The 60,948-nt window shown below is 39.0% G+C and overlaps 1 protein-coding gene across 2 annotated transcripts; it reads left to right on the forward strand.

Moving 5' to 3' along the window:
* Positions 1 to 12,335: 12,335 nt before the first annotated feature.
* Positions 12,336 to 55,744, forward strand: LOC126202928 (uncharacterized HIT-like protein Synpcc7942_1390). Of its 2 annotated transcripts, none has more exons than XM_049937022.1 (4): positions 12,336 to 12,657; positions 38,514 to 38,744; positions 38,829 to 38,898; positions 55,545 to 55,744. In XM_049937022.1, the coding sequence occupies exons 1-4, from the start codon at positions 12,640 to 12,642 to the stop codon at positions 55,634 to 55,636; spliced, it is 411 nt and encodes a 136-aa protein (XP_049792979.1). In that variant the 5' UTR covers positions 12,336 to 12,639; the 3' UTR covers positions 55,637 to 55,744. The 2 variants fall into 2 exon arrangements, with proteins under 2 accessions (XP_049792979.1, XP_049792978.1); XM_049937021.1 differs by having other exon boundaries at positions 12,340 to 12,581.
* The last annotated feature ends 5,204 nt before the right edge of the window (positions 55,745 to 60,948 follow it).

The following is a 60,948-nucleotide window of genomic DNA, read 5'->3' on the forward strand; positions in this document are numbered from 1 at the left end:
GCATGCCTGTGTGACAATACTTCAGTCCGCTTTGGACAAAGGAAGACCAAAAGTCAGCATTGTTTACGAGAGAAACCCTTCCATGTCTGATTCGGTATTTCAAACAGCCAGGCGCAAAATCTCGCCAAATTTCTAAAGTAGTGGAAAAGTTTCTTGTGACATTGTACGGTGGACACACGAACAGAGATGCACTAGGCAATGCTCCCTAATGATAACACACTGCCTGACAACTGCTAAGGAACAAAGATATTGTTGGACAGAAATAATCACAGGCAATGATGGACGACATGAAACACAGTACATGTGTAATATAAGTGGAGCAGTATATTTATGACGAAAAATGTACAGATTTCACCACATGGGAAAGCAAGATAACAGACACAAATATCGTTTATATTTGACACAGATCAGACACGCAACGAAAAGGTCAATATCGGACTATCAGTATGGAACATGCCCTCCTCGGGCACTAATGTGCATTTTTCACCTGTTATTCGTGCCTGTCTACCAACTGTTGAGAAGTCCTTGGGGGATATTGTTCCACTCCTCTCTCAAGGCGCTTTTAGGTTCTCGCTCGGCTCGGGGAGTGGGTGCTCGTTGAGAAATACATTTGACAAGAGCATCCTAGGCGCGTTCTATAGGGTTTAGGTCCAGGGAGTCCGCAGATCGTTCCATACAACAAACAGTCGGAACCTACCGCACCCCTAAAAAGCTAGACGCGATCCACAATAATTTCCCTACAATATCACTGTCCTGTAATTGTACCTGACACAAAGATATGCAATGGTGTTCTGTCATTGCGCATAATGTCTGTCCACACTCATAACGTCCGCCCGCATCTCGTGGTCGTGCGGTAGCGTTCTCGCTTCCCACGCCCGGGTTCCCGGGTTCGATTCCCGGCGGGGTCAGGGATTTTCTCTGCCTCGTGATGGCTGGGTGTTGTGTGCTGTCCTTAGGTTAGTTAGGTTTAAGTAGTTCTAAGTTCTAGGGGACTTATGACCACAGCAGTTGAGTCCCATAGTGCTCAGAGCCATTTGAGCCACTCATAACGTCCAGGCAATTTTTTGCTATAGAGCCGAGGCCGGGAACTTGCAGTCTCTGGTGATGGACACTCACCTGAAGATGGCTGAACGACTGCCAGCTGAAATATCGTGGCAAGAAGTCAACATGGTCCGCCTGCAATTCCCAAATCTCATAGAACATTCAGTAAACCGGCAAAACTTCAAGAATAACAACAATACTGATGACGTCCTTGAACATTCAGTCATATGTAACATAAGCTCCACATTAACTAGAGGCCAGACTCACTTGCCACAGTGAAGCGGGATTGTCGGAGTTCACTCTGGATCACTGTTGCTGACCCTAACCAACTAGCTCCCTACACGGGTCTACCGAAGAACGGGATACAACCCGTCAGCGTTGACCAATGACGTCAGAATTTGCCAGAGATCATTTATTACACAGATGTAACAGCTGAGAGGAGTTTTCAGAAACAGAAGAGAAAAAATATGGTAGACATATATCAAGGCGAGTGATATTTCCACCTTAATGCTAAGGATATTGCTTGTTTGTGCCCTAGTACTTCTTTGGAAAATAAAGGGGTTCAAAAATGGTTCAAATGGCTCTGAGCACTATGCGACTTAACTTCTGAGGTCATTAGTCACCTAGAACTTAGAACTAATTAAACCTAACTAACCTAAGTACATCACACACATCCATGCCCGAGGCAGGATTCGAACCTGCGACCGTAGCGGTCGCTCGGCTCCAGACTAGCGCCCAGAACCGCACGGCCACTCCGGCCGGCTGGAAAATAAAGTGGAAAAAAGGGATAGAAGTAGCAGTGGCATTATCTATGGCTGGAAAGTAAAGACATTAATATCTATGAGCAACCCAGTACGTCATTGTTCAAAGCCGACGGGTTGTATCCCGTGCGTCAGTAGACCCCCCTACACCAATGAACTCTTTCTCGACGATGGTGCGGCTGAAGTGGGATGCATTCAACAGACTTCCGAGCACACATACCAGCCTGATTTAATCGCCGGGAAATGAGTCTGACAGGTGTACTAGTAACCGTTACAAAATCTGCAGCGATCTGCCTGGGAGGATATCTTCGAGCCGTCCAACGGTTTGCCCTCGATCGTATGCTCTCAAATCTCTTGCAGGCGTGTTGCCGTACCACACGGAATGTCGCACTAAACGGTTCCACAACAATCTCCATCAAACACTATATTGCTTAAACTATCGAATACACACAGAGCGTTCGTCACCCGCTTCACTGCAGTTAACACGTCTATTTCCTTTATTACTGTCTCATTGGTCGGGTGTTGCGTAGCAATTGTTGATTGTTCCACAGGAACTGGCAGTTGTTCCCTAACAATTGTTTAGCAGTGTAACTCTAACTAGGCGGCAAAATGCAAAATCCAACTTGCGAGATTTCCACCTACTCAAGACGCCGCCCAGCACAATTTTTCATATCTACCTACATAGTAGGTATATACGAATAGCATGGCTGAGTAACGAAAAGATCCCGTCAGTTTGGGGATAGAAACGTAAAAGAGGAGGGGTGAGTCCCATAACAGCAACGAAAAATGCAGTTCCAGATTCCTTACTGAAAAAGATATCTTGCAGATGCCATTTGTAAACACTGTTGTCGCATGCATGTGAAAATTCAGCCTCCTCAGCGAGGAGGATGCTGACATTAAATGGCACATAATGAGATTTGACTCAATGTCAATAAACAAACATTATTTTTAAGATTGACCTAGTATTCTTTGTTTAAAAAACCGTCCATCACCCGTGTGTCACCCTGTATAATTTGAAAACTTTGCTTTCAAGCTTTATATCTTCGTAATAGGCGGTATAAAAAAACGTTTAAGGAGTGAGAAGTGCGGGAAACTTAACACACTACAAGAAGGTCCAAGTGTTTTTCGTCATAGGACCCAAGGATCCAGAGAAAACGATTATAGACAAAAAAACTGAAAAATACTAACATTTTGAGGCTATTCGGCCCCTCCCAGGAGGTCGAAAACTTGGATTCTACACTACAGAATACCTACGCACAACATACTAAATGTTCATAAAATTCGGACCTGTTGTAAGTTACTTGCACAGATTACCATTCCACTTACCATGTGCGGAGACGCGGTTATAGCGTACACCCTCGTGCATCAACGCCCCATCTAGCCGCAACATTTGGTTGCCAGACATAGCACATCTTCAAATGGAGCAACCCTTCCTGTGACTTTCCGTCATTCATTTTATAGCCTGTTTGGCAAAGAACTGAGTTAACTGTGCTTTATACCGACTTATGTGGCACGCCATCCACCAATAAATAGACAATAGTTTCTTTCTGATCTCAGTTGCATTTCAGGAAGTGCACGATTTGACAGGTCTCTACATTAAAAATTAGTGTCTAGTTCTTATTGATAGCCACATCATCTATGAGGAGTCTGGGGTTGCAAATATTATTATCCGCCAATACTTAATACGCACCATCAACTGAACTGACCTTACGACAGTTCCCTGGGGCACATCCCAAATTAATTCTCTTTTGTGAACAGCCCGTCTGTCCAGACTAACGTACTGAGACATGTCTGTCGAGAAATCTTCAACTTATTTCACACACGGCTTGATCTTCTGTACAAATATATAAGGGGCAGACAAATGAAATCAAACACCTGTTACAACAGGACCATGGAATGTTTCCATTTAAAAGTAATTTCCAAACATGTTAAGACATTTAGCCAACTGAGAGACGAGATGATCAAATCCTGTTTCGTAGAAACCAGTCAGCCGCTGTCAGATCCACAACCGCAACCACTCTTGCACATCCTTACCTGACTGGAACCGTCAAAGTGAAAATCATATGGTGAACGATCCGGGATTTACAGAGGATGTTGCAGTGTTTCCCAACAAAATCACTGAATCGTAGCCTTCGTCTGATTGGCATCGTGGAGCGGGCGTTATCGTACAACTGGTTGATTCCATTCCACGGTATTCCTGAGTTTTTTGACTTTATGGTGCATCACAGTTTCTGCAAAGTGCTTGTGGTTTAATGCTCGAGGAACTTGACGAGCAGAATGGCCCTGCAGTCAAAGAAGGTCATCATCATCTTACCAGAACTTGTGTGAACAGCTTTAGATTTCTTCGACAGAGGAGGTGTGGGATGTTTCATCTAAATCTACAAACATACTCTGCAAGCTAGTGCGTGATGGAGGGCATTCTGTACCACTACTAGTCATTTCCTTTCATGTTCCACTCGCAAAGAGATCAAGGGAAAAACGGCTATCTGTATGCACCCATATGAGTCCTAATTTATCGAATCTCATCTTCATGGTCCTTACGTGCAATGCATGTTCGTGGCAGTAGAATCGTTGAGCAATCAGCTTCAAATACCGGTTCTCTACATTTTCTCAATAGTGTTTCTCGAAAAGAATGTCACCTTCCCTCCACAGATTGCCATTTGAGTTCCCAAAGCACATCCGTAACACTTATGTGTATTCGAACCTACTGGCAACAAACCTAACAGCCCAATTTGATGTCTTCCTTCAGTCTGACCTGGTACGGATCCATACACATGAGCAGTACTCAAGAACAGGTCGCACCAGCGTCCTATAAGCAGTATACTTCACAGGTAACCAACCACTCCTTCCTAAATTCTACCAACAAACCCAAGTCCACCATTCGTCTTTCCTGCCACAGTTCTCACATGCTCTTTCCATTTCATATCACTTTGCAGCGTTATTTTCACATATTTAAACAACTTGACTGTGTGAAGCAGGACACTAGTAAAACTGTGCGTACTATAAGACCTTCAGTACACACACCATCAGATTATTTGTCTTGTCGCTCTAGCGAAGTAGGCGAGTGTCAGCAATATGTCTCGTGGTCTTATCGTGGCGTGTTTATCTTCTGCCGTTAGGTCAGACGATAGAAATGCCACGATAAGACCACGAGACATATTGCTGACACTCGCCTACTTCGCTAGAGGGCGTGTTTATCTTCTGCCGTTAGGTCAGACGATAGAAATGCCACTTGCATGCTTAGAGTAGCAGATTGACGGTGACCAACTTTAAACAGAACTTGATTAATTTTCACACACACTTATTAAAATAATAAAAACCATAGACATTACGTAACTTGATTCTGGGTGCTGTTTACAATTGACAATCTGAAGTTCCTTTGGTCTAGGTACGTTAATCTTATTCTCACATCTCTCTGATACTTGACAAAGTGTCTATTCATTTATCTTCCTGGCTATGGACAGGAATATGATAATCTTATTAGGCGCAGACTGAAACTTGACTACAGACTAATGCAGACTGACTAATCGGAGGTCTGTACACTCGTTACAATACCTCGCGCGTTCAGGTATCACTGCGCGAGTGTGATCCGCGAGGAGAAAGGGTTCTACGTTAGCAGCAATCTCATTGTCTGCGTTACATATTAATACGCGGATCGGCGGAAGCAGTATTTGGTCCGTCTTTATGGCAGCGCCATCTCGTAGTGCGGAGACGGACGAGCGCTGCGCCTGCGCTGTTGTCCTTAGCGGGGCGCGCTCTCGTGGGAAAGTTGTGTACGCGCTGACTACGCGGGACTATGTACACAACAGAACATTACAGGTTTTTTCTTCCTATTCATCCCCATTAACTTACATTTTTCCACATTTAGAGCTAGCTGCCATTCATCACACCAACTGCAAATGTTGTCTAAGTCGTCCTGTATCTTCCTACAGTCACTAATCTTCGACACCTTACCGCACACCACAGCACCATCAGCAAACAACAGCAGATTGCACCCATCCTGCCCGCCAAATCTTTAATGTACATAGAGAACAACAGCGGTTCTATCACACTTCCCTGTGGCACTCCTGACGGTACCCTTGTCTCTGATGAACATTCGCCATCGAGGACAACACACTGGGTTCTATTACTTAGGATGTCTCCGAGCCACTCGCATACCTGTGAATTTATTTCATATGCTCGTATCTTTGCAAACAGCCTGCAGTGGGGCACCGTGTTAAATACTTTGTGGAAATCTGGAAATAGGAAATCTGCCTATCGCCCTTCATCCATAGTTCCTCAGTTGGCTTTGCCATTTGCCCTACGGCTCAAAATGGTAGCAACACGTAAGATCATGATTACCTTCTTTTTCGACTGCAGGGTTCCTCTACTCGTCGAGTTCCTCGATAAGATTTCAAAGTAATGCACTGACTGGCAGTTTGCTTTAAATGTTCAGAACTGTAAGATTTTACAAAATGAAAATGTGGTATCCTATAACTACAGTTTTAACAAGTCACAACTGGAATTGGCAACTCATAACTGTGTGTAACATTTTGTAAGGGTATGGAATGGAACGATCACCTAGGTTAAGTTGTAAGCAAAGTGGGTGATAGGCTTCGATTCCTGGGTATAATACTAGAGAAACACATGCAGTCAACAAAGGAGCTTGCTTACAAAACCCTCATGCGACGCATCCTAGAAGATTGCTCAGGTGTGAGAACCCGTTTAACAGCGAATATTGGACATATACAGAGAATGACAGCACTAATGGTCACAGGTTTGTTTGACCCGTATGAGAGTGCCACGGAGAGGCTGAAAAAACTGAACTGGCAGACACTTGAAGACTGACGCAAACTATGATAAAGCGGAATTAGAAACATTGGCTAAGCCATGTCTCCGCAATATCCTTTCTTTCAGGAGTGCTAGTTCTGCAAGGTTCGCAGGAGAGCTTCTGTAAAGTTTGGAAGGTAGGAGACGAGGTACTGGCAGAAGTAAAGCTGTGAGGACGGGGCGTGAGTCGTGCTTGGGTAGCTCAGTTGGTAGAGCACTTGCCCGCGAAAGGCAAAGGTCCCGAGTTCGAGTTTCGGTCCGGCACACAGTTTCAATCTGCCAGGAAGTTTCAAAGCGGAACTAGTTTTAAGAACTAGCCTTAAGTGACGAATCTACGAATGTACCGAAACCCCTTACGACCTCTCCCATAAGGGGTCGCGAGGACAAGATAGTGTTAATTGCAGCACGCGCAAAGGCATTAAAATTCTTCCCATGCTCCATACTGAATGGAATGGGAAAAATCCCTAATAACTAGCTCAATTGGGAATACGACAACCTAAGTCGCCCGTCGATGTACCTTCTGCTATGCACTTCTCAGTGGTTTGCAGGGTATCGATGTAGAGAACAAGCTTATCAATTCTGTCTCCGGATCATGTCACTCCCGTTCAAATAAATGAAAACAATGATTTCATGTTCTGCCTAACCGACTCGCAAAGTTACAATTGATACAACTCTGGCGGCACTTATCGAGTTTAGGGGGACAAAATTTTCGGAAATATTTTTTCTCAAAAAAAATGGTTCTGAGCACTATGCGACTTAACTTCTGAGGTCATCAGTCGCCTAGAACTTAGAACTAATTAAACCTAACTAACCTAAGGGCATCACACACATCCATGCGCCGGCCGAAGTGGCCGTGCGGTTCTAGGCGCTGCAGTCTGGAACCGCGAGACCGCTACGGTCGCAGGTTCGAATCCTGCCTCGGGCATGGATGTGTGTGATGTCCTTAGGTTAGTTAGGTTTAACTAGTTCTAAGTTCTAGGGGACTAATGACCTCAGAAGTTGAGTCCCATAGTGCTCAGAGCCATTTGAACACATCCATGCCCGAGGCAGGATTCGAACCTGCGACCGTAGCAGTCGTGCGGTTCCGGACTGAGCGCCTAGAACCGCTAGACCACCGCGGCCGGCTGTTTTTTTCTAACGTTTTGATCAGTTAGACTATGTTGATCTCGAAGATGTTATTCATTTTCATCCCCGATAAAAACTTTTTAATATGTTGTTGTTGTTGTGGTCTTCAGTCCTGAGACTGGTTTGATGCAGCTCTCCATGCTACTCTATCCTGTGCAAGCTTCTTCATCTCCCAGTACTTACTGCAACCTACATCCTTCTGAATCTGCTTAGTGTATTGATCTCTTGGTCTCCCTCTACGATTTTTACCCTCCACGCTGCCCTCCAATGCTAAATGTGTGATTCCTTGATGCCTCAAAACATGTCCTACCAACCGATCCCTTCTTCTACTCAAGTTGTGCCACGAACTTCTCCTCTCCCCAATCCTATTCAATACCTCCTCATTAGTTACGTGATCTACCCATCTTATCTTCAGCATTCTTCTGTAGCACCACATTTCGAAAGCTTCTATTCTCTTCTTGTCCAAACTAGTTATCGTCCATGTTTCACTTCCATACATGGCTACACTCCATACAAATACTTTCAGAAACGACTTCCTGACACTTAAATCTATACTCTATGTTAACAAATTTCTCTTCTTCAGAAACGCTTTCCTTGCCAATGCCAGTCTACATTTTATATCCTCTCTACTTCGACCATCATCAGTTATTTTGCTCCCTAAATAGCAAAACTCCTTTACTACTTTAAGTGTCTCATTTCCTAATCTAATTCCCTCAGCATCACCCGATTTAATTTGACTACATTCCATTATCCTTGTTTTGCTTTTGTTGATGTTCATCTTATATCCTCCTTTCAAGACACTGTCCATTCCGTTCAACAGCTCTTCCAAGTCCTTTGCTGTCTCTGACAGAATTACAATGTCATCGGCGAACCTCAAAGTTTTTACTTCTTCTCCATGAATTTTAATACCTACTCCGAATTTTTCCTTTGTTTCCTTTACTGCTTTCTCAATATACAGATTGAATAACATCGGGGAGAGGCTACAACCCTGTCTCACTCCTTTCCCAACCACTGCTTCCCTTTCATGCCCCTCGACTCTTATAACTGCCATCTGGTTTCTGTACAAATTGTAAATAGCCTTTCGCTCCTTGTATTTTACCCCTGCCACCTTCAGAATTTGAAAGAGAGTATTCCAGTCAACATTGTCAAAAGTTTTCTCTAAGTCTACAAATGCTAGAAACGTAGGTTTGCCTTTTCTTAATCTTTGTTCTAAGATAAGTCGTAAGGTTAGTATTGCCTCACGTGTTCCAACATTTCTACGGAATCCAAACTGATCTTCCCCGAGGTCCGCTTCTACCAGTTATTCCATTCGCCTGTAAAGAATTCGCGTTAGTATTTTGCAGCTGTGACTTATTAAACTGATAGTTCGGTAATTTTCACATCTGTCAACACCTGCTTTCTTTGGGATTGGAATTATTATATTCTTCTTGAATTCTGAGGGTATTTCGCCTGTCTTATACATCTTGCTCACCAGATGGTAGAGTTTTGTCATGACTGGCTCTCCCAAGGCCATCAGTAGTTCTAATGGAATGTTGTCTACACCCGGGGCCTTGTTTCGAGTCAGGTCTTTCAGTGCTCTGTCAAACTCTTCACGCAGTATCTTATCTCCCATTTCGTCTTCATCTACATCCTCTTCCATTTCCATAATATTGTCCTCAAGTACATTGCCCTTGTATAAACCCTCTACATACTCCTTCCACCTTTCTGCCTTCCCTTCTTTGCTTAGAACTGGGTTGCCATCTGAGCTCTTGATATTCATACAAGTGGTTCCCTTCTCTCCAAAGGTCTCTTTAATTTTCCTGTAGGCAGTATCTATCTTACCCCTAGTGAGACAAGCCTCTACATCCTTACATTTGTCCTCTAGCCATCCCTGCTTAGCCATTTTGCACTTCCTGTCGATCTCATTTTTGAGACGTTTGTATTCCTTTTTGCCTGCTTCATTTTTATATTTTCTCCTTTCATCAATTAAATTCAATATTTCTTCTGTTATCCAAGGATTTCTATTAGCCCTCGTCTTTTTACCTACTTGATCGTCTGCTGCCTTCACTACTTCATCCCTCAGAGCTACCCATTCTTCTTCTACTGTATTTCTTTCCCCCATTCCTGTCAATTGTTCCCTTATGCTCTCCCTGAAACTCTCTACAACCTCTGGTTCTTTCAGTTTATACAGGTCCCATCTCCTTAAATTCCCACCTTTTTGCAGTTTCTTCAGTTTCAATCTGCAGTTCATAACCAATAGATTGTGGTCACAATCCACATCTGCCCCTGGAAATGTCTTACAATTTAAAACCTGGTTCCTAAATCTCTGTCTTACCATTATATAATCTATCTGATACCTTTTAGTATCTCCAGGATTCTTCCAGGTATACAACCTTCTTTTATGATTCTTGAACCAAGTGTTAGTTATGATTAAGTTATGCTCTGTGCAAAATTCTACAAGGCGGCTTCCTCTTTCATTTCTTCCCCCCAATCCATATTCGCCTACTATGTTTCCTTCTCTCCCTTTTCCTACTGATGAATTCCAGTCACCCATGACTATTCAATTTTCGTCTCCCTTCACTACCTGAATAATTTCTTTTATCTCGTCATACATTTCATCTATTTCTTCATCATCTGCAGTGCTAGTTGGCATATAAACTTGTACTACTGTAGTAGGCATGGGCTTTGTGTCTATCTTGGCCACAATAATGCGTTCACTATGCTGTTTGTAGTAGCTAACCCGCACTCCTATTTTTTTATTCATTATTAAACCTACTCCTGCATTACCCCTATTTGATTTTGTATTTATAACCCTGTAATCACCAGACCAAAAGTCTTGATCCTCCTGCCACCGAACTTCACTAATTCCCACTATATCTAACTTTAACCTATCCATTTCCCTTTTTAAATTTTCTAACCTACCTGCCCGATTAAGGGATCTGACATTCCACGCTCCGATCCGTAGAACGCCAGTTTTCTTTCTCTTGATAACGACGTCCTCGTGAGTAGTCCCCGCCCGGAGATCCGAATGGGGGACTATTTTACCTCCGGAATATTTTACCCAAGAGGACGCCATCATCATTTAATCATACAGTAAAGCTGCATGTCCTCGCGAAAAAATACGGCTGTAGTTTCCCCTTGCTTTCAGCCGTTCGCAGTACCAGCACAGCAAGGCCGTTTTGGTTAATGTTACAAGGCCAGATCAGTCAATCATCCAGACTGTTGCCCCTGCAACTACCGAAAAGGCTGCTGCCCCTCCTCAGGAACCACATGTTTGTCTGGCCTCTCTCAACAGATACCCCTCCGTTGTGGTTGCACCTACGGTACGGCCATCTGTACCGCTGAGGCACGCAAGCCTCCCCACCAACGGCAAGGTCCATGGTTCATGGGGGGCTTTTTAATATATCGAGACAAAAAAAATTTTTTTCTCATTTTTTACCGGACCACGAATATGTTATTTGCAAACATCATTGAAGCTAAATCGTAGCACATCAAAGCACTCGGATAAAATTGCCTCATTCAGTTTACACTAAAGTCAAATAACAGTGTAATTAAGTGTTAGTTCGGTTTGTTCTGTGCGTTTGTTCTACTAACTCGTAATGACTAGAATTTTCCCTGATTCGACCGAATTTCGTATGGTAAATTTGTTCGACGTTTGCCGTGATAGTGATTCAGCTATTGAATGGGCTTTCGGTCATGGTTTGCTGTAACGTGAGATGTTCAGTGAAGATGGACGATTCGTTGGCGGTGCGAATAAAATGTTCTTCTCTTAGAACGCAAGCAATCTGCCGACGGTCGTATTTGGCGCTGCTCGGGTGTCCCCCTAAACTCGATAAGTGCCACTCTGGCATTTATGTGAGATGATAATCACTACGTTTGCATGCGACACGTCTTCCGAAAGACAAAAACCGAATTTCGGAAGCCGTTTTTCGCTGTCATGTTTACATATGATGGTCAGAAGCGGATTTGCTAGCCCAGTTCAATATGGCATCTGAAAAACAGCTGTTACACCGTTTCTAATTTAGTCACCACAATCGCTATTTCTCTTCACTTAAATACTAGTGGTAGGCAGTTTCATGTTTCTGTCTCATATTTCTGCTTCAGTGCATAATAAGTCACCCCGTTCATACTGGTCCAATATCTTAAAAACAAGACGTAACCTTGCAATCCAAGCACTTTCCAAAAACAGTTGTGCGTTTACGTGAGAGCGAAAATCGATTGTGGAAGTTGGAAACCGGCAGCACAATCTAGACTGTGAATAGATTCTGGAGTGTTTATATGATCAACCAAAAATATATTGTGAAATCTGTTTACGGGAACCCCATGTGAACATAGTGATGTGCCTCACTTATTTAAAAGTTACCTCATTGAAAAAGGAGAGATAGACAGTAGAATGTCACATCGAGATGTAGACACAGTCTGCTAAACCTTCTGTCTATCGATTATTATCGCTCAACTGTCAACATTGATCATTAGATTTGAGAGTGAAATATTCAAAATTCAAATGTTGCTGTAACACAGGGAATCAGTATAACGAATAAAAGTGACTTTAATTATTCAGATATCTAATGTATTTGTATACATAGTTTTCTTTAAAGTACTCACTATTATTTCTTTGTAAAAGAGTTGTCAAGGTCGAAACCCTTATCTGCCGCTGCAACTGGAATCTGATTCTCGTACAGTTGTAAATAAAACACGATTGAAAAGGCGTGCATGTTTTGCAGATACACCTCCACGGGAGGAAATATGATCAGAAGTTGTTTTATAGGACGTTTTCTTATTCAACAATGGAAGCAGCGTAGACTGTTTGACACAGCAGTCGTTTTAAACAGAAACAATTGCAGTAGCATCAACTATTGTTTCTTGGTACGAGATTATATGTTGTATTGACAGGAGCGAATTTCGAGATTAATATTGCTAAACCATGTCTGATGTTATAACGGTATGATTTATTTACAGTATAAATTTGTGAATTTGAAGGCGAAAATTACAAAGTGCTGTTTTTGTGATCGACTGCTTTATTTTCTAGCTACTTAGTAAGCTATTGCTGTTACACATTGAGTGTAGCGAAGGAAGAAATCGTTTCCGCACTAACGATTGTACATTTTCAGTTGTTTCCGTAGGAAATGAAGTATTTGTTTTCTTTCATGAAGTACAATAGGCTTTCTTTTTATGGGGGTAGCTATTAATAATTAGTGTTTTAATTGCCATAGATGCGGGAAGCTGAACATCGTGAGTAAAAGTGTGCCCCTAAAAGGCTTGACTGATTTCCAATTACATTCTTCCCCAGGCCATGGATATACTGTTCAGCGTCTTCGACGTTGACGGGAATCCGTCCATTCTGCATTTAGCAACTGTAGTACAATAGCTGTAATGCGAAATAAGTTTTGAGAGCAGTTTGAATCGTGTGAGCCTATTTTAGCGCAATTATCGACGTTGTATTCGCGTGATAAATGATTGGGCAATAGTTTGAACTGTATTAGCAATAAAAACATTTTAGAAATAGGCCTCTCATTTTCTGTGCCAAATTTATTACTGTCAAACAAAGTTGACCTTGGATTATTCTTGTGTAATACAGCTATTTATTTTAAAGTATTATTTGAAGAAAACAACTAATATAAAGTCAGACACTGGCAGATATCAGTCGTCCATAAATCTAGGTAACAGTGTATGTTTCTAAATAATGCAATGGAATTTGATGATACCGCAATAAATTAGTTACAGATGGAACTTGTCTCTATATACAAAATTCTGTGGTTAAAAATGTACAGTTTGTACAATTGTGTTAGTGATAAGTCTTGTGCAGTATGAGTGTAATTACTTTAGACTGTAGTTCAGTGGGAATATATTGATAAGCTGCAATTTAATGCTTTAGGGCTTTCATATCGTATGTGCAGACATGAAAATGAAGATAGCCCAAATGCTCATATATTATTTCACTCTCAGAAATATGTCATATGTTTCATTGGCAAACACTGTTGTTACTAGTTTTGTTGCTGGAATATACTCACAAAATTGTTACAGAACATCATTCAGAAATCACTCTGAATTGACTACAGTGCTGAATAGTCATTCAAGCTGTAGGGCCTGTTCTTCCCATGACCTTTCTCTAAGTGGCACTAGAAAAATGCTTGTCATTTGATGACTAATGCAACAAACAGAAATAAATTTACTTGAGAGATTGTGTAATTTGTCGTGTAATGTATCATTTACTTAAGAAGATAGATTCCTAGCTAAGGATATCACTTACTGTGCCAGTTTTCTTTCATTGCTCACACTGATCCCTGTAGAAACTGCAAAACTACCACATGTGGGCAGGAAGTTTTGTTGGAAAGAGCTGAGCCTTTATTCAGTAGCCAATGAGTACAATGACAAATGGTAATGAGTGTGTTGACTAAAACTCTGTAAACTGAGGAGAGTGCAGTGTTAGATTCTTTCAGTTCCTGTTATTCTGGGAAAATGATTGGTCACATATATCAGTAGATATATTCCACTTATCAAAAACCTAGGAAAACCTCTGAAATTGAGCAGGCACACGCTGAAGGTTTTAAGTTTTATAGTGTTGTGGAACTAATGAGAGTGCTGAGGGTGTGGCAGTATAGGTGCATAATAAGTAAAGTTACAAGCTGTAGATGATAATGAGTACTGCTTCAAACAGTTGTTTTCAAAAATGTTCCCCATTAATGATCTAAAAAATAAGTTATTGGTAGTCCTGTAAGTGGAAAGTGCTTCACTGTGCCTCATTGATCAGCACATAGGCTACCATGCAGGGACCCAGGTTCAATTCCAAGTACTATCCACTGAGTGAGATGGCACAGTGGTTAACATACTGGATTCTTATTTGGGAAGACGACAGTTAAAATCCCAGTCTAGCCATCCAGATTTAGGTTTCCTGTGATTTGCCTAAATTGCACCACGCAAATATCAGGATGGTTCTTCTGAAGAGCGCACGACCATTTTGCTTCCCCCATACTTTTGTAATCTGAGCTTGCGTTCCATCTAATGACTGCACTGTCGATGGGACGATAAACTCTTTTCAGTACCACCAGGGATTTTCATTGTTATGGGGACTGGAATGAGGTCCTCTTAGCATCATGATGCCAATTGAGGAACTACTTCAATGAGAAGTGATAGGTCTGGTCTGGAAAGTTGACTACTGGCAGGAGAGTGATGTGCAGACCCCATGCCCCCCCCCCCCCCCAATATTACTTCCAAATTATGCCATTTGACAGAGGATGGTACGGGCAGGGATCGCAGGGGCTGGATCACAGAGCTAGTTTAGTTTGTTGATATCTGGAAAAACCAATAACAAGAAATGTTTTCAAAGTGTATGAGACTGCTGGAGAGAGTATTGAAACAATTTAATAGAAATAATTTGAAAAGACTGATTTAATGTCAATTCGACTGTTCTCCACAGCACTGTCTTTGATTTTGTTCAAAGGTGGTGTACAGGTATGCCACACGATAAAAGCTAGCTATATAAATTTCTAGCCCACATATTTTAATACTTCAGGAGTAGCTAGCTCTTCAGTGAAGGATGACGGAAAGTTCCAGTGACATTTTCCCGCAAAACATGGCAAGGTGGTTGTACTGTTTTAATTGAATACATTATGTAAGTTTTATATTATTTTGTTTGCTACTTTCGCCCCAAATGGTACTTGCATTTATCAATAAATTATTGTCTCAATAAAATTACTCCCAGGTGTAAGTAGCTTGATTTGCTTTACATAGTTGATTTAGGAGTTACAAGAGATTTTCTGTGACCTTGTCAAGTTCTCTGTGATTGGATACACCTGAAAATTTTCAGCTTTGGAAGTTCAGACATTATGTTGGGTGGGTGGAATTGTGGCAACCCATAAGTTTCTACATATGTACCCAGTGCTTGATTTGTGGCAGTGTACACTGGTATGCCATACCAGTATCTGATGAAAAAACAGCATTGAAACAACATTTTAAGATGTCTAAATTTCAAAAAAAACATCCCTGGAAGTTCACACATATTAAACTATCCAGACACCATCAAATCGATAGTTTCATTGATTCAGAGAAAGAGGGTAACTTATAAAAGAAAGTCTGTACTAATTACAAATATTAAAGGCTGAAAAATGTAAGTTGTATGTCATTCACTAGTGGATCTTCAAGTGTAAAATTACTTAGTGGCCAGAAGGACAGCTATTTGCAGTGGGATCATCACACCAATAAGCTGTCGGAGAGACATGTTCTTGCTTGTGTTGTTCTGTCATTTCGTTCATCCTGACCACTAGGCAAAGCTGTAAATTTGTGAGGGTCATAGCCTGGTGACCTTTCTTTCTGGTGCCACTTGGGCAACTGGCATGTTGTTAGTGAAGCTTTCTTGGATGACTGTGATGAGTGTATTTTCGTCGTCGGTGATGGTGAAAGAAGAGATACCGTGAAACCTAGTGCTAACACATGTAGCACACTAAAAGAAACAAATTTTTCATTTTATGTTCTATTATGACACTGCACAATAATAATATGTTTTTGCAAATTCAGTCAGGACATTCTAAAGTCTTCTGTTCCTGACCAAATGTTTCCTGTCATAAGCTACTAACTTCAGTTCATGAAGTGTCAAGGGTCATTCCATGTCAAGTCACCCAGGCCTTGACACCAACCGTGTCAGATTTTGATAAAACTTGGTACAATTACTTCTTTTTATCATCCTGAAAGCACTTGTAAAATGTTTTTGCTCTATCTCTTATAGTTTTTTTTAGTAAATTTTTAAAGTTTTTACATTTGGCGTTGTTTCAGCAGTCGGAAATCCTAACTTAAGCGTGTCCTCACAACTAAAAAAATTTGTGTATTAAAGAATACTCAAGATATCAGTATGAAATTTTGGAATAAGTTCGTGTATTATATCTAAATGTTAAAAAAAATTACCATAAAGATATATTAAAACCTTCCAAATGAATAAAAATTTACAAGTTTTTTTTTTTTTTTTTAGCTAACGGATGTTTAGTTTTACAAAAACTGCAACATCTAGAGTCTCAGACCTGATAGAGAGCTCAAATTTGTTTTAAAATACTCTTAATTGTATAGGCTATTAGGTAAAAGAAAAATTATGTTGGCTTTTTGACCTGTTTAATAGTTATCTAATTTTTAAAATAATATTAATTATATTTTAAAAATAAAAAGCACCAAGTGACTTAGACACCGAAAATAAGTTTTTGTCTTCTTCGAGTAACAATGTACGCTTGGATTTTGTTTTGTTACTCCTGTGTAGTAAAAAATTATTACAGTGTTAAATAGTGCTTGGATAGTATTTTATTAAGTTTATTCGAACTTTCAGTAAGTACTGTTACTTAGTTTACAGAGATTCTTTTCCAATATCCTATAAAAGTAACCAGAACAGTAATCAGACCAAAAGTGAAATCAGTATGTCAGATATTCAAACCTGTAGCGTAGGGTTATTTAAAAAATCTGACTGTTTCCAAACAACCTACACACCTTCAAAAAAGTTACAACCGGTATCTGAATTGAGTGAGGAAGAAAAAGATTTGATCCACTTACGATCTGGAATTAATCTGTGTGAATTTAAGAACAATGTTCACACCACAGCTGCTACTTTTTAAATGTTTTTGAAAAGTATCAAACAACATGTGTAGACCCACTAAAAAACACAAAAAGCCCATCAAAAAATCATTGAGAAGTGTAGGCTTGGATCTTTCTAAACAATTACTGACAAAAAATATTAGCATAAAACCTGGACAAAAGCTTTGCTCAACATGCCGTAACTTTTGTGAGGAAAAATTAAGAGTTGAAGTCAATGAAAGTTAAACAGATGATGAAGTCATGGTTGAATTCCAGAAATGAATCCCTCGTACAAACAAACATTGCTCTTGATAATTTAGGTCTAACACAGATAAAGCTTCATGGCTTGTCAGAACAAAGTAAAGGGTCTTGTTTTAAAAGGAAGGTTAGCAGTATTGAAAAGACTGCAAAAAAGGCTGTTTCAAAAGCATTAAAATATGATGCACCAAGTTCTGATAATGACGAAGAAGATACAAGTGTGGTTGAGAAAGCAAAGGATTTTGATGTAATGATTTCTCTTATGAAAGAGAAGATTTCATCTGTTGGGAGGTCTAGAAAAATCCAGATTCTGACCTTGGCTCCAGATTCTTGGAGTCAAAATAAAGTGATGAAAGAATTTAATGTACGTGAGTACATGGTGCGACAAGCTAGAAAGCTAAAATCTGAAAAGGGTATTTTGGAAACTCCTGGTCCAAAAAAAGGTAAAACTCTTTCTGAAAATACAGTAAAACTTGTAACAGATTTTTATGAAAAGGATGAAAGTTCCAGAGTGCTACCTGGAACAAAAGACAAAGTAAGTGTTCAAAAAAATGTGTACATGCAAAAAAGACTCATTTTGTGTAACTTGAGAGAACTCTCTTATTATTTCAAATAGGAGAATCCTAAGGTAGAAGTAGGATTTTCAAAATTTTGTTTCTTGAGACCTAAATGGTGTATCCTTGCTGGTGCTGCAGGCACACACACTGTATGTGTATGCAGTATCCACCAAAATGTTAAACTATTACTGGATGCTGTGAAAATTGAAGAATCTTATAGAGACCTACTTAAGATGCTTGTGTGCAACATGGAAAACCAAAACTGCATGCTACGTCATTGCGACAGCTGTACTGCAAATACTGCACTAACTGAGTACTTATCTGAAAAACTAAGTGAAGATTATGATTTAGAAGAAGAAATTGTAATCAGTCAGTGGGTTAACAGAGACAGGGCAGAAATGATCAAACAGTCTATCAGTGTTGAAGACTACATTTCTTTATTGGTTAGGTCATTGGAAAAGCTCACCCCGCACTCGTTTATAGCAAAATCCCAATCAGCAGCCTTTAAAAGATTGAAAGAAGACCCACCACCCAAAACAGCAATTATTGTGATGGGTTTCAGTGAAAATTATTCCTTTGTTATACAAAATGAGATCCAAAGTTACCACTGGAATAGAGGTGGTTGTACTCTACACCCAATTGGAGTTTTTCTAAGAAATGAGGAAAACAATGTTTTTGTTTCCAACCAATGTTTTATTAGTGATGACCAAGAACGTGATACTGGTTTTGTTAACTTTGTACAAAAAGAAATTACAAAGTGGCTGTCATCACATCATACTGACATTGACTCAGTTCACTACTTTACAGATGGTTGTGCTGGGCAGTACAAAAATGGAAAGTTTTAAAAATTTGACTGAACACTTGAGAGACTTTAATTTGAAGACCCAACACACTTTCTTTGCAACAAGTCATGGGAAGTCAATTTGTGATGGCCTAGGAGGAACTATTAAAAGAATTTTAAGGAAAGCTAGTCTACAGCTTTCAGACAAAGAACAAATAATGACAGCAATCAATGTGTGTTCATTTTCACTTTATTGACAAAAAAGAAGCTGATTTGCTATGGTTAAAAGCAGAAAACCGTTTTTCAGCAACCCGAACCATTCCTGGAACAACAAGTTTTCATAACTTCAAACCACTTCCAACAAACAAACTTGAAATTAGAAGGACTACAGATAGTGTAAAACCCTCCTTAGTCTTTTCTTTCCATTCATCTTCTGATTGGGTTCGTGCTGAACCATCCATAAATAGCTATGTGGCTGTAAATGATGATGGTAACTGGTATTTTGGACTGGTAAAAACAATATTCAATGATGAAGAAGATGCAGAAATTCTATTTCTACATCCTTCAGGACCAGCTGCATCATTTTATTGGCCTGAAAGAGAAGATTCTTGCATAGTGCCTTTGGAGCACATAGTCTCTGTGTAGACGCACCTCAACCAAGCGGCACTGGAAGAATGTATTACTTCAATAAAGACTGTATAAAAGAACTGAAAGCTCTTGGATGAAGTGGAAAAACAAGTTGAATCAGCATTAATGTTTATTAAAAAGACAAAATTACTCAAAAAATTCAATGTTTCAAATCAGTTGGGTTATACATAAGTGTTGTAAGTACACTATCTTTGTACATAATTCTAATGTAATCTACTATAATTAATAAACATGTTAAAAAGCCATCATTATTTTTGTTTTATCAAGTAGCCTATATGTTTAAGAGTAAATTAAAACAAATTTGAGCATTCTATCAGGCCTGAGACTCTAGATATTGCAATTCTTATAAAACAAAACATCCGTTAAAAAAAAAAAAAAGAAAAAAAATACATATATATATATTTATATATTTTTCATAGAAAATATTAATATATTTTAATAGTATCATTTTCTTCAAATATGTATAATAAATAAACTTGCTGCAAAAATTCATGATGTTATCTAGAAGAGTTTTTAAGATAAGCAATTTTAAAGTTTTGAATACAAATTAAATTTACCATTTCCGAAGGTTCGGAAAACGCAAAACATAAAAACTTAAAAAATTTATAAAAAAAAACTATAAGAGATACAGCAAAAAAATTTTGCAGGTGCTGTCAGGATGGTATTAGAACCATTTGAGCCAAATTTCATGAAAATCTAAGGAGGTGGGTGTAAAATTTATTTTTTATTGGGTGATTTGATATGTAATGACCCTCAAGACTGTCAATTTAAGATGCAGGATTTTCAACCAAGCAGGTTGTGTCTGTGTTTTCAAGGAACTTTGATTTATTACAGTTACATGGTAATACATTTAGGTACACTTTAATTTTATTTGTGATGAATAATTAAGTCTGCTACTTAGCATTTTTGATACATAAACAAACTCAATTTAGCTGGCCTGTACAAAAATAATTCTCATATGGGTGTTGCATTTCTCTCCAGGATACTGATTGAAGTTCTTCATTCTAGTGCAAAATACTCAATAAACTGCTCACCAATATAATATAGGAAATTGGAAATCACTGGAAATTAAAAAAAAATAATCATATGTTAACAGGCATTGATAAATAAATTCTTCAGTAACTTCTGGGTTTCTAAGTCCTGTTCTGCACTGCATTTAAGAATGTTAATTGAAAATAAACTTCCATTTAAACAATTACATAATATCTATTACTCTTCAGGATTCATCAGTAGATTTACATAAATGTGGAGTAAATAATAATAATAATAAACAAGCGTAACTGAATACTCTGAGTGGAGAAGATGCAACTTTTCTGCTATTGTAAGATGATAAGGTGCAGCCTTGACAGGTTTAAATATAATAAGACAAATGTTCTTAAGGCATACACAGTTTATTACACTCTGTGAAAGTGCTGGATTTGGAATTTGGTTGTCCTGGTATCAAGATCATTAGTGTCTGCACAGATAATAAAATAGAGGGACAGTTCCCAGCTAAGGCAGTGGCTGCTTTCTTAATAGTAGATAAACCACACTCAAAAATTGCCACACTGAAAGCAGTAAGCCACAAGTACACAAGCTGGGAGGTCCTTCAGAGGAGGAAGTCCTAAGCTGTTATGCAGTACTGTCCAATATGGTCTTAAGAAGACTTCATCATTTCTTGGTTGTGAAAAATCACATTACCTCCCCCCCCCCCCCCCCCCCCCCTTACAGGATGTTGTTTCCATCAAACACCTCTCAGTCATTCAGTCTCCAATTGGTGCTTAATAGACTCCCCTAAGCATAATAGTATTGCATCTTGTAGAAGAGGGGACACTGTAAGTCTACCATGTCCTTTGAACAAAACACTGTACTCACTAGTTTGAAGAAAGCACTTGTTGCACCTGTCAGCAAATTCTGAATCTTGGAGCACATTCTGCACTCAAATGTAATGAGGCATCTGGAACACACCAACCAGCATGGAATTTGAAAACATTGGTCATACGAAACCCAGCTGATGCTTTTCTCACAACATCCTTAAAACTGTTGTGGATCAGGGCAGTCATGTAGAAGCAGTATTTCTTTGTTTCCAAAAAGTGGTTGACTCTGTAACATGTCTTCATGAAAGTATGATAGTGTGGGGTATCAAGCAAAATTTTTTACTGTATTGAGGATTTTTTTGATTTGGGAGACACATGTGCTATCGTGAATGGAGAATAATCAATAGTTGTAGAAGTAACTTCAAGTATGCTCCAGGGAAGTATGTTAGGGCTCTTGCTGTTGTATAGTATTGACCATGTAAACAATATTAATACAGTAGTAATCTTAAACGTTTTGCAGATGATACAGTTATCTATAATGAAATTTTGTCTTACAAAATCTGTAAATTCAGTTAGCTCTTTGTTAGACTTTAAAATAGTGCAAAGATTGGCAGCTTGCTTTAATGTTTAAAAATGTGCACTCCACAAAACAAAAAATTAAGTTTTGTATTACTACAATATCGAATTGCAAATTTAACCAGCCAACTCTACCAATACCTTGGTGTAACAATTTACTGGGATATGAAATAGAATAATCATGTAGGTTCAATCATAGATAAAAGCAGGTGGCAGACTTTGATTCATTGGTAGGATATTAGAAAATACAGTTGGTCTACAAAGGAGGTCACTTAATGAATCCTCATGTGACCCATCCTGGAATATTATTGCCCAAGTGTGGGGAACCCATGTCACGCAGGACTGTCATGGATACTGACTGTATATAAAGAAGAGCAGTGTGAAAGCTCATAGAGTTGTTTGTCTCATGGGAAATAGTCATGGAGATGCTAAAAATATATAGGAGCTGGAAGATGCTTGAAGACAGATGAAAACAACCCTGCGAAAGCCTGGTTACAAAATTTGAAGGACCAGTATTAAGAGAGGAGTGGTACTACAGGGTGTGGCCAAACCAACTAAACAGTTTTGAGGGATAACTATTTGGACAATGGTGGGGGAAGGCAATTGCACATCTTCTCCCTTCATTCCATTGGTGACCCCATTTCTGTAGCCAACACGGTTTGGATGAGAGCACTCATGGCTTTGCTGTACGTATATGTTTTGAAAACAAGTGATTGCAACTCAAAGAGCTTTTTGCTGATGGTTCAACAATACCTTCCTAATGTGAACACAATTCGGTTGAGGCTTCTGCAGTTGAAGGAAACTGAAGAAGAGATACACATGGCCAATGCAGATCCATCAGAACACCAGGAAATGTGCATTGGTGAGAGCAGTGGTTGAGCAATCGCTAAGACATTCCACTTGAAGGCATGCTATTGCATTGAGGATTTCAGACTGCAGTTAGAAGAGGAGTCTGCAGTTTGATTTTAACCAAGCCCATGCCAGCTGCCAGAATCTGTATGAGCAAATGCTTGCACAGATCTCTCTGGAGACAGCTTTTGTCAGTAGTGACAGGCACATTTTCATCTCGGTGGTATTGTGAATAAACAGAATTTTCATTTCTGGACTGAGAATAACTCCCAAGTTGTTCATGAAAGACCACTACATTCCCCTAAACCAGTGATATGGTGCGCTGTATCACAGTTTGATGAGATAGGCCTTTACTTTTTTGAGGAGGAAGACATGACTGTGACTTCCGGAAGTTTACATTACGTTGCATTGCAAGATTTTCTGCAAGCCAGATTGGAAGAAATTGTTGAAGGAGCAGGATTAGGTGACTTGTCGTGCCAAGAGAATGGTGTCTCAGCTCACACTGCCCAAAATTCATTTAATGTTTTGTTAGAAGAGTTTTTGGGACTTTGGTCCCTTTGAGGAGTAATGGGGGATGGTCTGCACAGTCACCAGATTTGACCATTTGTGACTTCTTTCTTTGGAGATATCAGAAGGAAAATGTGTTTAAATGTTGCTGTCACACCAATATGTATAAACAGACAATATAGCGATATATCTCTGAAAGTGTATTGCTGCCAACAGCCACCATCTTGAGGACATTACTTTTGGCATTGAGTGAGTATAAAATAGTATGAACTACCAATTTCGAAATTAAAAGCATTTTTTTCTCTATATACACCAATTTTTTTTTTTTTTTAAATTGCTCAATTGGTTCTGCCACACCCTGTACAAACCCTATGTGTTTCTCCCACAGGTCTCACAAATACAAGATTAGACTAATTACAGCTCACACATCAGCATTTGAGCAATTGTTCATCCTGCACTTCTTGTGAATGGAACGGGAAGAAGCCCTAATGTTGTGAAGCACTCTCTTTTGTGCACATCATAGTGATTAGCATAGTTGGCCTACAGATGTAGCTGTAGGTCCAGTTCAGATACCCCTTTGGCTGCAACGTATGGTGAATCTCCATTTTGTTTCTCACTCGCCCTGGTAAACAACAGAATAAGATTATTGCATCTGAAAGTGGAGAATGACATTCTGGATGTTGTGGAGAGCTTTATTTGCAATGCACATATACTGACTACCCTGTATTGGATCCAGGGTATCTCTGTAGATCAAGATTTTGTGTGCACACAATTATGTCTCGTCTGGTGTCATGCTGTGAGGACCACATAGATTACAGTGAGAAACACTAAAATCTTTCCTTGCACAGAGCCATAAGACATAATTTAGGGTGTCCAGTAATTTTATAGTATCAGCAAACACCACTGTAAAATCGTGATGTCCATTACAAGTATTAGAAATTTATCACAAAACTGTAATGTTGAGTATGAAGTGGATTAAACTTCGTGTTTCTGTAATCATCCTGGGTCTCATTAACAAGTAAAATGCAGTCTTATTCCCAGTGTACTTCTACGCATTTACATTTCCTGTACCTACGTCTGTAAGACACTGTTTCATACACAAAATGTCCAAATGACATTTTTTGGTTTGAAGTGAGTGCTTAGTCTGCACGTACGGAGGTGGGCTGAGGAGAGACGAGAGATTGTGGTAGCAACTTAATATTATACATATGTTGCACAATAGGAAACTTCCGCCAAATAGTGATGATGGTTAGGGAACACAGACTTGTTACAGGCCTGGTTTTGTAATCGCTAGTCGCTAATCTGATGCCTTTATGACACGAAGAGTCTTGAACTTTCTTTTAAAAGGATCTTCCTGTTACATTCATTCTGAGACTGAATGGACCTGTTGTAGAACTATAACAGCATATATCTTTTATCCACTTCAAGGCCTTGAAATTTCAAAGTATTGAGCATGTTGAAGGTGGCTTGTACTTTTAAGATTGCTCATATTGAACTGCCAGCACTTCAAATATGAAGTGCAGCAACCTGACTGACTCCTTATTTTCCAGTTGCCTTAAAAGAGGGCATTGTTGATAAATATAGTGTGTTGGGAGAATAGAAAAGTCATACACAAATGAAGATCATTACACAAAGTTTCACACTGTGGACAGTAAGCTACAGCTGTCTGCTGAAAACAGGCAGGGTAGTATGTAAAGGGATTGGGAAGCATGTTCCTGTCTTCATATCAAAACTAGTGTTGGTTGACAATGAACTGTAGGAAACTGGGAAGCTAGCCTTGCAAATTCCTTTGTGTAATTGATTAATGATGCCATCCTTCCAAGTAGTAGTGCATGTCTGTTGACTGCTGGAAACAACTTCTTATTTATTGTTAAGTCTACATCAGTGCTCCATGGTACGGCCTGTGGGAAAGGAGACACAGTGTACCAGTAATAATTGTGGGAAGGGTACATAATGTACCTATATTAATTGTATCTATGTCTGTGCTCAACAAGCCATGGTATGGTCTGTGGGAAAGGATACGTAATGTACCAGTATAATCTCCGCTCCCCCTTTCCTGTTCCTTTCATGTTTGGTATGTGGGGAATAAAGACTGTTGGCACACTTCTGATGAGCCTAAATTTATGCAATATTTATGTTGTGGCCTTTATGGAAGATGTATATCGCAGGAAGTAGTATGTTTTTTTGTCTTGCTTTAGAATGTTGGTGCTAGAAATTTTGTAAGGCTCTCCATTATTCATAGTGACTGTCTTTTAGGAGGTTGTTGAGCATCTCTGACACTCTTGTGCTTACTAAACAAACCCATAATGAGTTGAACAGCTGTTCTTGGAAACTTTTGTGGCTCTTCTGTTAATCCAATTGTGTGGCAGTCCCAGGCTGGTGAACTATATCGAAGAATTTGGCGAATGAGGCTTCTAGAAGCAATCACTTTTGAATGTAAATTACACTTAGGTAGGATTTTCAGACGTGCTTAGAGAAATGTCACAATTTCAGGACACTGCATTGGAAGAGGGGGGGGGGGGGGGGCAGAAGATGAACTTCATCACCAGTGGCCTCCCAGGTCACCAGACCTCACTCCATGTGACTTTTGTCTGTGGGGTTATGTAAACTGCATTTTTATCCCACCAATGCCTCACACTCTTGAATCTCTGTGACATCACATTGTTGAAGCTGTGAATTTGATGAAGAGAGACCAGCTGCTTCATGTGTGTCAGGAAATGAGTCACCGTTTTTGTATTTGTCATGTAACACATGGTGCTCACATTGATTGCATAAAAATTTGAATTTTTCACCTTCCAGGACTGTTGGAATTGTGCTTCTGTCTTTTGTAGTTTGGAAGCAATAAATGTTTGAAATGTGTTCCTTCTTTTTGAATAGCTCTGTACCATTTGAAAGAAGCTGCATAAATATTCAGTCGGATTTTGATTAGATTTCAAAGTGGTGCAGAGATTGACAACTTGCTCTAGATGTTCAGAAATGCAAAATTTTGCACTTTACAAAACAAAAAAAATGTAGTATGCTATGACTGTAATATCAGTGAGTCACTGTTGGAATCAGTCAATTCATACAAATACCTGGGTCTAACACTTTTTAGGGATATGAAATGGAAAGATCACATTGGTTCAGTCGTGGGGGTGAAGCAAGTGGTAGACTTTGGTTTATTGGTAGAATACTGGGGAAGTGCAACCAATCTACAAAGGAGATAGCTTACAAATCACTCATGTAACCAGTTCTAGAATATTGCTCAAGTGTGTGGGACCCGTACCAGATAAGGAATAGGACATATTGAATGTATGCAGAGAAGGGCAGCAGAAATGGTCACAGGTTTGTTTAATCTGTGGGAGAATGTCACAGAGACACTGAAGGAACTGAACTAGTTAAAAGACTCTTCAAGGTAGATAAACTATACCAAAAAAGTCTATTAACAAAGTTTCAAGAAATGGCTTTAAATGATGACTAGGAGTATACTACAGCCCCCTACATGTTGCTCCCATAGGGATCGTTAGGGTAAGATTAGAATAATTACTTCACACACAGAGGCATTCTAACGATCATTGTTCCTGCACTCCATACTTGAATGTAACAGGAAGAAACCCCTATAACTTGTACAGTGGAATGTACCCTCTGCCATGCACCTCACAGTGGTTTGCAGAGTATAGACGTAGATATAATGATAAACTGAATGCAATTTGGGCTACCTAAGAGTAACTGCAACATACTGCAATCAGCCATTGGTGAGCACTTGTTGATGCATTGCATGTTACAAGCCACTTTGAATAATAGGTATAAGCACAGTCAAGACACCAGTAAAATATTTCTCAGGACATGGTAAGGAATATTTATGATGAAATGCTTTGGTTTCAGATTCCAATATTGTTAGAAGGTAAGCACCATATAACTATGAAACTCAATTAAGTATTTGTAATCAGGCTCTCCATGTTACATTTGTGCTATGTACATTGTCAGTAGAATTAATTTTGGCATTTTGTATGGAAGAGAAAATGTAACTGTCTGGTATCTAACTGTAGGAAGGGGGAAATATACAGCTAAGTGCTTTCCTTTAATAGAACTGCAAGTTTTCTAAGTAGATAATTTAGAATTTGGCATTAGTAAATAATGTGTAGAATGTATGAATAGCATGGTAACTGAGAATGGATGATAGTTTGCCCCATGTAGATGTGCTGTAAGATGATGGGGCCATCAGTTCATACACATTAAAAATAAATGTCTCAGTAAGTGGCAGAGTAAAGTATGATTGTAAAGCAAATAGTGGTTGAAATGCTGGAAGCATTAAGGGCTTGTCAATAAAAAACATCAGTAACCAACAAAGTTGTGAAATCCAAGAAACAGGTCGGAGTGTCACATTGAATATGCAACAAAAAATGTATCAGAAATCCCTTATCACACTGATTCCTGTTATCACTTATTCAGAAAATTAACGATAAAAGAATAATAAAGGGGTTTAATTTCAATAAGAAAAGAATGTGGTGTAGTTTATAGGACACTGATATTAAGGTCTCTGCTGGTAACTTTTGAGGGCAGTCATTAGGGGGAAGAAAAGGTAATCAGTGTCTCAAATGCTGATGTTGAGGAACTTCAGATGTTTTCTTCTTGTGAGCATCAGTTCCAAAGATACTTATTCTGTATATACTGAGAGTGTACTGGAGACCCATTTAAAAGTATTCCATTGTATGACTGTGCAAAAAGTGTGAAAGCTGGTAGTAACGTTTAACAATTAAAAAGCCTTATACGTAAAGAGAAAATATGATTTCATTATGCTGTATTTAGTAGATGCTTACTTGTAATGTAGTTATAACTTATGATGTGGAACACGTATGTCTGAATAACCCTAAAACACCCCAAAATTGAATTATATAAAAAAATCAATTTTAGACAATATAATATCACTGAATAGATAAAAACATCTATTCACCAAGCGGCAGCAGAACACTCACATAGAAATGTTAAAGAAATTGCAAGCCTTTGGAGCCTGTGGATCCTTTTTCTGGCAGAAGAATCGAAGGGGAAAGAAGAGGGATGAAGAAAAAGGAATGGCTATGTTTAGGAAATGCGGAGAATTTGGAAAAGTCACCCAAAACCTCGAGTCAGGGGAAACTTACTGGGCGGGATGAGAAGGAAAGACTGATTTTTGAAAGCTGTACTGGACGAGAATTGAAGCCTGAGAGCATCGAGGTGGAAGATAGAGTAATAAGCAAGAGGGTGAATACTGACGAAACATTGTGGAGGAGTTAATAACAGTAGATAGCTAAGTGTATTGTATTTGCATTGGAAGGTTGGGTAAACCAGACAGGTCAGAAAATAAGAGAGATAGAAAACTAAAAGTGAGTGAAGAAAGGAATAGTTACTGAGGAGAAATGCTGAGACCGAAGAGATTAACATAAATTAAGGCCAAAGGTGAGTGGCAAGAAACAAGGTAGTCTTGTAATGCCAGTGCCCACGTGTGGAGTTCTGAGAAGCTGTCTGGGGGAAGATCCCAGGTGGCACATGTGGTAAAGCAAGCACTGAGTTCACAACTGACATGTTGTAGAGCATGCTCTGTAGTAGGATATTGTGTGTTACCAGTGTACATCTCTCTCTGTGTCTATTCATCCTGGCTGATGACGGTGGTAGTCATGTCTATGTTAAATGGCAAATAGTGTGTACATAACAGCTGGTACACAGTCAGCTTCCCCTTTGACAGTGTATGTTACGTTAAAGGGCTAGTGTATGTGGTGGTAGGAGGGCGCATAGAGCAAGTCTTACAACGGGGATGCTGACAATGGTAGGAGCCATAAGGTAGGAAAATGAGTGCACAATGGGAGCATTGGGTCTGACCAGGATATTTCAGAGATTTTTTTTTTTAGCTGTGGTGGCCAGAATGTCGGGCGGAGTGGGCCTCATTTAAGGAAGTCAGATATCCTGGTCTTGAATGTGTTAATCAACTACTTCAACAACACTATAACTTCTCGTATCATGTCCTGAAATTAGATTCATTTTGCCTGACATTTTGTCTACAACATCTAGAATAGCTTTTCATCCCCTCCCCCCAGTCTCTGCAATACCTGGTTAGACCCTATGCTGCTCCTGCGCCCATTTCTCTACCCTGTGACTCCTACCCATGTGACCACCTCCATTGTGAGATTTGCCCTGTGCACCCTCCTACTACGACTGTAGCAGTCCTGTAAGTGACAAAATATACACTATCAAAGCGAGACACACCTGTGAAACGACATGTTGTGTACCACCTGTTATGTAAACACTGTTTGGCCTTCTACACTGGTATGATTATCACCAAATTATCAATTAGGATGAATGGAAATGGACAAAAAGGGTATACGCACCCAACACACAATAACCTGTTAACTGATTTTTCCACCAGTTCTTGGCAGAACAACATTACAGTAAATGAAAAGCACTATATTGGCGATGACTGCAATGAATCCCATAGAATATTAGTGGTACATTGTTTTTCATTTATTAAGACAATCACCTGTTGTAGAGTACGCTCTACAACATGACAGTTGTGATGATCTCTGTGTCTGTTCCACCACATGTGCCATCTGGCTTCTTCCCCCAGACAGTGGCTTCTCAGAACTCTTTGCAGGTGGGAACTGGTAATACAACATGCCCTTGGTTCTCACCAGGTCTTTTACAGCATGCCCTTGGTTCTCACCAGGTCTTTTATTTTCACACCTGTTCATTTTTCCCTGCTTTCCATCTCTGCCACGTATAATGCTCCACAGTGTTTTGTCGGTAATCTCGGACTTGCTTATTACCCTATCTTCCACCTCATATAACTTCTCAGGTTTTCAAATCTTATCCAGAACGGTTCCCAACAATCAGTCTTTCATTGCCATTGCACCCATTAAGTCTCCCATGACCCAGTTTTCTGGCCAACTTTTCCAAACTCTACCCATTTCCTAAAACTCACCAGTCCTTTTTCTTCATCCCTCTTCATTCCCCTTCAACCCTTCTGCCAGAAGAAGGGGCTACTGGCTCCAAAAGCCTGCAAATTTCTTTAACCTTTCTATGTGCGTGTTCTCTGTCTGCCACTGGGTGGGCAAATTTTTTTTATCTGTCTAAAACTGAATTAGATGTACCAAGCACATTCTTTGTTTTTCTTTTTATATCACGTAAATTGTAAGAGTGATGACTAATAACATATGTTTTTAATCTTATTTTAATTTCAAAATTATTTCAAATATTTCTGGTTGTGTGTCAGATTGAAACTTGTTGAAGATCTTGCACAAAAATACAGAACACAATTCTGAAGTGTTAACATTGAGATAAAGTCTAGATAGATATTCTTTTTCTGTCTCTTATTGTAACTCTGTAAATCACAGTTAAGCTGATACTGAAATTAACAGAACTGCAAACATTAAAGAGTAAATGTATTTAGAAGGGTGTGTAAGAATTCCAAGATCCTTGAAGAGGCCGTTGAAAGGTGGGTGTTTTATCAAATGGTTTTACTAATAAATATTGTAATTAATTTGGAGATGGGAAGATGTTACACAAGTGATATGGAACAGCATAATGCATGCCGTATCAATCTTCATAAGTGTACTTGATATTTCATGACCTACTACACTTATTTTCAGAGAGGTTCCATAACCATCAGTGTTAAGAGAATGTATTTCACATTAGAGTCAAAGTAGCGATGTGAAATAATGCATAGTTGATACAAACATTGTGAGAAGTTTTTCATAGGGTATAAGTAACTTTATTGTAAGGTTCAAATTAATGATATAAATAAAATAGAAAGAAACATTCCACATGGGAAAAATATATTAAAAACAAAGATTCCATGACTTACCAAACGGGAAAGCGCTGTGTGCGAGTGTATACCTGTCTTTTTCCCCCTAAGGTAAGTCTTTCCGCTCCCGGGATTGGAAATACTCCTTACCCTCTCCCTTAAAACCCACATCCTTTCATCTTTCCCTCTCCTTCCCTTTTTCCTGACGAAGCAACCGTGGGTTGCGAAAGCTTGAAATTTTGTGTGTGTGTGTTTTTTTGTTGTGCCTATCTACCAGCGCTTTCCCGTTTGGTAAGTCATGGAATCTTTGTTTTTAATATAACTTTATTGTAAGTAAGTTTTCATTTCAAGACCTTTAGGTTAACCAGTTGTAACAAGAACTGATTCTCTGCAGATCCGTGTATAGATTAAAATGGTTGTGATACTAGGCCCACAAGGGCTCAAAAGTGTTCACTGTGTGACTACGTTGTGGTTCTCAAGTTTCATGTAGCTAGCTGACAATCAAAGTAATTTCTTGGCATGGGTTTGAACAAACATTTGGCAAATCTGCCATCTACATCCCTTCTCTGCAAATTATGGTGAAGTGTACAGCAGAGGATACTTCCCATTGCACCAGTTCTTCGTGGTTCTTCCCGTTCCATCTGTATACAGACAACGGGAAGAATAACTGTTTAAATGTGTCTGTGTTCTGTATTTAATCTAATTTTGTCCTTTTGATCCTTATGAAAACAATACATATGGGATACATATGGGGTTGTAGTATATTCATAGAGTCATCATTTAAAACTTTTGTAAGTAGGCTTTCTCGGGATAGTGTCTGTCTGTCTTCAAGCATCCGGCAGTTCGGTGTCTTCAGCGTTTCTGTGACACACTACCATTGATCAGCCCGTAACCATTTGTGCTTCCTTTCTCTGTGTACATTCACTATTCCCTGCTAGTCCTATTTGGTATGGGTCCCACACACTTGACTAATATTCTAGGCTGGATCACACGAGTGATTGGTGAGAAATCTCCTTCATAGCTGACCACATTTCCCTGGTATCCTACCAATAAATCGAGACTTCCACCTGCTTTACCTGTGACTAAATATATGTGATCGTTCCAGTTTATATCCATACAAAGTGGTACACCCAGCATTTTTATGAGTTGACTGATTCCAATTGTGACTCGTTGATTCTGTAATCATAAGATGATATATTTTCTCATGCTGTGAAGTACACAATTTTACCTTTCAGAGCATTTAAAACAACTTGCCAATCTTTGCACCACTTTGAACTCATATCAAGATCCAACTGAATATTTCGCCAGCTTTTTTTCAGATAACTGAACCATTTGCAAAAAGTCTGGGTTAACTATTAATACTGTCTGCAAGGTCATCATTAACATACAACATGAACAGTCAGTAATGCAACACACGCTCCTGAGGGCCACCTGAAGTTACTTCTGCATTTGTTGATTCTCCATCCAAGATAACATGCTGTGTCATCCGTATCAAAAAATCCTTTATCCAGTCACAAATTTTGCTTGATACTCCATACTATTACACTTTTGACAATAAGCATACATGTGGCACTCAATTAAATGCTTTTCAGAAACTGAGAACTACTGCTTCTACCTGACTGCCTTGATCTATGGCTTTCTGGATGTCATGTGAGAAACGTGGGTTGGATTTCACATGTCTGATGTGTTTGGAATCCATGCTGGTTGACATGAGATACCTCATTCATTCATGCTCACAGTATGTGTTAAGATCCTGCAAAAAATGAATGTCAAGGATATTGGGTGATAGTTTTGTTGCTCACCTGTGCTACCCTTCTTATAGGCTGTTGTGAGCTGTGTTTTCTTCCAATTACTGGGCACAATTTTTTGTTCGAGGGATCTACAGTAGATTATAGTGAAAAGCGGGACAAACTCTGCCAGATATTTGGTATAGAATGTGGATGGGATTTCAGTGGGGCACGGAGCTTTGTTCAGTTTTAGCAGTTTCATTTGTTTCTCAACACCACAGACTCACTCACCTTTTTAATGGTGCGAGAATTAAATTGGTGCAATACCAAGGATGTAGAGGCTTGTCTCACTAGGGGTAAGATAGATACTGCCTACAGGAAAATTAAAGAGACCTTTGGAGAGAAGAGAACCACTTGTATGAATATCAAGAGCTCAGATGGCAACCCAGTTCTAAGCAAAGAAGGGAAGGCAGAAAGGTGGAAGGAGTATATAGAGGGTTTATACAAGGGCGATGTACTTGAGGACAATATGGAAATGGAAGAGGATGTAGATGAAGATGAAATGGGAGATAAGATACTGCGTGAAGAGTTTGACAGAGCACTGAAAGACCTGAGTCGAAACAAGGCCCCGGGAGTAGACAACATTCCATTAGAACTACTGATGGCCCTGGGAGAGCCAGTCATGACAAAACTCTACCATCTGGTGAGCACGATGTATGAGACAGGCGAAATACCCTCAGACTTCAAGAAGAATATAATAATTCCAATCCCAAAGAAAGCAGGTGTTGACAGATGTGAAAATTACCGAACTATCAGTTTAATAAGTCACGGCTGCAAAATACTAACGCGAATTCTTTACAGACGAATGGAAAAACTGGTAGAAGCCGACCTCGGGGAAGATCAGTTTGGATTCCGTAGAAATGTTAGAACACGTGAGGCAATACTGGCCCTACAACTTATCTTAGAAAATAGATTAAGGAAAGGCAAACCTACGTTTCTAGCATTTGTAGACTTAGAGAAAGCTTTTGACAATGTTGACTGGAATACTCTCTTTCAAATTCTGAAGATGGCAGGTGTAAATTACAGGGAGTGAAAGGCTATTTACAATTTGTTCAGAAACCAGATGGCACTCATAAGAGTCGAGGGGTATGAAAGGGAAGCAGTGGTGGGGAAGGGAGAGAGACAGGGTTGTAGCCTATCCCCGATGTTATTCAATCTGTATATTGAGCAAGCAGTAAAGGAAACAAAAGAAAAATTCGGAGTAGGAATTAAAATCCATGGAGAAGAAATAAAAACTTTGAGGTTCGCCAATGACATTGTAATTCTGTCAGAGACAGCAAAGGACTTGGAAGAGCAGTTGAACGGAATGGACAGTGTCTTGAAAGGAGGATATAAGATGAACATCAACAAAAGCAAAACGAGGATAATGGAATGTAGTCGGAGTAAATCAGGTGATGCTGAGGGAATTACATTAGGAAATGAGACACTTAAAGTAGTAAAGGAGTTTTGCTATTTAGGGAGTAAAATAACCGATGATGGTCGAAGTAGAGAGGATATAAAATGTAGACTGGCAATGGCAAGGAAAGCGTTTCTCAAGAAGAGAAATTTGTTAACATCGAGTATAGATTTAGGTGTCAGGAAGTCGTTTCTGAAAGTATTTGTATGGAGTGTAGCCATGTATGGAAGTGAGACATGGACGATAACTAGTTTGGACAAGAAGAGAATAGAAGCTTTCGAAATGTGGTGCTACAGAAGAATGCTGAAGATAAGGTGGGTAGATCACGTAACTAATGAGGAGGTATTGAATAGGATTGGGGAGAAGAGAAGTTTGTGGCACAACTTGACTAGAAGAAGGGATCGGTTGGTAGGACATGTTTTGAGGCATCAAGGGATCACAAATTTAGCATTGGAGGGCAGTGTGGAGGGTAAAAATCGTAGAGGGAGACCAAGAGATCAATACACTAAGCAGATTCAGAAGGATGTAGGTTGCAGTAGGTACTGGGAGATGAAGAAGCTTGCACAGGATAGAGTAGCATGGAGAGCTGCATCAAACTAGTCTCAGGACTGAAGACCACAACAACAACGACAATACCACTGGATTTTAATTTGTAAGGGAAAATTTGAAAAGCTTGTTCAGCATTTACACTTTTGCTTTGCTACCCTCAGTTTCAGTTCCTGTTTTGTCTATGAGTGTCCAGACACCACCAGACACTAACTTTGGTACTACTAACAATCTTTATATATTACTGGAATTTCTTTGTGTTTTGTGGTAAGAGGTCCTTCAGTAATATCCTGCTACATTATTCATTCATGGCTTCCTCTCCAGAGCTAAATCTTTCAAGTTCCATCCAAGATATGGTGCTACTGCCACCTTACCTAGTTTTGTGAAATATAAGTCCTTTTACTTGTTTTAGTTACAATTGCACTTTCATAATTATTAATGCTTCAGACACCTCTGGTCACTGATACCAGTTTCTATGAAGACATCCTCAGAGAACTTAGCTCTATTTATTGCTACTAGATCCAATATATTTCCACCGTGAGTTGGCGTCTGAACAATCTGTCCTACGTAGTTCTCAGAAAACACATTAAGTAATGTTTTGCACAATGTGTTGTCACACCCACCAATTACAAAACTGAAATTTTTGTAATTGATTGTTGAATAATTAAAGTCTCGTCCAGCGATGACATTATGATTGTGGAACCTGTGCACTAGTAAATTTTGTGTTTCCCTTAAGTTTTCAATAACATCTCTGGAGACTCTGGTGGTTGGTAGAAGGAACTGACTATAAGTTTTTGTCCACTCTTGATACAGAGACTTCGCACAAAAAGTCTCACATGCAGCTTCAATTTCTACCTTGGTGGATTTGAGTTTTTTTTTCTTCTGTGACAAATATGCCTCCTTCATTTACCATTAACTGTCGTATTTATGTGTGCTTAAATTACCCCCAAAAATCTGACTGCTGTCAATTTCAAGGTTTTAACCAGCTTTCTGTACTAGTATAATGCGAGCTCCACTGCTTTTTAGGAATGTTTCAAACTTTGATACTTTGTTGCGAATGCTTTGCCAGTCAATCATGTGGATTTTAGTACTCTCGCTTGTAGGAGACATGTCTTTAGGTCTTACATTGACACTTCTAGTTCTCCTATGGCTGTTGTTATCTGGACTGGATGGAAAGTTGCATAAAAAAAAAATAAAAAAAAGCCTTGTGTGTTCCCTACACTAAGTCAACTACCTTTTAACAGACTCTGATCTTTAGTGTCGTAATCTGCATTTGGTCGCACCTGTTTCCTCAGTGGCTGCCGTGATAGCCTCATCAACATTGACTGAAACCCGCAGGTGTAAACACTGAGTGCATCTGGTATTCCTTATCACCCCTTGCTACCGTTTCTCTAAGGGGTACATTATTTGTCATATGTTTGAACTGTCAATTACTAATAGACCCCTACACTTCTGCATTTGCCTCCTTGTGCACAGGACACAGCAGGTTTACCAATTTACCAATAGGTGGAGTGAATCTCACTGGCTCGGTTCCAGTTTTAGTGAAAGACAGCACCTCGAACTTGCTGATTTTTGTGGGTCCTGAGGTCTCTCTGGTCCCTGTCTCCGCTGCACAAGACACCTGTCCCTACCCCTGACACAACACTCACAATCAAGTGAACAAGTATTGATAAATCCCATACTGTAGAGTTTCTCTGGCACATGACTTGTGGGAGCTCTCCCAACACTTCCATTCAAACCAGCTTCCAGTGTTTTGAAAGTGATGGGATGATACACTAAAGAATTTTGGCTAGAAAGTGCTTTCCTAGGGCGTACTCCAGAACTTGTTTTACATGATTTCCCATTTTACTTATTCATCAGAAATTTAATGCAAGAGCATACCCAGGGGCTGACATAGGAGGTGGGGGGTGAAGGCAGCAGCTCATGCTAGTTATGCAGTGAATGACATAACAGTTGTAAGATGTCATGAGAAATAGCTTTGAGTACATTTATTATCAGTCATTCTTGCTTTCTTCAGACTGATATTGAATTGATAAATCTGCTCCATAGGGCATCATGCAAGCTTGGTTGGCAAAGCTCTTTCTTTAGGAATGAATGAGGGGGGTGGAGGGGGATGGCAGATATGCTCCTGTGCCCTTCACTGCCTACACCCCCTCCTTCATTTGTGATAGATCACAAGTGAAAAATTGTTGCAGTCTTAATCCACATTCAGTAAACTCCAAAGTATAATACTGGCAATTCAAAACAGTCCCTCTTTTTGCTGTCCACACTGAGGTGACAAAAGTCATGGGATGCCTCCCAATATTGTGTCGGATGTCCTTTTGCCTGGAGTGGTCAGCAACTCAACGTGGCATGGACTCAACAAGCCATTGGAAGTCCCCTGGAGAAATATTGAGCCATGCTGCCTCTATAGCCATCCATAACTCTGGAAGTGTATCCCATGCAGGATTTTGTACCTGAACTGACCTCTCGATTATGTGCCATAAATGTTTGATGGGATTCATGTTGGATGATCTGGGAGGCCAAGTCATTCACTGGAATTGCCCAGACTGTTCTTTGTGAACAATTGTGTCCCGGTGACACGGTGCATTGTCATCCGTGATTGAAGTCCACAAATGGCTGCAAATAGTCTCCAAGTAGCCGAACAAGTCAATGATCGATTCAGTTAGACCAGACGACCCACTTCATTCTGTGCAAATACAGTCCACACCATTAAAGAGCCATCACCAGCTTGCACAGTGCCTTGTTGACAACTTGTGTCCATGGCTTTTTGGGGTCTGTGCCACATTTGAACCCTACCATCAGCTCTTACTAACTGTAATCGGGACTCATCTGACCGAGCCAAAGTCGTCTTAAGAGTTCAATCGATGTCACGAGCCCGGACGATGTCGTGGTGTTAGCAAAGGCTCTTGTGTCAGTCGTCTGCTGCCATAACCCATTAATGCCAAATTTCGCCTGAATGATGCACTAACCACTACGCCACCCTGCCACGGTGGCTTTGCTCGACTGCATGGACTTCCTTAGCACACCTCCCCCTTCAGTCCAAATTCCCATTCACACCTTAGCCCACTTGGCATTCCCCATTAACTCCTTTGCAGAGGCTCTCCAACTTATTGGTAAGCACCTCAGCACTGAACAAAATGGGGGAACCATTCAGGCCACTGTGCCAGGGTGGCATATTGGTTAGTGCATCTGCCTTGTGAGCAGGAGACATGGATTCGAATTCTGGCCTTAATACAAATTTTCATTTTTTGCTTCAGTCTGCATATATACAACATACATGTTCGAATTTTGAAAATATCTCTGGAACCGTATAGTTTTATTTGATTAAAGCACCTATACCTGGTTTGCAGGCAAGATCCCCCATTTCACTTGGTGCTGAGGTGCTATTCCAATAAGTCTCGAGTGTCTCTACAATGCTGTTCAAGTTTAGGGAGACTACCGAGTGGGTTGAGACATGAATGGGAATTTGGACTGAAGAGGGAGGCACGGTAAGATAGTCCGTGCAGTTGTGCAAAGTCACTGTACTACAGTGGCGCAATGTTTATTGCATCTGCCTAGTGAGCAGGAGACCCAGGTTCAAGTTCTATCCTTGGTACAAATTTTCATTTCTCGCCTCAGTCTGTGTATATGCATCACAGATGTTTGAGACTTGAAAAGATCCCTGGAACCATGTAGTTTCATTTCATCTCTCTTTTCTGTCAAGTAATTGTTTCAATTCTATCTAAAACTGAAAATTATGCATTTGAATATACCTGAAAATAATCTGTAAACATAATTATAAAATCTTGACAGGATGCAAGGCATTACACCAGTGAAGTAGAAAAGTCGAAAAAAGCAACTAAAGTGAAAGGGCCAACAATTTTTGACAAAATTATCAGAAGAGAAATACCAGCCGACATTATTTACGAAGATGACTTGTGTTTGGCATTTAATGATATAAATCCGCAAGCACCAGTACACTTTCTTGTTATACCCAAAAAACAAATACCAATGCTTGGAGATGCAGAGGATAATGATAAGGAGGTAAAAAGAAATGCCATATGTAATATTTAAGACAGTTAGATACTGTAGATATTATTTTAAAATGTGTGTTTGTTCTGGTTTCAGCTTTTGGGTTACCTTCTGCTAAAAGCTCGCAAACTTGGAAATGAACGAATGAAAAATGGATACAGGATTGGTAAGCATTTGTTTATTAAGATAAAGCGCTCTCTGCCATCATAAATGCTTATTACAGAGTTAATGATAAACTGAATAACATTTGTGGAGAATAATAGCGCTTCATTCGAGTGGAAAGTTTTTTGCAGTCTGACTCTGAAAATTGTCTTCTGTGCTGGTAAACATTCAATAGTGTCATTTGTTCCTAGTTTTAAAATATTGTGTAACTTGACAGCATTGATGAAAAGAGCATAATGCATGATAACTCTAGTGACATGTTTCCTGTATTGAACAGAGATTTAATACAGTACATCATGTAGCTGTCCAGCTTTTATGAATGTTGTAGTTCAGCTTTGTTCATAGGAATGTCATGTAAGCTGGTTTGTGCTTACACTTAAAAGGTGAGACCTTTTCAGGCTTGTAGTATGCTGTTGTAGGAGTGGCACAGGGGGAACTGAAAGAAGATAAACTGTGCACAAGAATCAGCTGCCAGTGGATCTAATTTCCAGGCTCCTGGCATCTTGGTGTGAGGAAATGTTTTACACAACAATGACGTATCATTACATGAGGGTTTGAGAATTACCTTGCATCTGCAATAGTTGAGACTCAGAGATGGCTGATTTACAAGTAGCTACTTAACTAGAAATGATTCTATACCAGTGAGTGTAACACTAAATCATTCACATACATTAATGACACTGTATGCCAGGCTTAATGGAGCACCAGTTCCAGTGGCTTAGTTAGAGACTGCTGAACTCATAATGTGGCATGTATTATAGAATAATTTTGTGGAAATTTGGGACTCAATGACTTGTGAATGTTAAGTCACATAATTCAAGTTGCATGTTACAGAACATTATGCTTTTTGGCTAATTGTTTTATTTATAGAGGAATTACAACAAAATTCAACATTTAAACATATTCATCTTTTTAAGAATATTCTGATTAGGTAAAGTATATGGAACAGATGCACTGTTAACAATATACTCCTAACAAGTGATGCAGACTGAAAATGAATAGCAAATATTACTTCATAGTTCCTGTACACACTAACTTACATTTTGTGGCTATTATATTTCCAAATTGAACACATTCATGATTAATGTAACTTACTCTCTTTTTCACTAGATCATCAGCATTTGGTAAATACTTCTTCACCATTTCTGGTTTGAAAACATACTTTCGAATAAAGTATGTCAATAAATCCCTGTGCATGCATTTTACTATTTGTGTATTTTAACTTAGTCAGTTTTAGAAAAGGTTGCTTGAAGGAAGTGAAATAAGTTGCACCAAGAATGGTGGCAATCACAAGAGAGAGGAGCAGTACAAAAATGAGTTACACTCAGAGGTAACAGAAACTTAAATGGCTCATGTGAGCAAAATTGAAACAGTGACATGTGCAATATGACGTAACTGCTACAAATATGTTCATCTACATCTACATCATACTCCACAAGGCACCTAATGGTGTGTGGCAGAGGGTACTTTTTGTACCATTAACTGAGCCCTCCAACCTTGTTCCACTTGTGAATAGCGCATGGGAAGAATGATTGTCGGTAAGCCTGTGTATTGGCTCTAATTTCTCAAATTTTCTACTCGTCGTCATTATGCGAGATGTATCTAGGGGGAAGTAATATGTTGTCTGACTCTTCGTGCAAAGTGCTCTCTTGAAATTTCAATAGTAAATGCACAATGCCTCTCTTGTAATGTCTGCCAGTGGAGTTTGTTGACACCTCTGTAATGCAATCATGCTGACTAAACAATCCCATGACAAAACAAGCTGCTCTTCATAGGATCTTCTCTATCTCTTCTAGCAGTCCTATGTGGTAGGGATCGCAGGTAGATGAACAATACTCGAGAGTGGTTCGAACAAGTGCGTTATAAGCCACTTCCTTTTTGGATGAGTTACATTTTCTTAAGATTCTTCCTATGAATCTGGGTCTGGCACCTGTTTTTCCCACTATTTGTTTTATATGGTCATTCCACTTAAGGTCGCTCTGGATAGTTACTCTTAGATATTTTATGGCTGATACTGTTTCCAATGGTTAGTGTAGCTATACAGTAGCAGATTTCTTTTCCTATGCATGCGCAATATGTCACATTTATTTATGTTCAGGGTAAATTTCCAGAGCCTTCACCAGTCATCAATTCTCTGGAGGTTATTCTGCAAATCGTTACTGTCTTCTGGTGTTGCTACTTTGTTATAGACAACCGTATCATTTGCGAGCAGGCTTGGAGAGTGTCCGACGTTTTCTACTGGATCGTTTATATGTATTGTTGACAGTAATGGTCCTATCACACTTCCTTGGGGAACACTGGAAATTACCTTTACATCTGTCGATTTTGTTTTATTAAGAGTGATTTATTGAGTTCTGTCTTCAAGAAAGTCTTGCATGCAGTCACAAATCTGCTCTGATACCCAATAAGCTCGTATTTTTTTCGCTAAACGGCAGTGCGGGACAGTGTCAAAATATTTGCTAAAGTCAGGAACACAGCATCAACCTGAGTGGCATTGTTTTTGGCACTGTGGAGATCATGGAGGAACAGAGCAAGCTGAGTTTCGCAGGATCTCTGTTTGTGGAATACATGTTGGTTTTGATAGAGAAGATTTTCCTTCTCCAAAACCATAATAATTCTTGAGCATATAACATGTTCCATAATTATGCAACAGATTGACGTCAATGATATAGGGCTATAATTATGTGCACCTGTCCTACAGCCCTTCTTAAAAACGGGAACAGCATGCGCTTTCTTCTAGTCACTAGGTACCCTTCGTTGTTCAAGTGATCTACGATAAATTACTTGTAGTTCTTTTGCTTAATCTTTGTAGAATCTTATAGGTATCTCATCTGGTCCTGATGCCTTTCCGCTACTAAATGACTGTAGTTGTTTTTCTGTTCCGTGATTGGTTACCTCAATATCTGCCATCTCGACATTTGTATGATGACTGAAAGGAGAGACCTTCATCTTCCGTTTTGGTGCCAGTATGGTCATCACTGAGTGAATGAATAGATGATTATGTTCCACTTACCGATTTTACATATGACCAAAACTGCTTAGGGTTTTTACTCGGATTGGTTGACAAAGTTTTACTTTCAAAGTCATGAACACATCTCTCATTGCTCTCCTTATGCTCATTTTCGCTTTGTTCAGTTTTTGTTTGTGCTGGACTCCTTGTTGTGCTATCTGTCAGACAGGTGGAAGCATATTGTTATTTGTGGGGACTTCAATGTAGATTCTCTGAAAGAATGTAATAGGAAAAATGACCTTGAAGTATTACTCGGTTCTTTCAATTTGACACCCGTTATTGATTTTCCTACTTGGGTGGTAAAGGATAGCAGCTCACTGATAGATAACTTCTTTATAGACCAAGATAAGTTTAACCAGATAAATGCTCAGCCTGTTGAGAATGGTCTTTCTGATCATGGTGCACAGCTAGTTACAATATATGACATAGCTCCATTCAGCAATACTAAACAGTCCTCCAAAGTAGTACGTTCAGTCAATGATTTAACAATTGCAAATTTCAAGGGAAGCCTACAGCAGTTAGACTGGGATGAGGTGTACCGTGAACCTGATGCCAATTTAAAATATAATTTATTTCATGACATTTTTGTAAATGCATTTGAAAACTGCTTCCCCAAGAAAATAGTTAAATATACTCGTAAGAAACCTTGTAACAAACCATGGCTTACTAAGGGTATAAAAATATCTTGTAACCGGAAAATGGAAATGTATCCGACAGCAAGAAAGAGTAGTGACCCAGAAACTATCAAACATAAAAACTACTGTGTTATATTAAGAAAAGTTATTAAAAAATCCAGGAGTATGTGTATCATGTCTGAAATCAGCAACTCTGATAATAAAATTAAAACAATTTGGAATATTATTAAAAGAGAAACAGGTCAACCAAGAGCAGAGGAAGACAGTATTACCATAAAATTTAATGAAAACTTTACGAACAAAAAGTCAGAAGTTGAAAATATTTTTAATAATCATTTTCTTAATGTTGTGGATATAGTAGGATCCAGGTGTTCATTAGATGATGCTAGGCTGTTAATGGAAGAGGCCATACCTATGCAATTTGATACAATTGAAATCTCACCCACTTCTCCCTCTGAAATTAGGAAAATAATAAACTTGCTTAAAAGCAAAAACTCACATGGAATTGATGGCATTTCCAGCAAAATACTAAAAGCTTGTTCTCAACAGATAAGTAAGATTCTCAGCCACCTGTGTAATGGCTCTCTGGAACAGGGCATTTTCCCTGATAGACTGAAATATGCTATTGTTATACCTTTGCATAAAAAGGGGGATAGATCTGATGTCAACAATTACCGTCCAATCTCCCTTCTAACAGGTTTATCCAAAATTTTTGAGAAAGTAATGTATTCAAGAGTAGCTTCACATATCTGTAAAAATGAAGTACTAACAAAATGTCAGTTTGGTTTCCAGAAAGGTTTTTCAACAGAAAATGCCATATATGCTTTCACCAATCAAATTTTGAATGATCTGAATAACCGAACACCACCCATTGGGATTTTTTGTGATCTCTCAAAGGCTTTTGATTGTGTAAATCATGAAATTCTGCTAGACAAGCTCAAGTATTGTGGCATGAGTGGGATAGTGCACAAATGGTTTAATTCGTACCTAACTGGAAGAGTGCAGAAAGTTGAAATATGTAGTTCTCATAACATGCAAAGATCAGCACATTCCTCAAACTGGGGAACTATCAAGAATGGGGTTCCACAAGGGTCAGTCTTGGGTCCTTTGTTGTTCTTAATATATATTAATGGCTTGCCATTCTATATTCATGAAGAGGCAAAGTTAGTTCTCTTTGCTGATGATACAAGTATAGTAATCACACCTGACAAACAAGAATTAACTGATGAAATTGTCAATTCTGTCTTTCAGAAAATTACTAAGTGGTTCCTGGTAAATGGACTCTCACTGAATTTTGATAAGACACAGTACATACAGTTCCGTACAGTGAATGGTATGATGCCATTAATAAATATAGACCTTAATCAGAAGCATATAGCTGAGGTAGAATATTCCAAATTTTTAGGTGTGTCCATTGATGAGAGATTAAATTGGAAGAAACACATTGATGATCTGCTGAAACGTTTGAGTTCAGCTACTTATGCAATAAGGGTCATAGCAAATTTTGGTGATAAACATCTTAGTAAATTAGCTTACTACGCCTATTTTCACTCATTGCTTTCATATGGTATCATATTTTGGGGTAATTCATCACTGAGGAATAGAGTATTTATTGCACAAAAGCGTGTAATCAGAATAATAGCTGGAGTCCACCCAAGATCATCATGCAGACATTTATTTAAGGATCTAGGGATATTCACAGTAGCTTCTCAGTATATATACTCTCTTATGAAATTTGTTATTAACAACCATACCCAATTCAAAAGTAATAGCAGTGTGCATAACTACAATACTAGGAGAAAGGATGTTCTTCACTATTCAAGATTAAATATAACTTTGGCACAGAAAGGGGTGAATTATACTGGCACTAAAGTCTTTGGTCACTTACCAAATAGTATCAAAAGTCTGACAGATAACCAACAAGTATTTAAGAAGAAATTAAAAGAATTTCTGAATGACAACTCCTTCTACTCCATAGAGGAATTTTTAGATATAAATTAAGAAAAAAGAAAAAAAATATTTAAAAAATAAAAAATAGATAAAAAAACACAAAAAAATAAAAAAGTTGTTATATTAACTTAAGTATGTTGTTAAATTAACTTAATTATGTCATGTATTGGAAAATTTGACTCGTTCCACATCATTACGAAATATCGTATTCATGATCCATGGAACTAGTATTAATCTGATCTAATCTAATCTTACCTCTCTTGAATCTGAGGTGAAGTTCTCTTTGTTTATGTGGCAATTTTCTAACATGGCTGTTATGCCATGGTGAGTCTTTCCCATATCTTACGACCTTACTCAGAACATACTTGTCTAGGGCATATTGCACGATTCCATTTGTTTTTCACATCATCCTCGTCACCGAATATTTGATGCTGACTGTTGATGTTACATTGAAATGAAACAGCGTTCTATAATGATACTGTGCACAGTACCATTCAGTAACTAAGGTTGATAGTGACTAAACACAGAACACTACTAGCCCAATATCTTCAGATTTCTACCATTTAAGAACTATGCACAGACCATGCACCAACATCAAGCATCATCGTCGTCATAATCAGGTCATAGCTCCAGTTTCCCGAGTGCTCGTGATGAGCCTTCTTTATCCTTGTACAGCTCTGTTTCATGGATCCAACCTCAAAGCATAAGATCTACAAGGAAGAGCTGTAAAAGGATAGAAAAAAAGAGTTGGAAGAGGCTCGTCATGAGCACTGTGACCTGATGATGATGCTGTATCTTGGGTGTATGGTCTCCGCCTAATTCTCGTATGGTAAAAAGTTGAAGACATTGGGCTGGTAGTGTATTTGACAGCTATCAATCTTAGATACCAAATGATACTGTAAACAGTTAATATTGTAAAATGCTGTGCCATTCAAGATAAAGTATACATTTAGTTTACTTGTAAATGAGAAAAAGTTTCTCACATGTATATGTTGCTCTAAAATTAGATGTAAGAAATCTTTGTGAACAGTTTTGTTACAGAATTTACCACGTAACTGCAGGTTACAAAGTAGACCTATTTGTTCGAACCCTGTTTCAATATTCAAATTGACAATGTCAACAGAAAAGGGGAAGGAAAACAAACAAGCGTTTCTTCATGATGTTCTGAAAACAAATGTCAAGTCTGTGGAGATCATGCAGTGGTTTTTGACAGCTTTTAATTTTTTCTTTTTTTCCCCCCTATTGCGAAGTGTGGCAGCTAGAGGTGTGACTGAAAAGTGTTTTCGTTTCTGGCCCACAAATTGGCTACCTATTATTTATCTTTCAATCCTGTTATAAGTTTGTCACTCATGTGCATGATGAGTACATCTGTTTAGCTTTAAAGTTGTAAGAATCTGTCAAGAATATGATGTAGCTTTAGTTAATATATCTCATAGTAAAATGACAAATCTCAACAAGTGATTTCTAGATCTTCCACAGCCTTTTGAACTGGTGATGTTAATCTATACTACAGAGGTAACTTGCTCAACAAGTCAACACACTCGTGACTTTCTCCATGTTGATGCTCTTTACATATACAGGGTAATAATTATTGAACTGGAAGTTTGAGTCCTCCCTCGAGCATGGATTTGTGTGTTGTCCTTAGCATAAGATAGTTTAAGTTAAAGTAGTGTGTAAGACTAGGGACCACCAACCTCAGCAGTTTGTCCCATAGAACTTACCACAAATTTCCAATTTTTTATATGAAAAAAAAAAACTTAAATTAGTTACAAACTGCGGCATGCACACAGTTTATTCAGCATGTAAACGCCACTATAGATATTCGGATTTAGGTTATGAGATGTTTGACATGCCTGCCATAATTGGCGATGATGTGGCGCAGACGAATAGTGAAATTCTGCATGACCTGCTGAAGTATCAGAACATCGATGACCTCCTGAATGGCTGTTTTCAGCTCAGCAATGGTTTTGGGGCTATTATTGTACACCTTGTCTTTAATATAGCCTCCCCAAAAAGGAGTCATATGTGTTTAGATCTGAAGAATATGGCTGCCAAGGCCCATGCCAGCGGCCTCTGGATATCCCAGAGCCAGAATGCGGTCCCCAAAATGCTCCTCCAGGACATCAGAAACACTCCTGCTTTGATTGGTTTGAGCTCCGTCTTGCATGAACCACATCTTGTTGAAATCAGTCACATACTATTTGGTAGTCACTGTGCCATCAAGGAATATTGCACCGATTATTCCGTGACTGGACATTGCACACCACGCAGTCACCCCAGTCACCTGTTGAGGGTGAAGAGACTTCGTGATTGGGAAATACGGATTCTCAGTCCCCCAAATGTGCCAATTTTGGATACTGGTGAACCCATCCAAATGAAAAGTGGGCTTTGTTGCTAAAATTAACCATATTCACATCAAAGTCCCTCTCGTCAATTCTGTGGACAATAGTATTGGTGAAACACAACTGCTGTTCCATGGCCCTTGGAGCTTAATGGCTGATGGGTTTGAATTTTGTATAGGAAGAGATGTGTGTCTTCAACAACACTTTGTCACAGTGTCTCCCTGTTGATTCTCACCTGTTGTGCAGCTCGTCTGAACAATTTCCTGGGGCTGGTTTCGAACACAGCACGTCTTCTTGATGTTTTCAGACGTTTCCACCCCTTTTGGACAACCGGCATTGCCAACGCTGTCATCACGAACACTACCCATTCTCTCAAACTTAATTCTTGATTGTTAGCACAATTGGACCAGTTGTCTTCAGCTTGAATTTGGTCGCAAACTTTCTTTGAGCTATAATAGGGCTCTTGTTGCTCGTGTAGTAGGCCATCACAAGCGCTATATGCTCAGGCATGCTGTACTGTGACCTTTTCATGTGCAAATGGCCAACAAAAAGAAGGCACATGCACATTCACATACTAATTCCCATCATGCTCCGCGGCCTACCGTGCGGTTTGAATGTCCAAACATATAGCGTTCAGAAGTTATGACGATTTTATTTCATGAAGTTCAATAACTGTCACTCTGTAACTTCCACTGATGATAAATGCAATGTTGCACAAAAATCTTTTGTAGAGGTAGCAGTGATTTTGATGTGTCTCGTAAAAGCGATGTTTCATACTATGATAGCTGTTTTGACATGATAGTCACAAAAGGAAGATTCTCCTATAGACTCTGTGTCAGTTTATTTTGTTCAGAATATAGTAAAACCTTGGTAATTTGAGCCATGGCAATCCAAGCCTCCTTTCAATCAAAGGTGGACAATGGGTGACTATTACGTTTAAAAACAATCAAAAAGAATATGTGACCAGTGACAGAGATGTGTGTGCATACATTTGTGCCTGCTTTAGCTACTATTGTTGTTTCAGCCGCTGCCAGTTAGCAATAGTCTGCTCAGTGTTCTGTGTATGTGTAATCAGGTTGTGTTACGTATTTATTATTGTTTCTGCCATTTTTTTTCACTAATGTGAACACTGGCTCTTCAAAACATGAGAGAAATTTTGTTTCGTTGGAGATGAAAGTTTTAGTACTAACAGATTAGACAGAGGAGGACTATAAAAAAGGCAGTGTCAGAGTTGGGCTTAGGTGAAGTAAGTGACGTGATAAAACAGGGGGAAAAAAAAATTGGAATCCACATATTATGAAAAAAATCAGATTGCAAAAGTCTTAGTGAAGCCTTTTATTTGAAGTTTACTAACAGTGAGCCAAAGGAAGCGCAATAAGTAGTCCAATGACTCAGGAGGAGGCACTTTTATCAGAAGGAGGAGAAGAAAGTTTTTCTGCTAGTTCTGATACTGGATGGGCAAATTAGGTGCAAGAGATATGGGGTGAGCCAGCTTGAAATTTGAAGTGAAAGTTATCCAGTGACAACAGAGCTGTCAAAGTAATCCTAAGAAAAAATACAAAAAATATAGTAAATTAGGAAAATCTGTCACTGGATCAAGTTTATAGTTGTAATGAGACAGGACTCCAACTAAAGCACTAGCAGCCAGAAATGAAGCTTCCTCTCCAGATTATAAGAAATCAAAACATAGAGTAATGATCCTAGCTTGCAGCAAATTGGCCACCTTTGTTAAACCAAGATCATTCAAAAATATACAAATGTCAGCCTTACTAGTTCTCTCTCTCTCTCTCTCTCTCTCTCTCTCTCTCTCTCTCTCTCTCTCTCTCTCCCTGTCCCCACCCCCACCCCCTTCCATACATCTGTACTGGAAACAAAACTGAATACTTAACAAGCAAAAAATTATCATTCAAGACAATCCTTACTTTAGACAACCCAGGATGTAACCCAACAAAGTGAGTCATAGTGATGGAACAGTGGCATTAGAATTAGCACTGTGCTGTGTGGAGCAGCAAAATCTGGTGACACCGGATGATGTTATTCTTTTACGAAGATGGCAGGACTACACTACTAACAACAGACGTTAGAACATAATTTCTAAAACAAACTTTAAGTAATACAATAACTAATAAAATACTTTTGTTAATTGTAATAATACAGTGAACATCAAATTTTAACTCTGTTGTTGTTGTTGTTGTGGTCTTCAGTCCTGAGACTGGTTTGATGCAGCTCTCCATGCTACTCTATCCTGTGCAAGCTTCTTCATCTCCCAGTACCTACTGCAACCTACATCCTTCTGAATCTGCTTAGTGTATTGATCTCTTGGTCTCCCTCTACGATTTTTACCCTCCACGCTGCCCTCCAATGCTAAATTTGTGAGCCCTTGATGCCTCAAAACATGTCCTACCAACCGATCCCTTCTTCTAGTCAAGTTGTGCCACAAACTTCTCTTCTCCCCAATCCTATTCAATACCTCCTCATTAGTTACGTGATCTACCCACCTTATCTTCAGCATTCTTCTGTAGCACCACATTTCGAAAGCTTCTATTCTCTTCTTGTCCAAACTAGTTATCGTCCATGTCTCACTTCCATACATGGCTACACTCCATACAAATACTTTCAGAAACGACTTCCTGACACCTAAATCTATACTCGATGTTAACAAATTTCTCTTCTTGAGAAACGCTTTCCTTGCCATTGCCAGTCTACATTTTATATCCTCTCTACTTCGACCATCATCAGTTATTTTACTCCCTAAATAGCAAAACTCCTTTACTACTTTAAGTGTCTCATTTCCTAATGTAATTCCCTCAGCATCACCTGATTTACTCCGACTACATTCCATTATCCTCGTTTTGCTTTTGTTGATGTTCATCTTATATCCTCCTTTCAAGACACTGTCCATTCCGTTCAACTGCTCTTCCAAGTCCTTTGCTGTCTCTGACAGAATTACAATGTCATTGGCGAACCTCAAAGTTTTTATTTCTTCTCCATGGATTTTAATTCCTACTCCGAATTTTTCTTTTGTTTCCTTTACTGCTTGCTCAATATACAGATTGAATAACATCGGGGATAGGCTACAACCCTGTCTCTCTCCCTTCCCCACCACTGCTTCCCTTTCATACCCCTCGACTCTTATGAGTGCCATCTGGTTTCTGAACAAATTGTAAATAGCCTTTCACTCCCTGTAATTTACACCTGCCATCTTCAGAATTTGAAAGAGAGTATTCCAGTCAACATTGTCAAAAGCTTTCTCTAAGTCTACAAATGCTAGAAACGTAGGTTTGCCTTTCCTTAATCTATTTTCTAAGATAAGTTGTAGGGCCAGTATTGCCTCACGTGTTCTAACATTTCTACGGAATCCAAACTGATCTTCCCCGAGGTCGGCTTCTACCAGTTTTTCCATTCGTCTGTAAAGAATTCGCGTTAGTATTTTGCAGCTGTGACTTATTAAACTGATAGTTCGGTAATTTTCACATCTGTCAACACCTGCTTTCTTTGGGATTGGAATTATTATATTCTTCTTGAAGTCTGAGGGTATTTCGCCTGTCTCATACATCGTGCTCACCAGATGGTAGAGTTTTGTCATGACTGGCTCTCCCGAGGCCATCAGTAGTTCTAGTGGAATGTTGTCTACTCCCGGGGCCTTGTTTCGATTCAGGTCTTTCAGTGCTCTGTCAAACTCTTCACGCAGTATTTTATCTCCCATTTCATCTTCATCTACATCCTCTTCCATTTCCATAATATTGTCCTCAAGTACATCTCCCTTGTATAAACCCTCTATATACTCCTTCCACCTTTCTGCCTTCCCTTCTTTGGTTAGAACTGGGTTTCCATCTGAGCTCTTGATATTCATGCAAGTGGTTCTCTTTTCTCCAAAGGTCTCTTTAATTTTCCTGTAGGCAGTATCTATCTTACCCCTAGTGAGACAAGCCTCTACATCCTTACATTTGTCCTCTAGCCATCCCTGCTTAGCCATTTTGCACTTCCTGTCGATTTCATTTTTGAGACGTTTGTATTCCTTTTTGCCTGCTTCATTTACTGCATTTTTATATTTTCTCCTTTCATCAATTAAATTCAATATTTCTTCTGTTACCCAAGGATTTCTATTAGCCCTCGTCTTTTTACCTACTTGATCGTCTGCTGCCTTCACCACTTCATCCCTCAGAGCTACCCATTCTTCTTCTACTGTATTTCTTTCCCCCATTCCTGTCAATTGTTCCCTTATGCTCTCCCTGAAACTCTCTACAACCTCTGGTTCTTTCAGTTTATCCAGGTCCCATCTCCTTAAATTCCCACCTTTTTGCAGTTTCTTCAGTTTCAATCTGCAGTTCATAACCAATAGATTGTGGTCAGAATCCACATCTGCCCCAGGAAATGTCTTACAATTTAAAACCTGGTTCCTAAATCTCTGTCTTACCATTATATAATCTATCTGAAACCTGTCAGTATCTCCTGGCTTCTTCCATGTATACAGCCTCCTTTCATGATTCTTGAACCATGTGTTAGCTATGATTAAGTTATGCTCTGTGCAAAATTCTACCAGGCGGCTTCGTCTTTCATTCCTTACTCCCATTCCATATTCAACTACTATGTTTCCTTCTCTCCCTTTCCCTACTGACGAATTCCAGTCACCCATGACTATTAAATTTTCGTCTCCCTTCACTACCTGAATAATTTCTTTTATCTCGTCATACATTTCATCTATTTCTTCATCATCTGCAGAGCTAGTTGGCATATAAACTTGTACTACTGTAGTAGGCATGGGCTTTGTGTCTATCTTGGCCACAATAATGCGTTCACTATGCTGTTTGTAGTAGCTAACACGCACTCCTATTTTTTTATTCATTATTAAACCTACTCCTGCATTACCCCTATTTGATTTTGTATTTATAACCCTGTAATCACCTGACCAAAAGTCTTGTTCCTCCTGCCACCGAACTTCACTAATTCCCACTATATCTAACTTTAACCTATCCATTTCCCTTTTCAAATTTTCTAACCTACCTGCCCGATTAAGTGATCTGACATTCCACGCTCCGATCCGTAGAACGCCAGTTTTCTTTCTCCTGATAACGACGTCCTCTTGTGTAGTCCCCGCCCGGAGATCCGAATGGGGGACTATTTTACCTCCGGAATATTTTACCCAAGAGGACGCCATCATCATTTAATCATACAGTAGAGCTGCATGTCCTCGGGAAAAATTACGGCTGTAGTTTCCCCTTGCTTTCAGCCGTTCGCAGTACCAGCACAGCAAGGCCGTTTTGGTTAATGTTACAAGGCCAGATCAGTCAATCATCCAGACTGTTGCCCCTGCAACTACTGAAAAGGCTGCTGCCCCTCTTCAGGAACCACATGTTTGTCTGGCCTCTCAACAGATACCCCTCCGTTGTGGTTGCCCCTACGGTACGGCCATCTGTATCGCTGAGGCACGCAAGCCTCCCCACCAACGGCAAGGTCCATGGTTCATGGGGGGATTTTAACTCTATTTCAAATAAAAGGACTCTAAAATGGTCACTCTTTGTGTAATTTGAGTTTTCCCAAATTCGAGCTCTACTTGGACCCAATTACCTAAAATTACTGAGGTTTTAATATGAGTCTAGTAATTACGTAATAATAAGGCTGCTTTTGAGATGGAAGAATAAATAACTGTCCAAACAGTATCAGAAATGGTGGTGCATTCATCTTGTGTCAAAGAAAATGCAATTAAAATTTGTGCAAGAAGCCCCGTTTTCACTGTTAAGTGAATGACAATGTCTTGAATTCTGCATCTTATGGTTCAGTGAGACAGGCTACATCAGGCTACATGAAATTTTCTGTTTCCAGGCTAAATCTGATCAGTTGTAGATATCAAACATGTTGTCACTAATTCTCCTTCAGTTGAACTAGACACCTTGTTCAGTTTAGAAAAGCAATAAGGCAAATTGCTTTTACTGACTTACTTCTGTTAACACATATAGATGTACACAATGAAGTTACTGAAAAAATGAACACAGTAAGTTACTTTTGTGCTTCCACTTGATGAATACATAAGTTAGTCACATTACACAATCATGCTTTCTTTGTTTTGGACCTCAGCAACCGTAAAATCTTGTTATAACATCATGAATGAGTTTTTTTTAAATCATGCAAAACATCTTGAAATACTGTTCCATTATCACTGATCAGGCGCGGCTCGTGGTTTCTATACTGGGGAAGGCTGCGGAATTTATCGATCGGAGCCAACATAGACCTCGGGTTACGCTACAGATTAGTCTGACATAAACAACTAAGAATTCAGGGGGAGGGGGTGAGCAGATCACTCTCTGCCCATAATTTTACGTACTGTATCTTCTATAATCAGGTATTAAATATCGTTAGAAGCTAACTTCGAGTTAAAATTGTTGGTTAGTGTTTTTATACGTCATCATTACATTTTCTGACACTTTGCAGCGAATCATATGAAAAGATGCGTTTCGGAGAGATCTTTCATCCTATGGCCGTGTTTTTACCTATTAAATTGCACACTGAATTCATATTATGATTGTTTCACACTCGCGGTATGTCGCAGATATTCACCAGCAAGTAAAACTCACTAAAATCTTGCAAAATATACTCCGAAAAAGAAACTTGCTAATATCACACGGTATCAACAAATGCAGTCAGCATCAGCAAGCAAGGAAAGTAAAGTAACGGGACAAATTTCGCGCGCTTTGTCCTCTAACCACTTATGAAACTCTCGCTAGATGGCAGTACTGGTATGTTACTGTAGTGTAGTGCACTCTGGCGGGATATTTGCAAACTTATTCTAAATGTGGATAAAATAGCCAATGGCAGAAACAAAACAACTATGTAAAATATTATCAAAACAATAATACTAAACGTCGATTAATGACGATTCGAAGCGTAGTAGAGATGTGCAGAGACAGAGATTGGATAGCGAAGTTTCGGCCACTCTACATTCCTTTATTACATAGATAGTGGAACCTGAAAAATATGTGGTGGTTGGTATGACACCCTTAGGCTGCAAGCTCTGAGCCTTCGGGTCGCCCATAAAGAGCAGTACTATGTAGAAGCCACGCCCCCAAACCGCTACTACATGCAGCTTACGGACGTTCCAAGGCGCAGCCTAAACACTACTAACTGTTCGGAAAACATCTATCGATACAAACAGTTCCAAAACCATTGACCGTCGTAATTTTAATCGGAATGGGAAATATTCAAAATTCGTCCTGATAATTTAAATTATGTAATATGTTCTTGCGAAATTTACTTTAACATATATTTTGGGGCGGCTCCGCCTCAGAGCCTTTAATTACGAGCCGCGCCTGTCACTGATTGTTATTAATCTTGTGTGGACAGTTTTTACAGTGGTATTAATATGTCTAACTTTAACTTTGAAGTTATATCCTAACAGCTGTGCCACTTATCACAAGTTTAAACAGAGAAGCTCTTCATACTGAGTGGCTTTACATTAAAGGCTGCACCAGAAGTAACATGTTTTCATTCCTCAGAAGTCAGTGTAAAACTGTATTCTCTCCTGTGCTGCATATCATTTTCTATATGCCCCTCACTCGTTCTACAAGTCATGAATGAGCAACCATGCTTGTACTTGCCAAGTCACATCCTGAACAGATTTGTGATGAGTTACAGTAACAGTATATGTTGAAAATGTAAATATTTTAAGATAGGGTAAACAAATACAAATCATACAAAAAATTATTATAGTTGCAACATTGACTCTGTGTAACTGCAGTATAACTTCCCTATTTTTTGCCCTTTTGAATGTCTTTCACTTCTCTAGAATTAGCCATTTTCCATCACCAACCAGCTGGTGTGTATCTAGCAGCCTCAAGACAGCCAGCAACTTTTTAATCTTTTGATTTATAATCTTAGTCTCCACATATCTCTTGTCTGTAAGAAGTGCATTTAATTTATTCCCATTTTATGTGAATGTCAAATTGATTATTTCTTTATGGTTCAAAAATGGCTCTGAGCACTATGGGACTCAACTGCTGTGGTCATAAGTCCCCTAGAACTTAGAACTACTTAAACCTAACTAACCTAAGGACAGCACACAACACCCAGCCATCACGAGGCAGAGAAAATCCCTGACCCCGCCGGGAATCGAACCCGGGAACCCGGGCGTGGGAAGCGAGAACGCCACCGCACGACCACGAGATGCGGGCATTTCTTTATGTATATGGCTATAGGATGACCCTGAGTATAATATGAACCCCCTATTTTGAAAAAGCTTCTTAAGAATTTTCTTATTTTCAACAAATTCAGACTAGCAAAAGTGGAATTGTCGTATTGAAATAAAATATCATACGATTTCCCAAAGAAACTTAACTGTGGCCCAGAAATTGGTATAAGTTTACTACAGGTAAACATTTGTCTGATTGTCACTGTCCATATAGCCTAGCAGAATATAAATAATGGAAGGTGTGAAGGTAACAGCTAACGTTATAGTGTAGGTGAGACATTGTGCTATTTACAAGACTGAAAATGTTGCTAAGTTTTTGAACATTGCCCTCCTTGCGAATTATGACAGAAAATATACGACTGCTACTGCTGCTGCTACCACCACCACCACCACCACCACCACCACCACCACCTCTCTCTCTCTCTCTTTCTCTCTCTCTCTCTCTCTCTCTCTCTCTCACACACACACACATTCAAGATGTAAAATGTTAATATTTTCACGTTCTCTGTGTGATATTAAATTTCATTTCAGTTATCAATAACGGACCAGATGGATGCCAGTCTGTGTATCATCTCCATATCCATGTAGTCGGTGGGCGACAGCTTGGTTGGCCACCAGGTTAACTATTGCAGTTTATTGTGCACATATTTTTGTTATAACTGTTGCTCAATTCTTTGGAACCTGTAAAAAGAGAACAATAAACAAGTTTACCATTAAAGAATAATCAGAAATGCTTTGAATGTGTGGACTATTATTTTGTTCTTTTTCCTTTGAAGGTGTTGTCATGGCAATTGTTTGAAAAATTATACTTGCTAAAAGAAGTGGATTATATGTACATAGGAGCATTATGTAAGCTGGCAAGATGGAGGTCAATTATACCAAGTCAGACAAAAAGATTTAAATATCACAAATAGTTCGTTTACTTTAGACATATTATACAGCTTTGATACTTCAGTGACTGTGCATACACACCAAGATATTAGGAAACAATCTGTCAGTTACGGTAAAAAATGTGTAAGGTGATGCTAGTAGTCTGACAGCATAAAATACAAGGGGTGTTCAATAAGTAATGCAACACATTTTTTGTTTCTTGGACAGTTTCATTTGGGGGGGGGGGGGGAGGGGGGGGCGCAGATGTTCCCACTTCATCCCCTGTAGTTTCATGAAGTTCTGATAGGTGACAATGCATACCCAGCCTGTAAAATGGTGTCTGGAACAGTGATCTGTTTCAAGCAGAGAACTATAATTGAGTTTCTTTTAGCAGAAAAAGAGAGCATTGCGAATATTTCTAGGCACTTTCAGAATGTCTACAGTGACCTGGCAGTGGACAAAAGCCTGATGAGTCATTGGGCGAGGTGTTTGTCCTCCCTCCTGGTTCAACTATCAACTCTGGAGCGTATTGTGCTACCCTCCAGAAACTTAAGAAATGACTTTAGGATGCTTGAAAAAAAAAAAATAAATAAATAATATGCAAAGGAACTTCTTCTCCCTGCCAGCGCAAGACCTCACGCAAGCCTGCACAGTTCATTGGACTGTTCTTCCTCATACACTCTACAGCTTGGATCTCACATCTTCATATTTGCAAATGTTTGGCCCCATGAAGCACTTTGCGGGAAGCAGTACATGGATTATGGGGTGGTTATTGATACAGCAAGACATTGGGTCCCATGTTGACCAGCAGAGTGGTACCATGTGGGCATACAGTAAGGTGGCGTAAGGCAGTTGCATTGAATGGAGATTATGTTGAGAAATGGGATTTTGTAGCAAAAAGAGTGGGGATTAATATGGCGTATTGGGGTTCTGAATAAAGTCAACCTGTTTTCAGGGAAGAAGTGTTGCATTTCTTGTTGAACACACCTGATATGTGTGACCTTTGGCTTCATAATTGTCAGTGGAGGAGCTGAAATATTTCAGAACTTAAGTTATAAATACTTGATTATTACTACATTAAGTGACATGCAGAACTAGATGATATTGCCTGTGATTCAAGGTCTTTGGACAAAGCTACTAAACTAGCATTAGCTTGGATGAACATAAAACAGTGGACACCAAACTTGACTATACTGTCACCACAGTAGTACTGCAACAAAATTACTGCACATAAATAAATGGTGCTACAACCATTTGCTTCATCTATATGTAGCAGACAGCTGCATGCTTAAGAGTAAGACAGTAGTTGACCTGGCAGTGGCATTGTTTAATGCAAGAAATGCGCTAAGAGGTCAATTTTCAGGTTGGAGACACCTCAAACTCATGTGGCCAGGTGATTAAATGTTTGCACCACAGTTTGTAGACTTTTATAACAATGAATTGTCCTAGGATCAGCATCCAAAAGGGTCAGTCAAAGATTGTGCCATTGACTTGAGTTTTACATTTTAATGCATGGACAATTGCCAGTTTGATCTTGATCTCTTGCCCTGAACTGCATAGAACTGATTTATGACGCTCTCAGGAAGTATGCTGCCACAATCTTCCTCTGCAGATTCCTGTTGGGCTGAAATCAACTGTGAGAAGAATGGTAGTTATTTCCTATAGATCTCATGGATGCCACTGTCATCAGCATTACCCATTACTGCTGAAGGTAATCACATGCTACATTGACATCAGTTGTAATACGAAATCAGCACATCCAACTTTTACATGTCAAGCAGTTTATAAACTCAAACAAATACTTTCTCCTGGGATTTTCTGTCATCCACAAGTTGCAAGTAACTTTTTTCATTTTGACATGTTTCATTTGACCAACATGAGCATCTTGAGAACTGTGTATACAGTGTGTTCCACCGTTATAAACTAGAATAAATTGACAGATTTACCTTACAACATGATAACTTGCATTACTAAGTTGAGGGCCACGTGTTACAAATATCGGGCTGTGTGTAGCACCACCATCATACATGAAGTGAAGTGGAGTTCTTTGACTGTGTACAGTTACCACACATGTTGTGGTGAGGTACATTCTTTTATTAATCAGCTAGACATCATTTCTTGTTGAGTGAGTCAAAAGCTCTACAGATATGCTCTTTGGTTGAAAGTACCTCACAATGCCTAATGTAAAACAGTGGAATACAAAAAACAATATCACTAAACCATAGCAAATATCCATCACGTTTCCAGGCTTTCACATATAGAAGTCCAAAAACTGTACCTGGCTACTAAAATAATTTTGAAAAGACATAGTAATATTACAAACTGAAATTATAATTGCTGTTTTTATGGGCATTAACATACAGGTGTTGTGTATATAACAGGTTATTAATGCCATTAAAAGTGACCCATATTAGCGTAGATTAAACATACAACTCGGTAATGGTGACATGATTCCTCATGTCTACAGCTATTAGAGTATAATATATAGAGATGAAGGTATTTACAAGATTTGTATTTGGTAAATTTACATATTTGTGTATGCTCATGAAGGTAACAAATTTCAAATTGCATGGAATGTTCATATTTAAACCAGACGGCAATTAGGAAGACCGTTCGTGTTAGCACTGCTGACATCATAAACACGGTAAACAGTTGCTGCTTTCATGGGCATGAACACATTTCTAAGATTCATGACTGGTTATAAGTACCTTTTAAATTAACACAAAAAAGAAATTAAAACTGATGTTTTACAGGCATTTACTTAATGTATGTTGTATTTGTAAAAGCTTATCAAAATTAATAAGAATGATCTACAAATAAGTGTATATGATTGCAGAAGTCAGAGATAGCAACATGATTTGTCTAAAAATTACAGTTCATTAAAATGGAAAAAAATTAGTAACACGTTTCCTCAGTTATGTAATGTAAGTTATCACATTGTAAGTTGAATATGTGAATTTATTTTATTTTATGGTGATTAACACATTGCATATTCACAGTTCTGAAGAGGCTTGTGGTGGTCGAGTGAAACATTTCAAAATAAAATTGCATGCAACTAGTGGCTGCACTGCAGTTTTAATGTTTAATGGTCACTGTTATCCAGCAGGCAGTTCCTTTGCCTGTACTCTCTGTATTTCTGCTATATTGTGCAGTTAAGTTTACTTAAATTTGGGCCAAAGTTGTTCAGTTTTTGATTTTTCTTTGATTTATTGCAACCAGAGAAGCTGGGTGTACAAGTAACAGACCAGATCACATCTTAATTACACAGTTGTGGCTTTTGTCAGGCCCGTCATTGAAAACGGCTCTCGCACTGACGTGAAGTGTTTGCTCCCCCCCCCCCCCCCCCCTCCTTTTTTTTCACTCAGTATGGCAAAATCTAGTTAAATTGTTCTACTGAATGTGTGACTGTAGAGCTTGGAGAACCAGTTCAGAAAGTGGTGCAGTCATTTCTGTGTAAAGTATGAAACACCCTCTCATTGGTCTACATCCAAATGCTTTGTGTAGTAAGTTATTTCCACAACAATTTCCTAAAAAACAAACACATTGTAACCAGAACAGCACCGTCCTTTCACACCTATTAATTCCCCATGTTTCTTCTATGCGTTTTCCTTTTTTATGGTAGATACTTACGAAAGAGAGCTACCAAATAATTATGAATGCCATTGAGACAAAAGCTACCATGGAAAAATATTGTAACATATAATTCAACTGAGCTCTAAATGAAGACTTTTTTTATTACTTTCAATTATAATATAAGATGCCTCATGGTGAATAATAGTATAAAAAAGTAAAAAGAAAACTTGTCTTTAGATGTTTCATGCTTACTATGTCATCCCTTAGAAAGTCGCAGGAATGGGGCGAATATGCCTTGAGTGTTACAAACTGATGTCTTGTTGTTGTGTACCTAGTGGAAGGGAAGAATAAGTGCTTATATACACATAAAGAATGTAATTCTTAATGAGTAAGATAATATCTCTTTTACACTGAAACATCAGTGGCATTGAGAAAACAGTATTCCTAACTGCCACCAGAAAAAGTGTTTACAAGCTACTTTAATATGATGAAGAACATAATTAAATGCTACAGCCTACATTAGATTTCATATGGGTAGTAAGAAAATCAGAACTGAAAGAACTCATGGCAAGGCAGTTCTATATCAGTAGAGCTATTCTCAGCAATCTTATAGGAAGTTTTCTGAACCTTAAACTGGTAAAACGAAGAAGGAATAAGTGTTAATCAAATATACCTAAACTGTCTTTGATATGCTGGGGATGTACTGCTTGTCTCTAGTGCTGTTAAACCTCATCAACAAATGGAGGAGACTCAAGTTTGAAAGTAGGACTGAAAATCAATTACAATAAGACTAAAATAATGTACAATGAAAATATGGAAAAACAAACTGTACAATAAATCAGGCAGACATAGAACCAGAGGATGTGCTTTTATTTTTTTGTGGTAGCTAAAGGCCATTGTGGAAAGAAAAGAAATAAACAGAAGAGTAAAAATGGTGTTGAGTGCTTTTGATAAACTGAGTAGTTTTCAAAACTAAACTTCTGACTTGCCTGAAAAGGAGTCTTCAGAACAGAGGTGTCCAGCCCAAAGCAAGTATTAACGCAAAAAAAATTCCTTTTATGTAGAGTTATGAAAACTGAATATTTTAAATTTGAAACTCTGCCAAATGATGCTATTCTCTCATTGGTTCAAGCTGTTCCCCTCCCACAGCAGCAGTTAGTGCTAAGCATATTCCATGTGTTAGTTATGAAAGCCCCTGACTTGTCACATAAATGATTACAAGCTACTTTAAGTAAGTAAGAATGTAAGTAAATCCTACAACCTACATTAGATTTCATATGGGTAGCAAGAAAACACCCTTTCGTTGGTCTACATCCTAACATGAATGTACAAGTATGGAAACTGTAGTGGTGATAAGTGTGTATATTCTAATTTCCATGGTCCCCATGGTGATCGAATCTCATTAATTTGCAGTACGGTTTTGTGTTCAGCCACATCATATTTTTTTCAGATTTGGTATATTGTGTGCTGCTAGAATTTGGTGTTACACTGA

This window comes from Schistocerca nitens, chromosome 9, assembly GCF_023898315.1.
Source record: "Schistocerca nitens isolate TAMUIC-IGC-003100 chromosome 9, iqSchNite1.1, whole genome shotgun sequence".
Lineage (NCBI taxonomy): Eukaryota > Metazoa > Arthropoda > Insecta > Orthoptera > Acrididae > Schistocerca > Schistocerca nitens.

Excerpts from the sequence above, each read along its gene's own strand:
- LOC126202928 (XM_049937021.1), top strand. The coding sequence starts at position 12,429 with ATGTTTTGCAGATACACCTCCACGGGAGGAAATATGATCAGAAGTTGT. Across the intron at positions 38,745-38,828 it reads CAGAGGATAATGATAAGGAG|CTTTTGGGTTACCTTCTGCT; the intron begins GTAAAAAGAAAT and ends TTCTGGTTTCAG. Across the intron at positions 38,899-55,544 it reads GAAAAATGGATACAGGATTG|TTATCAATAACGGACCAGAT; the intron begins GTAAGCATTTGT and ends ATTTCATTTCAG.